A 72089-nucleotide genomic window follows, 5' to 3' on the forward strand; every position below is an offset into this window, starting at 1 on the left:
CTGAGCACTGGTACCCCTGTTAAGATTAGCGTGTATGGGCATGATTCTGGCGGAAGCCTGAGAAGGATTAGTTACTTACCTGTAATCCTAGTTCTCTTCCAGGGGTATCCTCATCAAAGTCATAAGCATTAGAATATTCCCGCCCATGTGCGGGACCCCGGAAACACTATATTATATGTGCCCCACATATATATACTCATATATATATAAATACATATATATATATATAACATGCAATAGCAGCCAATAAAAACAGAGCTGAAATATGCTGTGTAGAATTTCCACCATACATGTAATAATAATAAGCATTAGAAACATGAGAAACAACACAAAGTTTGTTTTAGAAACTGTTTTAATGCTCAGAAAGCAGTAGAAATTCTTATAACTCACTGGAAGCATAGAAAGCTCCCAGGCTGCATTGCAAACACACAGTCTAAAAAGACTGAAAAGCTAACCTGTAGCTACATAGCAATAAACTGACACCGTGCCTTTAAGGCACTCATGACCCCCAGTATCCCATCATGCCTCAGGGGTGACAGTTAGGTCAGTTGTTCTTTTCGGAGACTGAAAATAAACCCAATAACAAATAGGTTAACCATATCTCCTTATTAAAGAATGTCCTTTGCCCGGGGAGGCGGGAGGGTTGCTTATGACTTTGATGAGGATACCCCTGGAAGAGAACTAGGATTACAGGTAAGTAACTAATCCTTCTCTTCCAGGGGATCCTCATCAATAGTCATAAGCATTAGAATAGAATAGCGAGCCTCACCTCATCTCCCTGCGGGCAAAGGAGTAACAATACAGTAATAAACCATATTAAGCCTAGTATTCACTAAGCTTGTACAGGCCGTAGGCTACCCAAATAGATTCCTCAAAGAGGCTTGTCCTACTTGAGTATCGGCCCTGGAATCAGACTCGAGACAGTAATGTCTCGTAAAGGTATGAACTGATTTCCAAGTCGCAGCCTTGCATATCTCCGACATTGGAACGTCGTGCAAGAAGGCTACTGTAGCGGCCTTCCCTCTAGTGGAATGCGCTTTGGGTGACTGCAACAAAGGCTTGCCTGCAAGCTGATAAGCCAATTTAATGCAAGAGACAATCCATCTCGCGATGGACCTCTTGGCCGCTGGAAAACCTGTTCGCATTGAACCATAGTTCACAAACAGTTGATCCGTTTTCCTAATCCCTTTGGTCATTTCCAAATAGAACTTGAGCACTCTTTTAAGATCTAAGGAGTGAAGTGACCGCTCGGCTGGGGTCGTAGGATTTGGAAAAAATGAAGGGAGGGAAATGGACTGATTTATATGAAAATCAGAGATGACTTTAGGTAGGAAAGCTGGATGAGCCCTTAGGACTACCCTATTGTGATGAAAGATAGGGTATGGTTGTTTCGCACAGAGAGCTTGAATCTCGCTGACTCTGCGAGCAGAGGTAATCGCCACCAAAAAGGCCGCCTTCCAAGAGAGATGTTGCAAAGAGGCCTTGTGGATGGGCTCAAAAGGTGGTGACATTAACCTGGATAGCACCAGGTTTAATTCCCATGGAGGAGAAGGATTTCGCACAGGGGGATACACTTTCTTCAACCCCTGGAGGAAGTCCTTAACCACTGGAACCTGAAAGAAAGAAACCTGATCTGGAGATTTTCTGTATGCTACTATGGCTGACAAATGCACCCTAATAGAAGCGTATTTCAAACCAGCAGTAGCTAGGGAAAGGAGGTATGGCAAGTTGACGTCCTCCTGTCCTGTAGTCGGATCAAGGTGATGATCCCTACACCATAGGAAAAACCGCTTCCACTTAAACGCATAGGACGTTCTCGTGGAAGGTCTCTTAGCCTCCTTTAAAATGTTCATGCACTCAGGAGGCAAGTTCAAATGTCCATATTGCAGGACCTCAGGAGCCATGCTGTTAGGTTCAATGATGGGAGGTTGGGATGCATTATCCTCCCGTTCATTTTGCTCAACAGGTCCGGCCTGCAAGGGAGTCGTCTGTGTGGACACACAGACAGATGTAGAAGGTCCGGGTACCACCACTGCCGCGGCCAATACGGAGCTATCAGGATCATTTCCATGCTCGACCTGCAGAGCTTGGAAACTACTCTCGGAATCAGAGCCAGGGGAGGAAACGCGTAAGCGAACGTCCCTGACCAATCCATCAGCAGAGCATTCCCCTGAGTCCCTGGCCGGTGGAACCTGGACGCGAAGGCGTGGCATTTGGAGTTTTCGTCGTCTGCAAACAAATCTATGGCTGGACGACCCCAGCAACGAAAAAGCTCTTCCACCACCTCGTCGTTTAGCACCCAGTCTGGCTGATCTTCGAAGTGCCTGCTGAGTGCGTCTGCTTTTACGTTCAACTCGCCTGGCAGGTGCACCGCCACTATCGTGAGGCCTCGAGAGAGGAGCCAATGCCAGATTGCCTGAGCCTCTCGAGACAGAGGGCGAGATTTTGTGCCTCCTTGTTTGTTCAGATAGAACATGGTGGTCGTGTTGTCCGTCTGAACTAGGACTGAGTTGGACTCTATCGCAGGTAAAAACGCTTTGAGAGCCAGGAATACCGCTCTGAGTTCCAGCATATTGATGTGGTATCTCTGCTCCTGCGCAGACCACAGGCCTTGAATCTGAAGCGGACCCATATGCGCTCCCCAACCTTGTAGAGAGGCATCCGTCACTATCGACTGGTTTGGAAGAGGCTGGTGAAACCGAACCCCCACCAGCAGATTCTTTCTCCGTGTCCACCATTTGATGGCGTCTTTCGTCGCTTGGGAGAGCTTGATGCGATCCTCCCAAAGTCCTGTCGCCTGGTCCCATTGATCCTCCAGGGCCTGCTGTAGAGGCCGCATTCTCAGTCTTGCGTTTGGGATGAGAAAGATGCAGGATGCCATGGAACCCAGCAGGGATGCGACTTGTCGGGCTGTTGGAAGCCGAGAGTCTATCAGAATTCCACATTTCTGGTTCAGGGAAAAAAGTCTCTCCTCCGAAGGAAACGCTTTTCCCACTTTTGTGTCCAGAACGGAGCCTAGGTAGTGAATTGACTGTGTAGGCCGCTGGACTGACTTCTCCAGATTCACATGGAGACCGAGCTTGTGCAATTGGAGAAGACACAGATGTAGATCGTGCTTTACCCGCACTGGAGACGGACCTTTTAGGAGCCAGTCGTCCAAGTATGGGTATAGGAAGAGTCCCTTCTTGTGCAGAAAAGCCGCCACCACCGCCATGCATTTGGTGAAGACTCGTGGTGCGGACTTGAGACCGAAGGGTAGCACCGTGTACTGAAAGTGTTTGTTCCCTACGACAAACCTCAAGTACTTGCAATGTTGTTGTGCAATTGGGATGTGAAAGTACGCATCTTGCAAGTCCACCGAACACATCCAATCTCCGACTTGAAGATGTGGGCATATTTGGTGAAGAGCCAGCATGCGGAACTTTTCTCTGATAATGATCTTGTTTAGAAGTCGTAGATCGAGTATTGGTCTGAACTTGTCCTCCTGATCTTTTTTGGGGACAAGAAAGTACCTGGAGTAAACTCCCTTTCCTCTTTGAGCGAGAGGAACCTCCTCTATCGCTCGCTTTTGTAGTAGGACTGTTACCTCTCTTCGGAGCAAGCTTAGTTGGTGAGGGGAAGCGCTCTTTGGAGGTATGTTCTTTGGAGGAGCAAGGAAACGTAGTCTGTATCCATTGCGCAGTATATTCAGCACCCACTGATCCTTGGTGATGCTGACCCACTCTGCCAGGTGTTGTGAAGCACTTCCTCCCACTGGAGTGGGCAACGGCGCCAGAGGAAGCCACTGATCAGGCTTTTCCTCCTCTTGTAGTGGTAGAGGATTGTTGATGACCTCCTCTACCTCTGCCAGGTTTACCTCGAAACTGGGGTTTTCCTTGTGCTTTACTTTGGGACCATTGAGGGGTTTGAACCCTCTGTTGAGCCCCTCTCCCCCTGTTGGGCTTGAAACGACGCTTGAACTCTTTCTTCTTTTCCAAGCCCACCGCTTTCACTGTGTCCAGTTCCGTCTTCATGCGGGTCATTTCTTCGTCCGCATGCTCACCGAAAAGAGCGGAACCCGAAAAGGGGAGATTAAGGATGCGATGTTGAGCATCCGGCTTCAGGCCTGTCAAGCGCAACCATGCCGATCTCCTGGCACAAACCCCATGAGAATAGGAATGCGCCGACAGGACAGCACCATCCGCAGCCGTGCTTATCATCTGATTCGCCACCAGCCATCCTTCAGTCACGGTCTCTTCAAAGTCCTGCTGGTCTTCTTTTGGCAGCTTGGCTTTGAACCTTTCCATAGAGTCCCATAAGGCTCTGTCGTACCGACCCAGAAGTGCAGCCGCACTAGAAACCTTAAGAGTCGACGCAGCTGAGTTGCAAACTTTGCGACCCCAGGAGTCTTGCGTCTTGCTGTCCTTGTCTGGGGGGACAGAAGAAGAACCTGCCACTGCGTGTGTCTTCCTCGCCGCCGCCACAATAACAGAGTCTGCTGGCGGGTCCGATCTTACAAAAACCGGTTTGTATTTCTTTTGGATGCGGGCTGGCACCGCTCTGATAGCCGCCGGAGTTAGGAATACCTCCTTGACAGGATCTATAATCCCCGGAACTAATGGCAGTAGAGGACGGGTGATCGCCTTTTTGTGTAAAGTCTCAAAAATGACTGTCGTGGTAACCTGAGGGACAGACATTTCAATGTTCAGCTTCTGAGCTCCTCTTTGCAAGACGTCCAGATACGTGCCACTGTCATCCACTGGGGAGGATCGGGACGTAGGACTGTCCGTCAACGTAGGGGAGTAGTCCCTCTTGGAAGACCTGGTAGAAGAGGTAGAGGAAGTAGACGGAGTTCGTCGACGTCTACGGTGGACACTGTGCCTCCTCTCTTCGGATCGTTTCGGACGCACTTCTCGTCTAGGAGAGCGAGACCTGACCCGCTCCTCTGGGTCTTTTCTGGGAGATCGGGTCTTTCTGGGAGATCTAGTTGGTGCTCTCACCGGAGATTTGCGCCTGGGAGGGCTATGCTTGTCCATCTCCTCCACTAGATCCTGAAGAGGAGACCTGTGCTGCGAGCTGGCGTAGTCCTGCATACGTTTTGCAGCCCCAGAATCTCTCCAATGATCCAAAGACCTATACCATCTAGGTGAAAGTCTGACTTTATCCGCCCAAGGGTCCGTCCGACGCTCAGGTGACTTGCGTACTGGGCTTCTGGACTTCGAAGAAGTAGTTGAGGAGCCAGAGGACCTTGAGGTGGAATGACGGGAAGCTGACTCCGTTACCATCACCACATCTGAACATCTCGACGCCGAGCGATCTTCCCTCGTGGTCGAGTGCTTTCGGGGAGTCGGCGGATCAAACAATCTGGTTTGCGAGGATGTATGGTCTCTCGACGTCGAGCGGCGATGAGCAGCCGCCAACGGAGCTCCACGTCTCGACGTCGAACGGTGAGTACCGGCCGTCGACGGAGCCCTCTCCCTCGACGTCGAACGACGATGCCCAGTCGTCGACGGAAGTCTCGACGTCGAACGACGATGTCCTGTCGTCGACGAAGCACCCTGCCTCGACGTCGAGTGGCGATGTCTAATCGTCGACGGAGGTCTTTCTCTCGACGTCGAACAGTGATGATCAGCCGTCGACGGAGATTTCTGCCTCGACGTCGAATGTCTGTGCGACGACGGTGAAGGGGTATTGGACACCCTCGACGCCGAGAGCTGACGAGACACCGACGGAGACTGCATCCTCGACGCCGATCGACTCTTCCCTGTCAACGGCGGAGGGGTCTTGGTCCTCGACGCCGAACGTCGCTTCTTCGACGACGGCGGAGTCACACTTCTCGACGCCGGTCGACGTCTGGATGACGACGGCGGAGGGGTGACCTCCCTCGACGCCGGTCGTCGCCTGGTTGACGACGGCGGAGGGGTCCTGGATCTCGACTCCGACCGTCGCCCGGTTGACGGCGGCGGAGTTCCCTTCCTCGACGTCGGACGTCGCCCGGTTGACGCCGACGGAAGGGATTTCGACGATGGAACTGGATCCTTCGACGTCGTCGACGTACCTGGTCTTCTCTTCGACGGCGAGCCCGCCGCCGACCGTAGTTTAGACGATGAATGATCCACCGGTGGTTCTTTTCTCAGCGCCGAGCCCGACGCTGAGGGTGAGGGGTATGAAGACTTCTTTCTGGAAGATGAATGAGTCTTCTTGGAGCCCTTCCTCACCGGAGATCTTCCTCTTGATGACCTATGAGCTAGGCCATAAATGCGAATCCTCTCCCTGTCTTTTAAAGTTCTTCCTGACAGGTGTTCACAATGAGGACAGGTGCCTGGATCATGTTCCTCAGGCAGACACAGGATACAGACGTCGTGGTTGTCTGACTTGGCCTTCTTGTTGCCACAAGAAGGGCATTTGTCAAAGAGTGAAGGCATTTTCAGGAGAAAATGCTCCCCAAATTGACTGAAAAAGACAGTATCTTACTTGACTAGATGTTAAATGTCGAGTAAGAACAAAAAATTGTCAAAAGTGAAGAGTTTTTCTGTCAAAAAACAGAAAATCAGTGGAGCTGTGTAACCAGGGTCCTTCTCTGAAGGAGCCGGAAAGAACAACTGACCTAACTGTCACCCCTGAGGCATGATGGGATACTGGGGGTCATGAGTGCCTTAAAGGCACGGTGTCAGTTTATTGCTATGTAGCTACAGGTTAGCTTTTCAGTCTTTTTAGACTGTGTGTTTGCAATGAAGCCTGGGAGCTTTCTATGCTTCCAGTGAGTTATAAGAATTTCTACTGCTTTCTGAGCATTAAAACAGTTTCTAAAACAAACTTTGTGTTGTTTCTCATGTTTCTAATGCTTATTATTATTACATGTATGGTGGAAATTCTACACAGCATATTTCAGCTCTGTTTTTATTGGCTGCTATTGCATGTTATATATATATATGTATTTATATATATATGAGTATATATATGTGGGGCACATATAATATAGTGTTTCCGGGGTCCCGCACATGGGCGGGAATATTCTAATGCTTATGACTATTGATGAGGATCCTCTGGAAGAGAACCTCCTCGTTAGGGATTAGATCAGTGCATTTTGGGCTGTAAATGTGTGGTTTTCCATTTTTGCTCGCGTGGCACAATCTGTTATCTCATGAACTAGTGTGGTGCCCCCTGGCTTAAAAGCCGTGTATGTTTCTCTAGTTACAAACGGAGGTTTGTTTTTTATGCTGGGGTTACTCTCTGCCTGGTCTCGACAGACAGTTATCATGGGTTCAAGGGGAATGTGCCGGTACTCTACATGTTTACTTAGTCTTTGGTAATTTCCTTTCTCATTAGATCTATCCCCCACAGCAGAACTACTGGTGCTCCATTGGCCTATTGCATTTTCGAAAAGGGCCAACTTCTCTTCTAGTGGTTTTAGGGCCTCACCAATATGAAGTGCTAAATCAATTAGGATTCCTTCCCAGGCAGAATCTAGTGATCTCTTTAAAATACACTTAATATCCTTTTTGTAATCAACAGAAGCGGGGTAACATTCATTATTGTAAGACTGTACAGGAATTTATATAGCGCAAATCACCAAGCGGTTTCTAAGCGCTTGCTTAGGGAACCCGTCCTGGTATTCCCCTGTGAGATAACCCCGGCAGGGTATCCGCAAGGTGAAAGCCAGGCATCCCACCGCAAGGGGCCGTTGTGGAGATTAAGCAAGCTATTGCCCAGAGTCGCAGAGTGTGAACCCGTGAATCGAGTAGGCACCGGAGCGAGAATTGTCGAGTCCATGGACATTTTAGTACTCAAGACCCCGCCGAGCCGGGAATTGAACCCTGCTTCCAGGTCTGCCTCCTCTAACCAGTGAGCCACACTTCTCCACTCTGTCTGCGTAGCCATATTTTTTACAGGAGCTGTTTGATTCTGTACAGCTTACTGTTTTCCCTCTTAGCGCTGTGCCCCCAGCCACCCTAGTCCTGGGTTTCCTAGACACCGATGTTTTTTTGGAGTTTTTGGCATCTATTTTTTTCCCCATTGATCGATTTGTATTCCTTGATCTGGTCTCTATATGTGAACTAGATTTATCGTTTGATTCAATGGAGACAGATAAGTCAATACAATCAGGGAAAGAGACACCTTCTTCCACAACATCTGAGGCTATCTGCGGTGGGATTACCAGAGACCCTGAGGGCCGTGATGGAATTAACGGGGACCCTGAAAGGCGCGATGAATCGCTGCGTGCAGAAGTAGGCTCTAGAGACAGTCTTTTTTCAGCAATTTGGATCTCATGATTTAAGAGGGATTCTGCCCTTTGAAAAAAGGCGTCTAAAGTGCCTGGCACTCCCTTACGCTTACTCATGATTGTTCCCTTAATTACAATTGAGTACAAACCACACAGTTAATTGGCGAGATACAGGAGAAGGATACACAATTAGTAAAGGAATTACAGCTGTTCCTATTAGCGGGCTCTTACCAAAAGTCCAGTTCCTTTATATGGCCAGATGTCAGAGAGATGGCCCAGTCCAGTCTCTGTCAGGCTATGACAAGCGCGCCCCGCGATGCAGAAGGGCTATGCGTCCTTTAAGGGCCTTCGGTGCCCTCTGCTGACGCTTGAAACCAGCGACCAGCAGGGCACCCTGAGGGATGTAGTTTCCGCTCTCCTCCAGCTCCCCTCTCGGGAGTGGAAACAGCAGGGGACCGGCAACCGGGGCAGGGCAGGCAGAGACCAGGAGGCAGTAATAATCAGCAGCGTCGCACCGTTCCCCTCACGGTGGTTGTAGGTACTCCTGGCGCGTCCCGCGATGCGGGAGGGCTATGCGTCCTTTAAGGGCCTTCGGCGCCCTCTGCTGACGCTTGAAACCAGCGACCAGCAGGGCACCCTGGGGGGATGTAGTTTCCGCTCTCCTCCGGCTCCCCTCTCAGCAGTAGAAACAGCGGGGGACCGGCAAGCGGGGAAGGGCAGGGCAGGCAGAGAACAGGAGGCAGTAATAATCAGCAGCGTCGCACCGTTCCCCTCACGGTGGTTGTAGGTACTCCTGGTGCATCACGCGATGCGGGAGGGCTATGCGTCCTTTAAGGGCCTTCGGCGCCCTCTGCTGACGCTTGAAACCAGCGACCAGCAGGGCACCCTGGGGGATGTAGTTTCCGCTCTCCTCCGGCTCCCGGCTCGGCAGTAGAAACAGCGGGGGACCGGCAAGCGGGGCAGGGCAGGCAGAGAACAGGAGGCAGTAATAATCAGCAGCGTGGCACCGTTCCCCTCACGGTGGTTGTAGGTACTCCTGGCGCGTCCCAGTGGTGCACACTGTGTCACCACCCCCAAAGAAATCACATGCTGAAGTCCAAAAAGCTGGTGAGGCAGAGCAACAAATGATACCAATGTTGCTGCCCTTAAGCCTACCAGCCAGCGTCTTGTTGAAATATATTACCGTACGGTGGTAACAGGGTGCGCTCCAGAACTCCCCTCATCTTCATTGAAAAACCTTGTAGGTGATATGCAACAAAGGCGTTGAACAGAATTCATTTGAAACTTATTTTAATAGGGCTTCAGAAAATTAAGCATTTCTTTTAAAAAAAAATAAAATAAAAAAGTACAGGTTCCTTTGATCACTTCCAATACAATTTGAAAATATACACCGATTTAAAAGTAAAACAATTTACATTTTTATAAACGCTTCGGGGTGGCCATTTTAAGACAAAAATGAGCATTGAAAAATAAAAATCTGTTTAGATATACCAAGTAGTGTTGCAAGGATTCTGCACATACACAGAACTAAGCGCAGGAAAACAGGACCTCAGTGAATAGGGGTGTACCAACCTACCACATTATTTATTTATTTATTTATTTTATTTATTTTAAAGGTTTTATATAGCGCTGGCTGGACCCAGGGGTGTCAGAGTGCTTTACAAGCCATATAACAGCATCAGTAGGAATATAGCATAGGTACATTTGAAATCATAAGATAAACAATTTACACATGTGTAGCATACATAAGATGGAGCAAAGCATGGAAGAACAAGGTTAAACATCAGATTGAAGATAATAGAGTAGGAGTGAATATGGAGGGATGGAACTGTGTACGGCAGAGAGGGAGTTGAAGGCCAGTGTTCAAGTAGTTAGGAGCCCCAGTATTTGTTTAGAAGGAGTAGCAGGAGCTCTTTTTTGAAGCAGGGGTAGGAGGGGTTGCAGCATAGCTCTTTAGGTAGAGCATTCCAGATAGAAGGTGCATTACCGGAGAAAGAGCGAGCTTGTGTAGTTTTCTTTTTTAGTACAGGAGGGACAAGGATAAGAGCGTTAGTGCCCCTCAGTGATCTGGTGCAGCCCGCTTTGTGGAGTTTTTCGGTAAGGTAGGATGGGGTGTTTTGGTGGAGGGCTTTGTGGGTGATGCAAGCAGTTTTATAGGTGGTTCTGCCTTCAATCGGGAGCCCTTTGAGGTCCTTGAGGACGGGGGAGATGCGGTCAAATCATTTGCAGCCAGTGATAAGCCTGGCAGCAAGGTTGAGAACGGATTTGATAGGGGCAAGGTGGACTTTGGGAGTTGCAGCGAGAGTGGCATTACCATAGTCAATTCTTGATAGGACCAATGATTGCACCACCGATTTAAAGTCATCGGTTGGTATGAAGGGTTTGATTGTTTTGAGGTGCTGTAGTATGAAGAGAGCACATTTGGTCGAGTTTTTTATGTGGGGGGTGAGACTGAGGTTCTGATCAATGCTGATGTTGAGGGATTTGACCGAGTTAGAGAAGGAGAGAGTGCTGTTGAGGGCTTTGATGTCTGAGACCCAGTGATGAATGGAGAGCGGGTTGAGCGAAAATAATGATTTCAGTTTTTTTGGGTTGAGTTTGAGGTGGTTTTGAGGGAACCATAGTTGAATCTTAGTCAAGGTATCATTGAGATGAAGGATGTCAGCATGGGATTTGATCCTATAGTAAAGTTGGGTGTCGTCGGCAAAGAGGTGATAACCGATTTTCGCTTCTTTGAGGATGAGGGTGAGGGGTTCCATGAAGAGGTTGAATAGGGTGAGAGAGAGAATGGAGCCCTGGGGGACGCCCATGGTGACAGGTAAAGGTTTGGAGAGGCAATTGCTTATTTTAATTTGTTGTGTTCTATGCTGGAAGAAGGAAGTGAACCACTTAAGAACAGTTCAGTCAAAGCCAAAACGGCCTTTGAGTATGTTGAGTAGGGCATTATGGTTAACAGTATCAAAGGCCATAGCGAGGTCAAGAAGAATGAGAGGGGAGGCTTCTCCTTTGTCAAGGGAGCGATGGATGTCGTCAGTGATGTTAAGCATGGGGGCGTGGTTTGGACGCCGAGAGAGATGGCGGCACTGTGAATCTCTCCACCCGTGCGGAGGCCATCAACCAGGCGGGGAACAAGTATAACCACTCTGAAACGGCCGAAAATCAGAGAATCGGCAACCGGAGCATGAGAGGAGCAGATAGCGGGTGCGCCCGACGAATTCCGTGAGAGGAAAGTGGCGTTTTGGCGGCTCTGAAAAGAATACGCGCCGGTGTCTGAGGCGGACCAGAGTTGAAGGCAGACAGCACGATCACCCAGGCGTCGGCGGGTGACATATGAGGTCCTTGCACGGACTATGGCATTCCGCTGAGGACTACGGTGAAAAGACCGAGTCAAGAACGACTTCATAGGGTCGCGTGAGTAATGTACCCGCTTTCAGTTCAGTAACGTACACGCTGCTCGCACGTACACAAGATGGCGGCTTCGTTGCTTCACACAGCAACTCCCCTTGTCTAATAGCGAGTCAACGGCTCAGGCGCTGGTATCATTGGCGCTCATCAAGAGGGGAAGGAAAGGAAATTAATCCCCTTTCGGTTCGGGAATGACCGCGACATGTGGGCTTTCGAAGAGTTTTGAGGAACATTGAATATTTGTAAGGCATATGAGTTTGGAAGGAAAACAGTGACATGGACCCAAAACAGGAGTGATTCAGGGGAAAAATCCATGAACGCTGTGTCTTGCTCACTTCAGGGTATATGTGCTGTTTGAATGGCTATGGGGTGCTATTTTGAGTTGTTAAGGCCAGCGAATGAGCAATGAGCAATGAGCAATGTACCATCCCATGTGGCTGCAAAGGCAATCTCAGTGAATCCCAGTGAATACCAGTGAATGCCTATAATAAGGAATGCCTGAATCTAAGTTCTGGGGCTAGCGCCTGCCACACGCATGCAAAATTAAGTACGCCAGTAGCCCGCTCAGATTCCTATAGGGGACGTAAGCAGCATCTGGATTTACGTTTAGCCCAACCTGCGCAAAGCAGCCCGCGCAAATCACTACATACAACTGGCGAACCAAAGAATGGCGATGATGGCTAAGATGGCGATTATAATGGTGATGAAGTCTTCCTGCCCTATCTGACATGTGCACACTTTCTCACGGAGCGTGAATAAGGTCAAGAAGTAAAACGATCAGTACGGCTACGATATTGCTCCCTGGGTGACCTGAGAGGATCCTTTTATGGTTATAGGTGTCGGGCTAGATAAAGATCAGGATATCCGGTAATTAAGTGATCTCCATAAGGTCGTCTGTACCAGTTAGGAAGTCTGCGCCATAATCAACCATGGCAGAAAATAAAGAACTTATGAAAAGCTTGAAGAGGCTCAAATATGACCAGTCGAATCCGAATTCGCCCAACAAAGGAGGGAAAAGCAACCCTGATCCGATCGATCTGATACTTAGCAGATTAGACGAAGTAAGGGATCTAGCGAAGGCGACCAAAGAAGAAGTGGCGGCGATCAGGCAGGATAACCGCGAAACCAACGCAAAACTGCTGGAAGCAGAGTCAAGGATCAGCAAACTCGAGGACATGGAGGTCAAGTCATGTGAAATCATCAAGCGCCTATGTATATCTGCAGATCAAACGACTCGTAAACTCGCGGAATTGGAGGACAGGAACCGAAGGGGGAATCTACGTATTTTTGGGGTTCCGGAAGGTTCGGAAGATCAACATGGGACCTGCGTGGCCTTCTTGGAGTCCTGGTTCAGCCAAGCTACTAACTTGACCTTTCATCACCCGTTAGAGTTTGATAGGGCGCACAGAGTACCGGGCAGGATCAATAAGAATCAAAAAGGCCCTAGAGCTATTGTATGCAAGCCACTACGCTACCAACATGTTGAACAAATTCTAGACTTCGTGCGGAAGAACAACCATATCCTGTGGAAATCTGCTAAAAACTACATCTCGCAGGATTTTAGTAAAGAGACGGTAGATGTAAGGAAAGCTTTCTTGGCACTCCGTCCACTGTTGAGGAAAAGGGGCTTTCAATATGGTTTCATGGGTCCTGCAAAGTATCGTGTGATTATCCAAGGTTCTCCACACATTTTCTCGGATCCCCTGTAATTGAAGCGCATGTTGGATGGTCCTGAAGATCTGGAAATGGAAACGAGCAAACCTGAAGGTGCAGGAGATCAGGGTTCGGCCTCAGGCTATAAGTGACTGATCCTAACTGTCGTTTTCCACACAGCTTTCATTTGTGTCCCCTTCCCTTAGCTTGAAGGGGTATCGATAATACTGAACTCTGCTTAAAGTTCTCCCACTTATGAGTGGTTTTTCATCGTGGTGTGTAATCACGTTTTGTGTTAACAGACATTGAATATGTCCTTATTATCGCCTATTAGTATAACGAATGTTAGGTAGTGTACACCTGATTACAAGTTGTAATGCTTACCAGTTGGTATTTTGAAGGGCTAAGACAGTTGGTGTTATTGTTGTTGTTGTCGTCGTAGATGTGCCCTAGGCCCAGCGGATATTTTGATAATCTCATTTCATGTTCACTGTGTATTCAGGGGGCTTATAATTGTTGGTTCCGATAATGTCCCGATAATATGCTTTCCCAAAGGTACCTTAGTTAGCAGTGAACAACTGTTATATTGTGAAAATTTACTTGTTCCAAAATTATCTGAAGTTTACGCACGGGGAGGTTGCATAGTTATCTCTCTTCAGTCACCATGCCTACTATATACAGGTGGGGTGGGATGGGTGGGGGGTTGAGGGGGTTAGGGGTTGGGATTTGTGTTCTGTGTTTTTTGCTTTTGCTTCTTTGTGCTTGCATATTCCTTATTGTCTTAATGCTTGGTGGTGGGGAGGATCGGAGGCTCTACTGTCATATCACAGTACACACGGGCCTTTTTAGATCTTGGAGATATGTCGTTACCATGTGAGCTATTTATGAGCATGATGAAGGGAGGATTTAACGATGTCACATAGTACAATTAGTACTCCGTTGGGAGTATGCAATGTGGACAAACTGAAGATATTATCCCTCAACGTTAAAGGGCTGAATCAACCTATTAAGAGACAAAAGGTTTTAGACTATGTGCGGAGATTGAGAGGTGATATTGTTTTACTTCAAGAGACGAAATTGGAAAGTAAGCAATTTTACCACCTGAGAAATAAGTTCTATAATGAGGTTGTGGGAGCAGAGGCTGTGAGCAAAAAGAATGGTGTCCTGATACTTGTGGCAAGGAAATCTAAGGTAGAACTGTTGTCCTTCGAAGCGAGTGATGATGGGAGATGGGTCACGGCTAAACTAAGTAGGGACAATACAGAGTTTTATGTCACGAATGTATTTGCTCCGAATGCTAGCGACCTAAAATTCTGGGAGAATCTGAATAAGCACATTGAAAATATCCCGGATAATGCTGTTCACGTATTGGCCGGGGACTTCAATCTCCCAATGGATGTAATATTGGACAGAGATTCCCACTGTCCCTTCAAAATAAACAAGTCGCATAAAGCCTTTCTTAATCTGTGTCAACGCTTCCACTTAGTAGATGCATGGAGGCTTCAAAATCCCACAGGGAGAGATTACACTTTTTACTCCGCACCACACGACTCATACTCTAGGATAGATTATATTCTCATAACACAGAACGGAGTTCCCAGAGTAGATTCTACTACTATAGAGCCCCGAGTAATGTCTGACCACTCTTGCATCTCCTTATCCATATCCAACACCAAACCCTCCTCTCGTCAAACGTCTTGGCGCCTAAATGATGAGGTCTTGAACAATGACCAACATAGGGCCACAATACAAGCTGCAATCTCCTCCTACCTGCAGGACAACAAGATGGGGGACACGTCTGACCTTACTAGATGGGAAGCATTGAAAAGTACTATAAGGGGGGTGTGCGTTAAAATCAGGTCAGCAATGAATAAAAATTATAATGCGAATCTGGAGTCTTTAGAGAGTGAAATTGCTAACCTAGAGAATAAACATTTGAAAGATAGAGATGATATGTCTCTACACGCCTTGGCTAATAAAAAATACGAATATAATAAGCTAGTCAGTGAGAGGGCGGGAGTTTGGCTTGACAAAACAAGGAGATTTAAGATCTGTGAATCTAATAAAGCTGGCAAGAGTCTAGCCTCATACTTGAAGTTTAAAGCCCAAACAAAATTTGATCAATGTCATTAAAGACGCCTTAGGATCATCACACTCGGATCCAGGCAAAATAACGGAGGTGTTCAAAGATTTCTATGAAGACCTTTATGCAAAGAACAAAGAGGTGGAGGAGGACAAGATCAAGAGTTACTTAGACGAATGTGATCTTCCACGTCTCTCTGCTGCAGATCAAGTGAGTCTTAATGCCCCGATTAGTGCTTTAGAAATAAGGAATGTGATTAAAAATCTGAAATCAGTAAAAGCGCCAGGCCCGGATGGCTTCACGGCTAAATTTTACAAAACCTTCCCCTCCCTACTAGTAGAACCCCTTCTACATCTATTTAATGAGATAAATAACTCAGGAGAGGTCAAGGCACATTAGCTGAAGCAATAATTGCAGTTCTCCCCAAAGACGGGAAGGACCCATCGCTCCCAAAAAACTATAGACCGATTTCATTGATCAATATAGACTGCAAGATCCTGGCTATGATATTGTCCGCCCGCCTCCAGAAGGTCCTTCCTCAGTTAGTCCATCCTTCTCAAGCAGGCTTTCTTAAAAACAGGTTGTCCAGTGACAACACGAGGATTCTGGCACATGTTCTAGAAAAAGCAAAATTACTAGGCACCTCCGCAGCGGCTATAACATTAGATGCTGAGAAAGCATTCGACAAGGTTGATTGGTCCTTCCTCAAAGCAGTCCTTCACAAATTTAATTTAGGGGAAACTTTTATAAGACTAGTAATGTCCCTGTACTGTTGCCCCTCAGCGAGGGTCAGAGCTGGCGGTTCTTTCTCTTCTGCCTTCTGTCTAAAGCAGGGAACGAGGCAAGGATGTCCCCTGTCCCCCTCACTTTTCTTACTGGCAATCGAGCCCTTCCTATACCATATAAGGGAAGATCCCAAAATCGTTGGCATTCCATTTGGGGATTGCACAGTCAAACTGACTGCGTACGCAGATGATGTACTGGTTATGTCTGAGAGAGCTGAAGAGGCTATACCTGCGCTAATGACTGACATTGAGGAGTTTTCCAGAGTATCTGGCTACAGACTTAATAAGGACAAAACAGAGGTCAAGCTTCTGAACAATATTGGTGATAAAGGAATCATTGGGGACTCCGGTCTTACATGGCAGCCCAAATGTTTTAAGTACCTAGGTTTAGACTTCGCTAAAGATTTGATCACCACCCTGAAAATAAATGAGGACCTGACTCTTAAAAAGATATCTACATTATTAGAAGGGTGGTCACCAAAATTCCTCTCCTGGTGGGGCAGAGCGGAGACACTCAAAATGATGTCTACTCCGTTGGTTAATGACCTGGCCAGCATGCTCCCAATGACGTTCTCGAACAACTTTGTTACTAGGGTAGATCAACTGTTTGGTAATTTCCTGTGGCGAGGTAAAAAGGCCAGGATTTCATTGAAAAAACTGCAATTAGCTAAAGACAGGGGAGGATTGGGTCTGCCTTCATTCAGGAACTACCAGACAGCCTTCCTTTGCAAACAAGGTGCTCAATGGTTGACGAAATCGCCACACTACACGCCAGTCTGGATTACCATAGAGGAAGCTTTGGTGAACCATGCCCCTCTTGAAACCCTACTCACTATGGACCTATCGCACCTACCACATTCCAAATACATAATGTTAAATACTAGGCGAGCTTTGCTTAGACTCGACCAGACACACAAAACCAAGTTGACCTTCGCTAAGTCGTCCTTCATGTCCCTATGGAGAAATCCATATCTCAAACACAAAGGCAGTACACTCTCTTGGGACTCATGGTCCACAAAGGGTATTAATTTGGTGGGGGATCTATACGATGGGAGGACACCACTCCCGTTCTCAACCTTGCAGCAGAAGCACGACCTTACTCCAATGGACTTCTATGATTTCCTTAAAATTAAAGCAATACTAACTGCACGCAATTTCTCTCCCTATACGCCATGGCTAATGACTCATATCCCGCGTCTCATATGTGCGGGCCACTTTGTCTCTAGGGTGTACAAACTATTATTGCCCTTACCCAGGAAAACTCATAGGAAGGTGGAACTGAAGTGGGAAGCTGAACCGAATTTAACAGGCATACACTTTGACTGGGCCTTGATTCATAAGACGGCTCTTACCCAAAAAGTCTCACCCATTCTATTCCAAACAAAGTACATGCTGCTAAATAGGGCATTTTGGACTCCGGATAGGCTCTTCAAGTGTAAATTAAGGGATTCGCCTGCATGCTGGAACTGCCACTCAGGGACGGGAGATCTCGCACACATGCTATTCAACTGTCCTTCTTTAAGCATATACTGGGGGAAAATATTTGAATGCATTCACCACGTATTCCGAATAAGACCTGTAAAGGACTTTGCTTATGTTATTTTGGGGGCTTTGGACCCACAGCTGCTAAATGACCAGGACCGCCTGCTTTTGGACTTAATGTTGACACTGGCATGTAAGGTAGTACTATGCAAGTGGAAAAGTGCGAATGAGGTAAACTTCAAAATTTGGCAGGAATGGCTGTCATTCCTGAGAGGTGCCAATAACCCAGCGCTGCAGGCAGCTACATGGAAACCGTCTAATAGGAAACTATGGACATCGCTAGATGCATCATCATTTCACTATGAACCACCTTAATGAGTCACAAGTAATTCTGTTACTTGTCCTGTGATACTGAGAAACACATCTGCTGTACTTACTAGAGTCCATGCTGATACCTCTACCTACTAAGTGTTGTGTATGTATGTATCTGTAACACAAAGATGCAAGCTGAGTTGTTTTTTTTTTTTTTTTATTGCTGTCACCTTGCTTTTCTTCTGTATTGTCCATCAATAATTGACCTGATAATGTCTGTAAGGAAGAATTATTGTTATGTCTTTTCTTTGTTTATCACTTCAATAAAAATGATTTGAAATAAAAAAAAAGTGATGTTAAGCATGGCTGTTTCAGTGCTACATCCCTTTCGGAAACCAGATTGGGAAGCATCTAAAAGGTTGAATGAGTTGATTTGATTGTCCAGCTGGTGCAGGGAGCATTTTTCTAGTGCCTTAGATAAGAAAGGGAGGTTGGAGATAGGGCGTAGGTTATTTAAGTCATTTGGGTCAGCTGATGCGTTTTTCATGATGGGGGTAATTTGGCCAAGTTGGAGAGATAAAGGAACACTGCCGGTGGTAAGGGAGGAGTGGATGATGGAGGTCCAGTATGGGGCGATGGTGTGTTTTAGGTCTTGAACTAGATGGGCCGGGATCGGATCTCTAGCTAGCGATTTACTCACATCTTTCAACTGAAGCCGGAAGATTAGGGGAGGCTGAAGTAGTTTGGTTTTTAACAATGTTAAATAGATCTCTCAGTCGTTTTTTTGCACGGTCAAGTTGTGAACGGAAGAAGAATGCTTTTTCATTAAAGATATGTGTTTTATAGCTGGCCCTAGCAACTCTGAGGAGGGTGAGATTAGAGGGGGAGGGCTGTTGCCTCCAAGTGCGTTGGGTCTGTCTGAGGGCTAGCCTCTCTAAGGTCGGCATTGAACCAAGATTTGGATGGTTTACTTTTTAGTGGTTTGAGTTTGGCTGGGGCGATTTGGTCAAGGACCTCAGCAATGGAATTGTTGTAATGTTCCGTAAGGTCATTAGTGTTGTGGGGAGAGGAGTAGGACATAGGAGGGCTTTAATTTTAGTCTCCAGCTCGTCCGCGGGATAAGGTGGAGGTTTCGGGTTAGTTTCATTTGTTTGGTTGTATTGGAGATGGAGCGGGGGCATGGAGCTGTTGATCGTGAAGAGGATGAGGTGGTGATCGGACCAGTCGATGGGGAGAATGTTGGAGAGAACTGCCAGGTCCTTGCTGGTGATGACAGCATCAAGGGTGGCACCTTTGTCATGGGTTGGAGAATTGCAAAGTTGCTTCAAGTTACAGATGTCAAGTAGGTCATTAATAAGATTGATCGCGGGGTCATCAGTTTTGTTCCAGTGGAGGTTGAAGTCTCCCAGGAAAAGGTTCCTAGAGTAGGAGGCAGCTGATTGGATAAGAAGATCAGATAATTCTTCGAAAAAGGAGAGGGGGTCGCCAGGAGGATGGTGAATATTGTGTAAACGAATGGGGGGGGGGGGGTGCGCCCTGTACAATGAGTTCAGCACTCAGATATCCGAAAGTAGTCAGGTCCGGGTGAGGGACAGGTGTGAATAGAAGTTCATCTTTATAAATTATGGCGAGGCCCCCACCAATTTTAATAAGCCAGTCTTTTAGGAGGATGGTGTAACCTGGGGGTGCGAGCAGGTTCAGGATAGGTGTGGATTGGTCATTGAGCCATGTTTCCATCAGAAATGCGATGTCAATGCTTTCACTGAGGATGGTCTCAGCGATTTCCGTAGCATGGCAGGAAGCAGATCGGCAGTTGATCAGCATGCAGTTGAGGGGTTCCCAAACCGACTAGCTATAGTGTCTCCTTCGTTCTCCGACAAATATCACAGAGGTACAAATGATTAGACAACTCAGAACACAACACTGCCGACTCTTTCAGGAATCGCTGGAGCAAGACATACTCTTTCGCTCAATCACTCGTACTTGGCCACAATGAGAATAGGCATAGTCACTGAAATAGTTCAAAATGTTTATTTTAACTATCGTGCTCTACGATACAGTATATGAGCCACTACTAGCAGCAAAATGCATAAACTCAGCACAGGTAGCATTGTTACAATTCCATAGAATACAGAGGGAGAAGTCATTTTATAAAGACTGTGGAAACTAGGGCATTTAGGCCTAACCACCCTCCCCTTGACTAGAAGAAGTTTATTTTATATGAAGGACAATCTATGGGCTTTGACAGCAGACCCCATACCTTGAAGCCTGGATGTAGCGTTTACATCATAGGAACAGCAGGGCTCTTCCCCATGGAACAGCTTTCTCCAAGTGAGTTAAAACAACATGCATCAACATAATATCAAAGCACAAGTCTTCAATACTGCCCCTGTGTGTAGCATGTTTTGTCTAGGTGCTAGGGACTGACAGGAACAGAATAACAAGGGGCATTGTTGGTCGACCTTGCACATCGTGTTCAGACTAAACTCCAGGCACGCAGCAGAGAACGCAAAAGTAGCCCGTTCTCATGTGAAAGGCACGAACAGAGTCTTGCAAAAACAAAGTCATGTAGTAAAGTGAGCAAAAACAGCATCATGGCAGCGAAGCTCATGCTAACTTAGCAATGTCGACAATGTCCCCAGGCGCCATATAACAGTAGGTTGTCCTTTCTTAAGTATAAGCACGCAGGACTCCCTCCTGCCTTGGTACACTAAAGCATGGTTATAAAAAGCACTGAAAAGTAATAGGACACAATGATTCTGGGAAACGATTAAGTGTTCAGCAATAAACAAAGTTGAACGCTACCTACTGCGAACAGGCCACATTGAAACTAGAGGCCAGCCTGTTCTACAAGGCTTCACACAACCACGTTCAAAGTATTCAGGTGGACTACTCGGCGCTGCTCCAAGAATCTTTCTCAATTCGGCCAGTGGAAGGATGATCTTGAGTCGAGAAGGACTGTAACACGTGAGGTGAGCTGAGGACAAGAAGCAGGCAACATATTGTAAAGGCACTTGAGAAAACAGATCGGTCAAGCATTCAGTCCCAATATGTCGTCGGGTAGAATACCCCTGTGGGAAAGCTTTGCAGCGCAGCACTATTTAACAGCATTCACTCTTATTAAGGTGTAAAACAGAGGGCTGTACGGTGTATTATTGTCCAATAGCATTCACTCCTATTAGGGTGTTGGGCAGAAGGCCCACAGGGCATTAGGTGTTGGCTGCACCAATATCCAATAGCATTCACTCCTAGTAAGGCAAGAGTAGAAGGCCCCCAGTGCACTGGCAGAGAGGTGCACCAGTATCATTCACTCCTAGTAAGGGGAGGGGCAATAGGCCACCAGTGCTCTGGTTGTACAGCGCACCATTCTCCGATATAATTTGCTTCAAGTAAGGCGTAGGTCAGAAAGCTCCGTGCACTGGCTGTATGGTGCACCAATATCATTCACTCCTAGTAAGGCGTAGGTCCGAAAGCTCCGTGCACTGGCTGTACGGTGCACCAATATCCAATGGCATTCACCCCTAGTAAGGCGTACGGCAGAAGGCTCATAGTGCCCTCATTCACAGTGCATGAGTATCAACGGCTTCACGTAAAGCATAGGACAGAAGGCCCACAGTGCACCGTCTGTTCACCAGCATTCACTCTAGGTTATGCGCATGGCCCTCTATGAGCCAGGCTAAGTGAACCACTATCCATTAGCATTCAATCGTGGTAAAGTGTAAAGCAAAAGGCCTACTGTGCACTGCACAGTGCACCAGTACATAGCACTCACTTCCAGTAAGGTGTAGGGCAATAACTACAGCATGCAGGTTGTACCCTGAAGCAATACCCCATTAGCGTTTAATGCTTGTAAGCTGCAGGGCAGAAAGTCAAGACTGTGCAGGTTTTCGGGCCCACCAATAGCATTTATCTATGGTATGGCTTTAGTATGCATATTTTAGGGTGCACTAAGGGTTAGAAGGTTTCACTTCTAGTTAGAGGAAGGTGGAAAGCACACAGTATGTGGGTTGTGCATAGCACCAAAACCATTCACACCGAGTACGGTGCAGGAAAGACCTACAGTACTCCGGTTGTGAAGTGCCCCAAAACCAAATCGTTTTTAGTTCAAGTAGGGGACAAGGTAGGAGCTGGAGGCCCACTGTACCAGTTTGTGTGCAGCACCAACATCCATGAAGGTGTTCACTGCACGGGGCACCAGTACCCTTCTAATAAGGTATAGAGAAGAAAGGCCGCGATGTGTCCTCTGTACAGCGCGTGAATAGCATTAATTCCTGGTGAGGTTTAGAGCAGAATACCCACAATATGCACTTGGTATCATGCACTAACTTCCAATGGAATAGGTCAGTGGGACAACAAGTGTTGCTGGTGGAAGGGCCTTTGCTTTACTCTAATAGTCACCAAGACAGGTCCATCCCCCTCCCGTTTGTGGTCCAATCGTTATTACTTAAGGGGCTTTGGAAAAAAGAAAAAAAAAACTTTTGATTATGGGAGTCATCCAGTTACTTGAATGATGATCATATTTGCAGATTAAAAGAGATTCAATACGCTTTAAAAGATACAACTTGGGAACAAAGGGATGAATGGAGTTTATTGAACACCAGAACAGGAGTGACAGCAGTGTCGGAAGAAAACACAAGACACTACAGGAAGGCATTGCATCCACAAATAGGGCCCCCTGATTCCCCCCCAGAAGGGCCCTGCCTACACTGATCAGGTCTATGTCCAGCACGGGGGCTCTCTCAATTCGCTCCAGGGAGGACATACATACTATGAAGGAGATCACAATCTCCATGGAGAGCACCCTACGTACACGGGCCTGGGTCTCGGGGACAACAAAGATGGCGCTTTGTACATGAAAAGCACATGAGGGGGGCCCTTCACACACATTTGGAAGAATGTATGGACTTCATGTTAATAGGTCTGATCTCATCTTACATTCGCAATAAGCAGACAATGAAGATTTAATTTACCATTAGTTGTAAGTGTCTCTGTAGGATCCTCCAGACTATTCATAGCCTCCACTCTGTCCACTGAAAAAAGAAACACATAAGTCTTGTGATGAAGACAAGCAGAGCAATATCAGCCAGACCCCCTCCCAACCCCACCACCACCAACACGCAAGACCAGCTTCAACAAGGACGGTCTACCATGTGCATCGACACTTAGGGTCCCAGACAATGTTCCCTCTAATTGTTCCCTCTGTGTGCAGCAATGAAGGGCCTCTGTGCAATGCAGCCATGGCTTTGTGACCAGCTCACCATGCAAGCGAGTACTTTCCTCAAATGCATGATATTCAAAAGGGGCAAAGAGCCCCCAGAGAGGACAACTGTAGGGAGGAAGGCACCTTGTTTCAGTGTGCTGTCAACTGAGGGGCGAATCCATTAAGATTTATATTAAAGAGCGACAAAGGGCCATATGTAGGTAATCTAATTTTACTGATTCCTAAATACCAAATTTTACTGATACGGTATTTAGGAATCGGTAAATAGTATGTAGGTAAAAAAAATTGTTAATGATAACCGATTAGGTAATATTCGTTATTACCGATTCGGTATTTACCGGATCGTAATAAGGAATACCTTCCCATTCATTCCTATGGACCTGGAGGCTACACCCAGGGCATGGAAGCATGTGAACCGCTTTAATATAGATCCCTAGCACTCACGTTAGACCTCTGTATACATTTCTCAAGCACCACCTTAAACTCTTTTTTATCGTCATCTTAGATTTTATTTATTTATTTTTTATTTATTCAGTGTGAAGGAAAAAGACAACTTTATGAGGCCACTCAAACAGTCAAATGTCAAATTATCATTCCAACTGTACACTTAATGTTGGTCTTACTGACACAAGGAGTCCTACTATAGTCCTGATGAAGACCGTCAGAAAGTGAGAAGGAGGCAGGTTGAAACGTGTCAGAAATGTCTTTAGGGTAACTGAGACAAACTCAAATCATCCCCCCTCCCCCCAAAAAAAAAATCAATTTACTGCGGTACTGAACATTTAAAACAGTCTTTCAAAAAGAAAAGTATTTCAACACTTATTTATAGACACTGGTGATAGGGCGCCCTGCTTTGATGTGTGGAGGAATACAAATCTGTGACAGACATCCCTAAACTCAACATACTGTACCATGTTTAGCAACTTGTGAAAGTTGTCAACATTGTTTATTGTTATTACCTTATAGCACAAATGTGAAGTTATTGGTTTTCACCTGCACTGTCTCATTTATTGCTTTCATTAAACATTATGTGCTGTGAATACAGACAAAACACACCATTGATAGTTTCCCCAAAAAACACAGAACGTTTGTGAATGTCAAACTTTGCAAGGTAACTGAATACAGAAGAATGACCACCACTTAGTGGAGTACCAATGTGTACTTGATGCAAAGTAACGATTAATTACTTGCTGGCCCCGTAGCTGGTTCTACATGTAGATTTCAAATTCAAACAAAATATAACATTTTGAGAATTTTACTGGAGAGTCCTGAAACTGTTTCCTGGGGCGTTAAGTGGTTCTACCATTTACTTTTCTTGTGTGTAGGACATTAAAATGTTTAATTTACATCTCATGGCCTTCCATTTGCTATGCCTGCACTAGGATTCCATTCTAAAATGTAAAGCAAGGTGCACCACTGTTACAAGGATGGAAGCTTCAGCGATTTAACGGGATGGATTCCACCATTACTCGAAATGTAAATATACTGGAATAGATTTCCTTCTACAGTTATACAGAGGTGTACCACAGTTACTAGATGCACAGCCGAAGGTTATATCCAAGTAACAATGGTGCAACTCGATGTATGTGTAGAATCAAATCCATTCCATGTACACCTGAAGGTTTTCTCTCAGTAACTGTGGTAAACCTCAACGTTTCTGTAGAACTGAATGCATTCTAGTGCACAGCGGAAGGTTTTATCCTAGTAAGGGTGATGCACTTTGATGTATATGTATAATTGAATCCATTCCATGCACAGCTGAAGGTTTCATCCAAGAAACAGTGATGCACTTTGATGTTTGTATAGAATTGATTCCCTCCCAGTACATACCTGAATGTTTTATCCTATTAACGATGATAAACTTCGATGAATGTGTAGAACCAAATTTATCCCAGTACATACCTGAAGGTTTTCTCCCAGTAACGGTGGTAAACCTCAATGTAACTATTGAATTGAATCTATTCCAGTGAACAGCTGAAAGTTTTATCCCAGCAAGGGCGATGCACTTCGATGTATCTATAGAACCGAATATATTCCAGTGCACAGCTGAACGTTTTATCCCAGTAAGGGAGATGCACTTTAATGTACGTGTAGAATTGAATCCATTCCAGTGCACACCCGAAGGTTTTATCCCAGTAACAATTATGCACTTCGATGTACGTGTAGAACTGAACCCATTCCAGTGCGCAGCTGAAGGTTTCATCCTAGTAACGATTATGCACTTTAATGTACATGTAGAATTGAATCCATTCCTGTGCACAGCTGAAAGTTTTATCCCAGTAACAGTGATACACTTCAATGTACGTGTAGAATTGACTCCATTCCGGTACACACCCTGAACGTTTTCTCCAAGTAACCGTGATGCACCTTGATGTACGTGTAGAATTGAATCCATTCTGGTACACACCCTGAAGGTTTTATCCCAGTAATGGTGAAGCACTTCGATGTACGTGTAGAATTGAATCCGTTACAGTACACACCTGCAGGATTTCCCCCAGTAACGGTGATGCACCTCGATGTACGTGTAGAATTGAATCCATTCAGGTACATACCTGTAGGTTATCCCAGTAACGGTAAAGCACTTCGATGTACATGTAGAATTGAATCTGCTCCAGTACACACCCTGCAGGTTTTCTCCCAGTAACAGTGATGCACTTCGATGTACGTGTAGAATTGAATTTGTTCAGTATACACCTGAAGGTTTTCTCCCAGTAACAGTGATGCACTTTGATGTACATGTAGAATTGAATTTGTTCAGTATACACCTGAAGGTTTTCTCCCAGTAACAGTGAAGCACTTCGATGTACGTGTAGAATTAAATCCGTTCCATTACACACCTGCAGAGTTTCTCCCAGTAACAATGAAGCACTTCGATGTAATTGTAGAATAGAATCCGTTCCAGTACACACCTGCAGGTTTTCTCCCAGTAACGTTGATGCACTTCGATGTACGTGTAGAATTGAATCCGTTCCAGTACACACCGGAAGGTTTTCTCCCAGTAACGGTGATGTACTTCGATGTACGTGTAGAATTGAATCCGTTCCAGTACACACCGGAAGGTTTTCTCCCAGTAACGGTGATGCACCTCGATGTACGTTTAGAATTGAATCCGTTCCAGTACACACCTGCAGGTTTTCTCCCAGTAACGGTGATGCACTTCGATGTACGTGTAGAATTGAATCTGTTCCAGTACACGCCTGCAGGTTCTCCCAGTAACGGTGATGCACTTCGATGTACGTGTAGAATTGAATTTGTTCCAGTACACACCTGCAGGTTCTCCCAGTAACGGTGATGCACTTTGATGTACTTGTAGAATTGAATCAGTTCCAGTTCACACCTGCAGGTTTTCTCCCAGTTATGGTGGTGCACTTCGATGTACGTGTAGAATTGAATCCGTTCCAGTACACACCTGCAGGTTCTCCCAGTAACGGTGATGCACTTCGATGTACGTGTAGATCTGAATTTGTTCCAGTACACACCTGCAGGTTCTCCCAGTAATGGTGATGCACTTTGATGTACTTGTAGAATTGAATTTGTTCCAGTACACACCTGCAGAGTTTATCCCAGCAACGGTGGTACACTTTGATGTACGTGTAGAATTGAATCAGTTTCAGTTCACACCTGCAGGTTTTCTCCCAGTTATGGTGGTGCACTACGATGTACGTGTAGATCTGAATTTGTTCCAGTACACACCTGCAGGTTCTCCCAGTAACGGTGATGCACTTTGATGTACTTGTAGAATTGAATTTGTTCCAGTACACACCTGCAGAGTTTATCCCGGCAACGGTGGTACACTTTGATGTACTTGTAGAATTGAATCAGTTCCAGTACACACCTGCAGGTTTTCTCCCAGTTATGGTGGTGCACTACGATGTACGTGTAGATCTGAATTTGTTCCAGTACACACCTGCAGGTTCTCCCAGTAACGGTGATGCACTTTGATGTACTTGTAGAATTGAATTTGTTCCAGTACACACCTGCAGAGTTTATCCCGGCAACGGTGGTACACTTTGATGTACTTGTAGAATTGAATCAGTTCCAGTACACACCTGCAGGTTTTGTCCCAGTAACTGTGGTGCTCCTTGCTGCACCATTAGAATTGCATCCTTTCTGGTTCATTGCTACAGGTTCTAAGCCTGTAACTGTGGTGCACCTTGGGCTCACTCATAACAAACACAAGATAAAGTCTTTTGATAAACTTTTCCTTCAACATAAGACATTACTTAACTGTAACCCTCCGTTTTCAGTTTTCACTAGTACATTCAAGTGCTGTGCACTACAATTCTGTATTTTTGGAGTCACAATATTGTACATTTGCTTTCAGTTTTCACAGTTTGTCTCCAGGTGGGACTTGAAGGACTCATCCATGCACCACTCTGAAGCCCACAATGAACATGGACAGACTCTACCAAGACTTCTTTTCCGCCCATTGTTTACTGGTTCTGCTAACATGGGTTACCAACAAAGATGGAAATACGTTTTCATTTTCTCCACTGAAAGCAATCCAACCTGCTGAGAAGGACTTGCAAGTTAAATAGGATACGAGTTCATGGCAGCCACTGTGGCTACCTTCCTTCCTGCCTTGCATTCCTCTCAGCTGGGGCAGATCATCAGTTGTGTTTGGAATGACGGATCACTTCCCAGCTGTCAGAACCACCACACCATTTTATGCCTCTACATTACTCCTACTGTACGAGATCTTGTGAAGCGTTTTTGTGTTCTATCTACCACACACCAGCATGAGTCTCCTGAGAGTTTGACATAGTCTGTGACTTGTCTCAAGATCGCCCTTTAACACTATAGATGGTTGGTTCCATCAATCCAAGATGAAGCTTCAATGTGCAAATTGTTGTCCTCTACTTATATTGTCAGGAAGGCCCTATGATGTCAGGCAGCGTTGTAGAGCACAGCATTTTATGTTGAGGTCTCACTTAGAGAACATGGTTTGAATGGATACAAGTCAAAATGCTCTTCTGTGTTAAACACATCTGATGACCGATCCCAAACTTCCTCCTCGTCCCCATGTGAATCTTTTCTCATCTGAATCGTCCCATACCTTGATTATATGATTGAGATCTTGGCGTTGACGTCTTTGGTAAATTAGGAATCAACAGCGTGGAGGAAAAGCAAATGAAATGCTAAATGCTGATATGGTGTGTGCTACAAAAGGCCTTTAAGGCCAGTTCAGTGCTTGTGGAAACTGAGGGGTAACAAGGAATCATTGTAACAATATGCAGCATTGCCCCTTGATTGTTATGAATCAGATGCTATAGCATGCTCACTGATGCAAAGTATTACTCAAGTTGTGAACATTTTGTTTGGGGGGGGGGAAGTTGAACAGCTGGGGCTTGGTCTTGGAGGGTGATCTGGGATAGACGCTCCCATACTGCCAGTGCATTATTAGCACAATCAATGGATTACATCATCAATACTATCACTTTGAAAAAAGGAGTTCTTCTATTCACAAAAGAAAACAAGTTACTTACTTGTAACTTTGGTTCTCCAGTATTGGTAACTTTCGTAGATTCCCATAGCTTGTATCATTCCCCGTCGTCGGAGTGGGAGTATCGGTAAACAAAATAACATAGCAGTAGGTACAAAAGAGAAAGAAAAAGGACTAGGCCTCATTCCCCTTTTGTAGCATATCCACCTCTTTTTGCAAAAGAGACCAAAGTAAAGCAACAGCCAATCAGATTAGACTCACCCTATAGAACCCTCCTGAAGGAGCCTCAGAGCCTCAGAGTTCGTAGCCGTTGTGTAACAGTATAACCAAAACTTGCTGAGGGCTGAGCTTTCCCAGGGGAGGTGGGTGGGCGCATGGGAATCTATGAAAGTTACCAATACTGGAGAACCAAAGTTACAGGTAAGTAACTTGTTTTCTTGCCCCAGTATTGGAACTTTCATAGATTCCCATGCTTGTATCAGAGTAGCTAGCAGTCAGGACATCCCTTCCTCCATTACTTCTTTTTTTTTTTTAAGTAAACCTTAATCAACAGTGCAATCACATAAAGAACACATCGCAAAAAGTGCAAGTAACAGTAAGAAAAGGAAGGAGGGAAGAAAGGAAAGCTCACCACTCAATGGAAGAGGTTCCTCAGGACTGCCTGGCCTACAGCCGAGTCTTCTTGTGCCGAGGTCTCCAGGCAGTAATGTCTTGTGAAGGTTTGCATGCTGCTCCAAGTTGCAGCCCTGCAAATATCTTTAATCTGAACTCCCGCAAAGAGCCGTAGAGGAAGCCATGGACCTTGTTGAGAGTGCTCTAACTCTGCCTTCTAGAGGCTTGCCTGCTGCAGAATGACAGTACGGTATGGCACTGGAAATCCATCGAGCGATACCCTGATTAGATAGGCGTAACCCCTTGTGGGGAGCACTAAATGCGATGAACAATTGAGAAGATTTTCGAAATTCTTTAGTGCGGTCCAGATAAAATTTCAAACACCACTGCACATCCAGTGAATGGAGTGTCCTTTCCGCCGGCGTAGGAGGCTTAGGAAAGAAAGCCTTGAGAATCCCTAGCTCGTTTAAATGAAATGCCGAAGGCACCTTTGGTATGAACTTTGGATTAGTCCTTAGAATTACTGTATTTCTTTTGAATTGGAGAAAAGGTTCCTGTATAGTGAGAGCTCGCAATTCTCCAATACGTCTCGCCGAAGTCAGAGCAAGAAGGAGCGCCAGTTTCCACAAGAGGTATTTCATATCTGCTCGATGAATCGGTTCAAAGGGATGCTTCATCAACTGGGTTCGAACCAAGTTCAAATACCATGCAGGGGGCGGAGACCTCACTGGAGGGAAAACTCGAAATAGACCTTTGAGAAATTGTTTGACAATTCTGGATGACCAGCGAGAAGGTCCAGATGCAGTGCATCTGTAGCGAGAAACTGCTGCTAAGTGAACTTTTATGGATGAATGAGCCAGCCCTGCCTTAGCCAAGGACAGGAGATAAGGAAGAACCTGATGAGGCTGAGACAAGAAAGGGTCAACACCTTTCTGCTCAATCAATCATAACACTTGTATAGCGCGCTACTCACCCGGAAGGGTCACAAGGCACTTGGGGAGGGGGTCCGCTACTGCTCGAACAGCCAGGTCTTGAGTTGTTTCCTGAAGGCGAGGTGGTCCTGGGTCAGCCGAAGGTGGATGGGGAGGGTGTTCCATGTCTTGGCCGCCAGGTAGGAGAAGGATCTACCACCGGCGGTGGCTCTTCGGATACGTGGTACGGCGGCGAGGACGAGGCTGGCAGACCGTAGCTGGCGGGTGGGCGTGTGGAAGGTCAGGCGGTCGTTGAGGTACTTGGGGCCCAGGTCGTGGAGAGACTTGTGTGCGTGGGTGAGGAGCCTGAACGTGATCCTCTTGTTGACGGGGAGCCAGTGCAGGTCCCTCAGGTGGCCGGAGATGTGGCTGCGTCGGGGGATGTCCAGGATGAGTCGGGCGGAGGCGTTCTGGATGCGTTGGAGTCTTTTCTGTAGCTTGGCTGTGGTTCCGGCGTAGAGGGTGTTTCCGTAGTCCAGTCGGCTGGTGACGAGGGCCTGGGTGACCGTCTTCCTGGTTTCGGTCGGGATCCATCGGAAGATCTTGCGGAGCATGCGGAGGGTGTGAAAGCATGAAGAGGAGACGGCGTTGACTTGTCTGGTCATCGAGAGGGAGGAGTCCAGGATGAAGCCCAGGTTGCGTGCGTGGTCTGTAGGCTTGGGGGCGGTGCCCAGGGCTGGGGGCCACCAGGAGTCGTCCCAGGCGGAGGGTGATGGTCCCAGGATGAGGACTTCCGTCTTGTCTGAGTTCAGTTTCAGGCGGCTGTTCTTCATCCATTCGGCGACGTCTTTCATCCCTTCGTGGAGGCTGGTTCTGGCGGTGTCGGGGTCTCTGGTGAGGGAGAGTATCAGCTGGGTGTCGTCGGCATAGGAGATGATGTTGAGGTTGTGTTGGCGTGCGATGGTGGCGAGAGGTCTCATGTAGACGTTGAAGAGGGTGGGGCTGAGTGATGATCCTTGCGGGACGCCGCAGATGACTTCGGTGGCCTCAGATCGAAACGGGGGGAGGCGGACTGTCTGTGTTCTTCCGGCGAGGAACGAGATGATCCACTCCAGTGCCTTCTCTTGGACGCCGGTGTTGCTGAGGCGTTGGGCTAGGGTGCGGTGGCAGACAGTGTCGAACGCTGCGGAGAGGTCCAGGAGGATGAGTGCCGCTGTTTCCCCGTTGTCGAGGAGGGCACGGATGTCGTCGGTGGCTGCGATGAGGGCGGTCTCGGTGCTGTGGTTGGCTCTGAAACCGGACTGTGAGGGGTCGAGGGATCCATTAGTCTCGAGGAAGGCGGCAAGTTGTTTGTTGACGGTCTTCTCGATGACCTTGGCCGGAAAAGGAAGAAGCGAGATGGGACGGTAGTTCTTGAGGTCGGTGGGGTCCGCTGTTGGTTTCTTCAGTAGGGCGCTGAGCTCGGCGTGCTTCCAGCTCTCCGGGAAGGTGGCGGTGTCGAAGGAGGTGTTGATGACGTCTCGGAGTTGGGGCGCGATGGTGGAGTCGGCTTTGTTGAAGATGGGGTGGGGGCAGGGGTCAGTCGGAGATCCGGAGTGGATGGTGTTTATCACACAGGCTGTGTCTTCGGTGGTCACAGTGGTCCAGGTGCGGAGGGTGGCGGTGGGGTGCGTTGGTTCGACGGTTGGGTGCGTGGAAGGTGCGCCGAAGCTGTTGTGGATGTCGGCAATCTTGCAGTGGAAGAATGAGGCGAGGGAGTCGCAGAGATCTTGTGATGGGGTGATGTCGTTGTTGCCGGTGCTGGGGTTGGAGAACTCCTTGACGATGCTGAAGAGTTCCTTGTTGTCGTGGGCGTTGTTGTCCAGTCGATCTTTAAGTGATTTCTTCTTGGTGGTGCGGATGAGCTGGTGGTGCTTGCGGGTCGCGTGTTTGAGGGCGGTCATGTTGTCAGTGGTCCGGTCGAGGAGCCAGGCTTTCTCGAGGGTGCGGCAGTTCTTCTTGGAGTCCTTGAGTTCGTCGGTGAACCAGGGGGCCTTCTTGCTTCTGGGTTTGCTGGCACCAGATGCAAAATCGTTTCGACTACAAACGGCAAGTCTTGTTAGTGAAAGGAGCTCTAGCCTGTGAGAGAACATCTTATTTCTTCCGAGAGATGAAGGTCTAGGAACTCTCGCTGCTCAGGAGCCATGCTGACAGGTGTAAGGAATGAGGATCCGGATGCCAGATCTGGCCCTGGGACATCGTGAGAAGATCCGGGATTGACCGTAAAGGACGTGGAGGGACCAGAGAAAGGAGGTGAAGATCTGTGACCAAAACTGCCTCGGCCAAGCTGGAGCTATTAGGATCATCCTGCACGGTTCAGTCTTGATCTTCCTGAGTAGTCACGGAATGAATGGAATGGGGGGAAAGGTATATACAAATGCTCTTGACCAGACTATCAAAAGCACATTCCCCAGCGATCCTCGATGGTGTTGTTTGCTTGCGTAAAACTGGCGCTTTCTGTTCACCTGGGTGGCAAAGAGAGATATGGAGGGTTTGCCCCAACAATGGAAAATATCTTCCAAGACCGTCTGATTTAGTTCCCATTCGTGGCTGACAGATGAAAGCCTCCTGAGCCTATCCACCATTTCGTTTAGCATTCCTGGTGGGTGTTCTGCTTATAGCGATATTCTGAGTAGGATCGCCCACTCCCAAATTTTTTGGTCCTCCTGCGACAACGGAAGAGATCTGGTACTCCTCTCCTTGTTTATGTAGTGCATGGCCATGGTGTCGTCCGTGCGGACGAGAACCGCTGCACCCTACAATCGTGGAAGAAATGCTTGCAGTGCCAGACGGATCGCTCTGAGCTCCAGGAGGTTGATGTGAAGAAGGCGATGCTGGGGCAACCAAGGCCCGCTTACATGTAAGTCGTGAAGCACCGCACCCCTGCCCTCCAGCGAGGCATCTATTGTTACAACTTGAGAAGCTGGATTGCTTATGAAGGATAAACCTTGGAATAAATTCTCTTCTTTCGTCCACCACAAGGCTGCTTTTCAAATTGCCGCAATAATCACCACTTTGTTGTCGAAGGAGCTGTGAACTTGCTGCCATTTCATGTTTAGTTGCTCCTGAAGCGATCAAATCCGCAACATGCAGTGGGGTATCAGAGGGATGCATGAAGAAATCAGGGATTTGTAACGGCGTACTGATAGACACTTTCTTTTACTCAACAAATGAGCCATGGACCTCAGTTTTTCTTGCCTTTCAAAGGACGGAGAAGCCTTGCTGAGAGATGTGTCCAGGATAGCCCCCAGGAATCATGCTTTCTTGGAAGGGTAGAGAGACGACTTTTCCCTGTTGAGAGTTCCGGCCCAGATTGCTTAACAGAGTCGTACATGCCTCGACTGTATCCTCCGCTGGACCGGGCCTTCAGCAACCAGTCGTCCAGGTATGGAAAGACTTGAAAATGCTGTTTCCTTAGGAAAGCTGCCAGCGGTGCCAGCACCTTGGTAAAGATCCTCGGGGCAGAACGAAGACCAAAGGAAAAAACTTTGAATTGGAAGTGGCTCTTGGCTACTGTGAATCCAACAAACCTCTTGTGGGCTGGATGAATGGGTATGTGAAAATCAGCATCTTCGAGATCGAGAGTGGCCATGAAATCGCCCGGGTTGAGGAGACGCAAGATATCCTGGCGAGAGACCATCTGAAAGGATTGACTTAAGAGATAGGAGATCTAAAATGGGGCGCCATTTCTCCAGCATCTTCTTGACCAGGAAAAACCTGGAATAGAAACCTTCCCCTTTTTGAGAAAAAGGGACCAGCTCTACAGCTCCCTTGAGGAGCATTTGGTGAACTTCGAGCCGCAAGAGACGGAGATGTTTTGAAGGCATGGAGGCGGCAGAGGCCTTGGAAGGTGGCATATGAATAAACTCCAGCGTATGGCCATCTTGAATGATGCTGAGCACCCAACGGTCTGATGTAATCCGTTTCCAGTAGTGGAGGTATTGAGACACCCTGCCTCCAACAGATGTTGATCGGGAGGTGGGTACAGCAGGCAGACACAGTATGCCGCTATTGCCGCTTGGAAGTGTCACGTCCCTGGCGATTCTGTTTTCCTCTATTGTTGGACTTAGAAAAAGAAGAAGTCTGGCCTTGTCTTTGTTGGTATGATTGTTGATAAGATTGAGGCGTTAAACCATAAGAAAAGTACCGTTGTTATTGGTACGAACCTCTGTAGGATGTGGTACTCTTCCCTCTGGCCCAACGGAAAGGAACCTTCTGATACTGAAGAGTACTGAGAGATCTTGCCGTCTCCGTATCCTTTTTAATGTCCTGAAGGGCATTGTCGATATGTTTGCCAAATAATGCCTCACCATCAAACAGAAGGTCTAGGATTTTATTCTGGACCTCTGGCCGGAACCATGTTGCCCTGAGCCAGCCTTGGCGACGAAGAACAGCTGCTCCTGCCAGCGAACAGAGAGCAGTTGTGGCAATATCCATGGCGCAGTCAATCACTTCTGCTGATGTAGCCTCTCCCTCCTGTAGGATCTTCTTGGCCTCCACCTTGGCCCCCTGAGGGAGCCTGTCCAAATATGGCGAGAGATCGCACCACATTTGGCGATAGTATCTGCCAAGGATTACCAACGCATTTGCTGCCCGTACCAAAAGACTCGCCATAGAGGAAAAACCTTTTCCCCGCATTATCAAGGCGCCTGCCCTCTTTATCTGGAGGAGTTGTCAGGGGTGCAGAAGGATTGTGTGACTTTCTCTGCGATGCCTGCGATATTACCGAATCCGGCTGCGGCTGACCAATCAAGGATGCTGGACTATCCTCAGGGGCCTTGTACTTCTTCTCCCGGCATGGCAAAACTGGAATGAATGTAGCCGGGTTTTTCATTGCCTTTAAACGTCCCAGACATGGCTGACAATGGGAACGGACCGGACCACTTTCCTGTAGGGCTCCTTAAAATCATAAAGAAGCACTCCGTTTGAACAGAAGGCAAAGGAAGTTTAAATCTACGGGAGGCTCTTTCCATTAGTTTTTGAAATCCCCCAATGTCTGCCGGGGAGAGTCCACTGGATCCGGAGTAGGTGAAGCTGGGTCCGGGATCACATAATCATCGCACTCTATACCCTGGTTAGACCTGTTGCCATCGTCCTCATCCTCGTCCGAGGAATCATCTTGTACATCTTGGACCACTGGAGTGATACCTAACCCGGATACTTGCGGCTGTGAAACCATCTGGGATGGTTCTCCCGGAGAAACCACTGTAGAAGCTGATGGTGCAGGCACAGCATGTACTGCAGAGAAAGACGAAGCAGGAGGAGAAGTAGTATGAGAAAACCTCTTCTTATAATCCTGCAACATGCCCTGAAGATCTGCCAGGAGGGAAGAAAGAACTGAAACCATCTCTTGGTCTGCGCCTTCCTGTCGACGATAAAATTGCTGGTATGAGCACTAATGAAGGTATTCACCCTCAGAATCAGTGTCTTGACATTTTACCAACAATTGTGAGGGGCTATGGGTATAGCCAAAAGAATCCTGATCATCCCCGCCAGAATCTTCTTCGAGTAACAGTGAGGGAGGCAAGGGGGTAACCCTTCTTTGAGACGTCATATCAGGCGTTATCCTATTCAATGAAATAGTGATCCCGTCCGTCGACGAAGATGTCGCCGATGGTACCGTTGGCGATGGGGTTGCAAGAAGAACCATCGTCGTCGACGAGATGGGTGTCGTCAACACTGCCATTGATGAGACCGTCGACACTCCTGCCGTCGTCATCGCTACCATCGTCGACACTCTCGTCGTCGTCGCCGTAACCGTCGTCGACGCTGACGTTGATATGTGGGGACTAGAAGGTACCGTCGACAAGCCAGTCGACGGTGCAACTTTTTTCACCTGGGATTCGGAAGTCTTCGTCGACGGAGTCTTCTGCAGCGTTGTTGGCGATCTGGAATCTTTCTCTGACTTCTCAGAGGTTAGAGAAGAGAGCTTTTTAAAAGCTTTAGCAGACTCCACCACTGCTGTAGCTGAAGATAGTCCTTCCCTCTCCTTTGCACCACGGTGAAGAGATTTGCTAGGACTCAGGCTCTCAGACTCACGGGGGGTCTTTTTTGAGGCCTTAACAGCACGTTCTGAGGAGGGTGAAGGCGAAGCCCTACATCTTTTTACTGACCTTCTTGATGAGGTGGCAGATGATGAATCCTCACTGTCACTTGACAGAGTTTCCTTCCTCGACTTTAGCTTCGGGAGCCAGGTCACGGTCCCGGAGAGTCTTTGTAGAGAAGGTGCGGCAGATCTTAAAGTACGCTGCCTTGTGATCAGGGTAGAGGCAATAAATGCAGTCCTTATGCCTGCCCTCCACATACAGCCTCTTCTTGCCACGGATGTATGACATTACAACGCATGCTTTTACCACGCATGCCTTTACAACAAATAGCTTTACAACGCATAGTGCTTTGGGGCGCTGGATAGTGAATAGTTTAATTTACTATTCCAACTCCAGTCCCCGTGGATAGTAGGGACGGTGTTGGATAGTAAATTAAATCTATTCCCTATCCTAGAGCGCCCCCCAACGCCATGCGCTGTAATGGTTTGCGTTGTAAAAGTTGCGTCGTAAAGGCACTGCGTGGTAAAAGTTGCGTTGTAAAGGATGTTTCCCTCTTGCCACAGGTGGAACAAGCCTTGAAAAGGGCTTTCTTCTCCTAGGTCAGACATTTCCAGATAAAAAACAATTCTGAAGAAAAAATGCTGAACAAATAGTCAACTAGAGTTGAAGTGAGCAGAGCTCAAAGGAGACTCTCTTAGCACAACGTGCGGTAGAACATCTGAGGTTCTCTCAGGAGGGTTCTATGAGGTGAGGCTAATCTGATTTGGTCTCTTTTGCAAAAAGAGGTGGATATGCTACAAAATGGGAATGAGGCCTTAGCCTTTTGCTTTCTCTTTTGTACCTACTGCTATGTTATTTTGTTTACAGAGACTCCCATTCCGACGACGGGGAATGGTACAAGCTATGGGAATCTATGAAAGTTCCTATACTGGAGTAAGGCTAGTAGTTGGCTAGAAATAGCCCAGCTCTGTTGTTGAAAACTACTGCTCCCATGTCAGGGCACTGTCTGACTTCTTCGTTGTGCTACCAACACTTTATGCAGGGTGCAGAGAACATGAGCATATCTGCGACCTTAGTGCTGTTGTTGTGGGTTGTACTTTAAAAGATAGGCATGTTCTATAAGCTTCGCGATAACGGTTCACTGTCTGGAATGGCCCAGAGGGGCAGTTCTGTTGTTGGGAAACATTGCAATCAAGGATATGTATGGCCTTTGGTAGCCAGCAGTCATACCACATTTCTACCAGAGAATGTGCACCACTTTGAGACCGTGCCAAAGCCAATCAGAGGATTGTTTTTATGGTGGCTTCATCCTTTTGACAGAGCTCAACACAGGATGGGGGAGATGAGCAGGCAGCACATTTGGTTGTACATCAGTGGCAGCAACCAACACTTCTAACCACTCTCTTTGTGATGTTTCTTCTCTCGGGACTTGGCTGACCTGCATGAACTGGCGGGATCGGTTAGGTGAAAACAAAGAGCCCATATCTGTTCCATTAAGGTTTTGTGGCTCTAAATCAGGCAATCAGCAACCTAGCAACAACTGTCTATGAAGGACGGGGCGGAGGAAGAACCCGTGCAGGGACATGCATTGGGAGTGATGGAGACAGCTAGCTCCAGGCCTATGCTAACATTCAAACCTACCGTCTTCATGCTACACAGACAGGCGGGAGTCCATCAGTTTGTGGTCAAAACGATTGCCACACACTTGCACGTCTCGTAACTACGGGGGAAAGTGAGGGTTCTCCGTGACTGCAGACTACACCCAATAAGCAGCCTGCACAATGTGGGCTGCAGGCATAAAGGGCTGCACCTCAATTGTTGTCAATCAACTGCCACAAAGTAATTGAACAGGCCACAGTCTGTATTTTGGGATGGCTGCACTCATGTTAAAAGGCAGGTCACTTTGGGTAATCCTGTCTTCAGCAGAGTACGCTGCAAGAAACCTACATGGCAGATCATGTTTACCTGTCAGGGGACTGATTACAGGAGACCCCAGTGCAGGGTTATTGTACTGTAGAGCAAGGATCACAGGCCTTCTTAGGTGGGACTCTTGACCCCATAGGACCAGTTTAAAAGCAGGCCCTTAGCCACTGGCACTGGAGTCTTAGTGGACACAGTTTCCTATCTTCTAGGTTTAAAAGATGGTGGTAGTGCGGCTAGGTTAGGGGTTTATTTGGATGCTATATCTAGTTAGTCCTTGGCTAGAGGCTAGTCGTCAACCTGCTTTTCCTCATCTTTGGGTGTTGATTTTGACTGAAGATGTGTTTTAGTTCACAATGGTCACATTCAAAGGTTCCTTTGTTTTTTTCTGTAAACCCCCTCCAAACCTGAGCATCATGGCTCAGCAAGCCCAACCTCTTTGTCGTCTTAACTCAATCATACTACAGCTTTACACCTTGGATATATACAGGTTGCAGTCTATGCGGGTCTTTCCTAGGAAAGCATGCATCTCACAGGGGGTAGAATTTCAAAGACATAATTCCCAACATTACAGGCCTTTCAAGAAAAAAGCCCAGAATATCTTCTGTAGCAACGTCTCTTCTTGATGGGTCCTCGTTCCAATTTCAAAATGGCTTTGTGTTCTTCTACACTAGTGTCTTTGAAAATGGAATGCACTTCCTGTGTTTCACTCGAGCAGCAAAGGCTCCTTGCTGAGCGCAATGCGGAAAAACAGAATATTTGTGTACGAGATTCTAGGTGCCTTGTGGGCGGCAGGGTAACATAAGGATGAAACATTCTATTTATGCCCAGAAGCAGAGCCCAAAATAAAACTCACAACAGAAGCTGACAAAAGGAGCTTAAACTATTCTGAGCCTCAGAACTAAGCCCCTGAAACTTACGGTCTGAACCAGGTTACGGAAGGCAGGGCCACAGCCCAACTACTGACAGAAAAGGATGCATTTCTAAGCGGTTAAGGCTCAACGCTTACTGCTGCGTTCTTGGATACATAAAAAGAATACATCGCTTTCACCCCCTCTCAATTTCTAATCAATGTTTTAGTATCTTGTGATGCTTAGTCAGTACACAATGGAAGAACTCTGTAGCCAAAGCTCAAATGTTTGTTCTGGATATCTTGGGTTGTTGAACAAACAAAAAACATGCATCCCTGCGACCAGAAGTGCTTGACCGATGTAATTAATGGTAGATTCTTTTTGTGGGTTCGCCTCCAGCACAAAAGGTTACAGACGAAAACCTGGTTACCCATCCCCCCCCCCACACACACCCTCCTCACTTGTATTCAATAATTTTTTAATTCAATGATTGCTCTCATTGGGAAATTCTTGAACAATCTAGACAAATGACCTACTTGTGAATTTAGAATTTGGTCTACCTCTCAGTATAGATTTCTAGGATCTTGCATGGTTTTAAATCAGTTTGTTACAAACTGCAAATAGGTGTATCCAAAGTATTGGAGCTATGAGTCACCAGGGACTGATATGTCTTTAATATTTTGTGGTCCTGCAAATCACCCATGAAGACTTTGGCTTCTACCGGACTGAATTCAGGGAGCCCTTCTAGTCCCAAGACACTAGGGTGGATGGCATGCCGAAATTGGAGGTATTTATAAAACTGGGTTCTCTGCATCTGGTACTCTTGTTGCAGATCTTGAAACAACTTTAAGGTCAAGCATCGCATTACATCTCCTAACATTGAAATGCCAAAATTAATCCACCCCCGGAACCCAGATAACGCAACCAGCTGCGGAAGACGACCATTATGCCACAGTGGGGTTTCCCTGGTAAGATTATTCCACCACCCCATTCTACCGAGAGATTGTTTCCATACCTGGAAGACCACTCTTGTAGCCGGCGGGAGAGAGTTACGCAGTGTCACCTAGTACAAAATGGTATGTAGAGTGGATTCCTACATACACTGTCATTCCACCGCATAAGCAGGGGCCTTCCTATCCCCATACCACCATTCATTCAGCACCAGGAGATGCGAAGCCAAGTAGTACGAGTTGATATCCGACATAGCTAGCCCCCCACAATATGTGGACCGGAAGCAAGTTCGCAGCGCCACCCTGGACTTCCTTCCTGCCCACAGGAATTGCCCCAATGCCGCATTAACCTGCCGGAACCATATGGGAGATACTGGATATGGATGGTTCTGCAACTGATAAAGCAGACGTGGTAGCAATACCATTTTAAAGATGGTGGATCTGCCTTATATGAAGAGTAGCATGTGTGGCCAATTTTTCATCTCCTCGCGCACCCGTACCCATACTGGTACTACGTTGCTGTCCCACGCTACTTTTGGTGATTCTGATAGGAACACTCCCAGGTATTTCAAGCACTCTGTCGTAACCTGGACTGCCGAGGCCCAAGGCCCCAGTTCCGCAGCTCCCCCCAGTGTCCACAGTGTGGATTTACACGGGTTCATGAATAGATCAGACGTTTCCCAAAGATATGCATAATGTGCAACAGCCTCATTCCCGTCCTATTAATGTCTGTTAGGAAGAATAGGACTTTGTCCGCGTATAAAGCGATGTGGTCGGAGAGCCCCTGGTCCCATTCAAAGCCCGCCACGTGCGCATCCATTCATACCCATGCCGCTAGGGGCTCCATGGCTCGATCAAAGAGGTACAGTGACAACGGACACCTCTGGCGGGTGCCCCTGCCACTTGGGAATGTAAAGGAGGTGGACCCGGCAAACCGTACTGACGCTTAAGGTCTGTATATAGCATTTTCAAGTATGACAGGAAGCGCGGACCTATGTTCAGTCAGTCTGGTAGACCTGGCACCATTGGCGTGGGTCTCCCTTCCATTTTTGCTGTTGCCTCATGTGTTTTTGCTGGTATTAGATGCTTTGGGCACTGTGCCACTGCTATTCAGTGCCACTGTGCAAGTGCTCCCTACTGTAAATTGATGTACTAATCAGTGGTTCCATGTTTGGCTATTTTAGTTTACTTGTCAGACCCTAGTCTAGTGCAATGAGTGTGCCAGGGCGTGTAATCCAAATGCTGCTGGTGGGCCTGCAGCACTGGTTGTGCCACCCACAGAAGCAGCCTTGTAAGTGGTATATGGTCAAAATATCGAGTCCAAAATATCGAGTAACACAAATATCGACTCCAAAATATAGAATGGACAAAATATCGAATGGACAGAATATAGTCATCAAAAATATAGTTTTTAAGGTATGTAATGTAATATCGACTTAAAAAATATAGAAAGTCAAAATATCAAAGTACATAATATAGGTTATCAAAAATATCGATTTTTTAATAATATTGAATTTTTTAAAGTGTTTTGTATGTTAGTATATGTGTGAAAAGTGTATATTTTTTATTTAATTTTTGCGTAATTTAATTCTGTAGCGGGTTGTGGGTTTATAGGGGAATAGGGTGGGAAGTAATTAAATTATTATAATTAATTAAATATGTAAATTTATTTATTGGTATTTATTTTTAATAAATAGTTAATACATTTTTAATTGGTAATTAATTAATTCCTAATTGATAATTAATTTGTATTAATTGATTAATTGATAATTATGTGAATAATATTAATTTATTTTCTGTAGCGGGTTGTGGGTTTATAGGGGAATAGGGTGGGAAGTAATTTAATTATAATTAAATAAGGTAATTTATTGGTATTTTTTTGAATAAATTGTTAATTAATTTTTCATTGGTAATTAGTTAATTCTTAATTGGTAATTAATTTTTATTAATTGATAATTATGTGAATTATATTAATTTATTTTCACTAGAGTGGGAATAGAACATTTTACCCCTATGCTATCCAACGCTTTCCCTACTGTTGCACTCACTGGAGTGGGAATAGTAATTTTTACCCCTACGCTATGCAACGCTTTCCCTACTGTTGCACACTCTGGAGTGGGAATAGTAATTTTTACCCCTACGCTATCCAAAGCCTTCCCTACTGTTGCACTCTCTGGAGTGGGAATAGTAATTTTTACCCCTACGCTATCCAACGCTTTCCCTAATGTTGCTCTCATTGGAGTGGGAATAGTAATTTTTACCCCTACGCTATCCAACGCTTTCCCTACTGTTGCACTCTTTGGAGTGGGAATAGTAATTTTTACCCCTACGCTATCCAACACTTTCCCTTCTGTTGCACTTCCTGGAGTTGGAATAGTAAATTTTTACACTCCCGCTATCATACGGTAATAATATTGTATATTTTTTATTATGTTAATATATATATATGTTTTAACAGATATGATTGTATGTTTTTTTTATAAGTTAAATTAATTATTTAATAATTCTAAGGTAATTTAAGTATTTTTAAGTATATTTTAGTTATTTATTTTTAATTTTACATTATTTTTAAGAAATTCGATATTTTTACAAAGTATATATTTTTAAACGATATTTTGGATTCGATATTTTGGTACTTACCTGTTTGTAGATAGGAATTCGATATTTTGTCTGTCGATATTTTGGCATCGATATTTTAGGTAGTCTATATTTTGTCCCTTGATATTTAGTCAGTGATCCTTGTAAAGTGTGTCTAAGGTCTGCCATTGCAGAGCCTGCGTGCAGTCTGGTACTGTCATGCTGACTAGGCAAGTGCACCCACTTCCCAGTCCCTAAACCTTCCCTTTCCTTCATATCAGTCACTCCTATGGTAGGCCCAAGGGCAGGATGCATAGTAAGTGTAAGGTAGAAGCCCTGATGTGCGTGGCATGTCCTGATAGTGAATTACAGCCATTTTCGTTTTTCACTATTGCAAGGCTACCTGTTCTCCATTGGCCAGAATGGGCTGTTAGAAGTATTACATTTTATAATCCTAACTCTCTCTGAGAACATGGTAGAAATTCGAGTTTAGTATGCCTGAAATCAGAATAATAAAATACATCTTTTAGTGAAGTTTATTTTAATATTCTGTGTTTGCAAATACCACTTTTAGAAAGTAGGTATTTGCTTGTCTAACCATTCAAACCTGCCTCTGTTAGTTTGTGTATTCCTATGTCTGGTTTTGTGAGTGACAGGGCTGGGGAATGCCTGGAGACAGGCTGAGTCACCCAGTGGTGAATAGAGAGATCTGCATCTAGATGGGAGGGAGGAGTGCACCTGAACTCTGAATAGGGCTGTGCCAGCCTTCCACAATGCTGGCTCCACCCCCTGGGGAGCGGATGATGTCTCTGCCCTGCACATTGTGTGTGCCCGTCTGATATTGTGACCTGTAGCCATCTGAGGCCTGAATCCTGCCTGGTCGGGAAAGTATCAGATTAGTTATATGAGATTGGAGGCGATTGGCCAACGCTTTAGTCAGAATTTTGGCCTCAACGTTTAGCAAGGATATGGGTCGATACTAAGCATGCTGGTCGATGGGGTTGGCCTGGTTAATGAAACACCACCACTTCTGCATGCCTTCAGTCTTGTGGTAGGCACCCCTGGTCTCTGCCTTCCCCGACGACTTGAAGATAATGAGGCCCTAATTTGGAAGAGTATTTCTTGAAGAATTCACATGGGAATCCATTTGGGCCAGGCGCCTTGCCGGAGTTCAGGTCTCCCAACGCAGCACTTATCTCCTTGTCGGTAAATGGAAGTTCAAGGTCTGCTCGTGCCTCATCTGAGAGAGTGCGCGGCAGTAAGTCGGACAGAAAGCGCTGCACCACATTGTCCTGCAGGAGCTACCTAGGGGTATATAGCTCTGCATTGTAATGCACAAAACTCTCTGCAATGAGAGATGGGTCAATCATAATCCGTCCACAGGCTCCGGTATGTTTGGGAGAACCCGTGGTTGCAAGGCCCCTTGACGCAATCTATGCAATAATTTACCCGACATTGATACATTCTGCTGCAGGATGCTAGCCACGAGAGTCGGGCCTCATCCATCAGGGTGTCAGCATGGGATTGTTGCTCTAACGCCTGCTGTTGGCGCTCCAAACTTACCCCCTCCCCTCTTCTACTCTGTTCCAATTCTAGTAAGCGGGCCTCCAACCGTAGGAGCGATTGCCGACGGACTTGACGGGCCGCCGTGCAGTAGGAAATGTCTACTTCCCGCAGGGTGGGCTTCATGGTCTCCCATAAGGTTGTTGCCTCAGCTATGGTACCCAGATTTTTATCCAGGTATTGCTCAATTGCCTGCTCCATGTGCTCCCGATACTGTTCATCCTGCAGATGCCAGAGGGATAAGCACCAACGAAAAGGTTGCTTCTCAGGGCCCAGCTGCGCCATCAAAAGCCCTGAGGACTGATCGGACAAACCCCTTGTGAGAATCTCTACTGCCCTCACACGTCCTACAGCACCCATCGGTACAAATAGATAATCAAGGCGGGATTATGAATCATGGGTTGTCAAGAGGTACGTCTAGCCTAGTTCCTTACGATGCAGTCGCCTCCATGTATCACCTATCCCAGTCCCGTCACCAAGGCGTTCAATCTGGTACCGTGTGACACAGCGGGATATCCTCCCACTCTCCGCATATCCATGGTCAGATTCATTACATCATTCCAGTCGCCCCCTACGATTGCTAGCCCCTAAGGTATATCGGCCCACAAGGACATAGGCGCTCCATAAATGCCCATTGCAGCGGTGGGGAAGCATACACACACCCGAAAACCGCCTGTTCCTCGTATATGGTGCCCTTAATAAAAACATATCTCCCCTGAGTGTCAGTCCATGTCTTGATATGTTTGTTGGGTACTCTGCGGTGAAGCAAAATTGCAACCCCCCGGGATCCCTTGGTAAAGCCTGATTGGAACACTTGAATATAACCATAGTCGAGGAGACACATGGCCTTAGTACCCATTAAATGGGTCTCCTAAAGCAGCAGGACCTCTGCTCGGTACCTTTTGACCTGTTGGAGTAAGGCCCCTCATTTAATTTTATCTAATGCTCCCCTGACATTCCAGCTCACAATCAGAAGGTCCACGACTTGGGGTCGTGCCCTATCTGTGGGGACTGCCATCTAACATTTTCCGGGTAGCAACATGTGGGACAGCTATGGACCAGTGAACAAGTCATGTCTGTGTGTGGCTGTGACGCAGTGCAAATAATAACACGTGTACCCCAACTTTCCCCCTCCCCCCACCCTATACCTCTAAACAACAGAAGTATCTATCGCGGTGGGAGTGGCTAGCAGGCCCAGCGGAAGCCCCCGCCCGCTCCCCCTATGATTCTTCAACAACCTGCCCCCCTTCAACAGGCGTGCCCCTAAACTGTTAAGAGTCAAACAGAGGTAGTAGCCCCTGCTCACATTTCGTTGGTTCAGCCTCATGCCTCCAGCAGTCCCCCATCGTGGAGAAAGTTGATGCAACTATGATGCCGAAGACCCCTGCCGGGGAGCCGAGGTAGATCTGTTAGGATCACTGCAGAATTTGGAGCGGCGTCGGGGTCTCGACCTCCTAGTTCCTTTGGTTTGGATCTTGGGCAGCCTGCGAGTGGCCTCACTGGATGAGGAGTCGGAATTTCAGCCTAGGCGGCATACGTAGTTGAATCTTCACGGTTTCATCTGGCGATTCAAAGAATAGTGTCCGCGATTACACTACTCTCAACCTGGCGAGATACAGCAGTGCAGTATGGGAGTTTCAACTCACGCAGGCGGGCCTTGGTTTACATAAACGACTGTCTGACTGGAGAAGTGTGGCTCACTGGTTAGGGAGAAGTGTGGCTCACTGGTTGAAGTGGCAGACCCTGAAGCAGAGATCGGCCCGGACCAGGGTTCAATTCCCGACGCGGCAGGGTCGTGCGTCAATGTCCGCGGACTCGATAATTTTCGCTTCGGTGCCTCCGCTAACCATGGGTCCCACTCTGCAACTCTGGGCAATAGCTTGCTTAATCTCCACAACGGCCCCATCAGCGCCGGGGATGCCTGGCTTCACCTTGGAGGTGCCCAGGAGGGACCATCTCACAGGGAAAGCCAGGACGGGTTCCCCAGCGGTATACAGCGCCAGGACACTCCGAGATGGAGTAACAGTGATTGATTGATTGATTTTTAAATTTATAAAGCGCAACAAATGCCCGGGGCGTCTTGGCGCTGAGGACCTGGATGGACATATGTAAGAAAAATGTGCTGCACATTTTTATAGATCCATTAGAAATAACCATGTTTTTAGTGATTTCCTGAAAAGTCTGAGATTCTGGAGGGCGCTGCAGGACAAGGAATTTTTTAATTTACTATCCAACACCTTCCCTACTGTAGGTAGGCTGGTGTTGGAATAGTAAATTAAAAAATTCCTAAGTCCGCACCCCCTCCAACGCAAGTCGTGGTAACGACTTGCGTTGAAAAAAACCACGCTGTAACGGCACGCGTTGTAAAAGTATGCGTCGTAATGACGTACATCCCTTCCAGAGTATATGTTGCATAGGCTATCCCCAATTGGCATAAGATAACTTACTTATAAGTTCCTAGTATATGGCACCCAGGGTACCAAGGGCATGTAAGGCAGAGTGTCCACCCAAGGCTGCAGCACTGTATATGAAAGAGAAAAGCATGGCTCCCTGCCTGCCACTGTAGAATGGAAGGGAAGTGTTTACACTGCCAGTTTGACTTTGCCACACAAACCAATGGCAAAGACACCACTTCCCTTAACAATATATGCAAGTCTCCCCTAAGGGAGGAATACAGAGCCCAAAGGAATGGAGCTGTATGTTATTAAGAGGGGCATGTATGTCTATTTATGTCCTTGCAGCAAACCCCCTTCAAGTTGTCGTTTTTCTGTGGAAAAGTTAGTAGCCCCATTGGTTAACACAGGGTTACCGCTTGGCACTCCAGCCTGGCTAACATCTGAATGGGACTACCTAACTATGTATGTAAGGTATCAAATTAATCATGGCATTAGACTCGACCTGATGCTCAGGTCGAATTTAATGTCACTATTAAAGTAAACCAACTTTTAGAAAGTTGACACATGTGACCAAGCTAGTCCAGCAGCCTCACACAGACAGCATTCTGGCTGCCTTGTATTGTGTACAACTCCCAGGCTTGTAAACAATACAAGCACGCTGCAGGGAGAGGTGTCTCCTCCCCCTTGCAGGAAGTCATTTGGGCGTTAGCCCAAAAGGTGAGTTTGAAAGGCGAAGCTCCTTTGGGGAGCAAATGGCAATAACACTCTAGAGTTGCTGCCCCTTGTTTAGGCAGACAAGCTGGAAACAGCACCAGAGAGGGGAGACCAGTACTCAAACCGGTTTTCCTGTGGGAGTATAGCCCACAGATAGCCATGCCTCTTGGGTGGGCTACCAATATCCTAACAGCCCAGGTCGTGAGCAGACACCTTAGGAGTGGGAAGAATAGTGCACTCTGAGATTGCTAGGTGCCACACATTGCTGGAAAGTTGTCACCAGAAGGGAAGGCACCTGGTAGCTCATTGGCTAGTGACTGAGTGGACCCTTGGGGCACTTTCCTGGGATAAATATGACACCCCGGGCACCCTGCCCCTCAGATCACATCAAAATTGGAATAAGGACCGAAGCAGGATTGTCCTGCTGCTCCTGGACTGCATAAAGAGAGGCTGCACCGTTTGTTGGACTGCACCTACTGCACTTTAGGGCTGGGAAAGTTAGGACTGGGCCTGTGGCTCTTGGCGTGGGGTAAAATCGTGCCCCAGACCAAAGAAGTGGCTCCAACAACAAGTTGGCTGATCCCCAAGAACTGGCTCAAGGGACAAAAGAGCGAAGAAGCCTAAACTGGTAAGTTGATAGCCAAATCTACAAACTCGCCGATGACTGCTGCTGGGCGCCCCTACAGACCGATCCTTGAAGGGCAAAAATTGCACCTGAGTCGGCCAGGCCTGGGATGGTTGTCAAAGTCTGGATTGGTCGTCCAAGAGGGACACTAGCCTCTACTACATGATTCTGCTCCAACCTTTGTGCTCGGAGACTGGTAGCCCAGCCGCAGCTGGCCTTCCACTGTCTCAAAGAGGACTTTGTTGGATCCGACCTCTATGGCAAAGTTGCCCCACATCACCCGTGACTGCGAAATCGTGGAACCCACAGCAACTGGAGCATCTTTTCATCCTGCACCCCTAGCATTGGGAACACTAAAGTGGATGGCGTTTGTTCTGTAAAGTTTGGAACTGGACTGGAAAATTCTCTGGTGGTCAGGTAATTGTCCAAATCTAACCCATTGACCCAGCAGACCATCATCCTGTGGGATTTGGACGCCAAGCTGTAGCCAGAGTAGCCAAACTAACTTTTACAAATTTTTCAAAAGTTTCCAAACTTTATGTTGACGAATGCTTGTTTGTGGTTGAAATTAAAATTGATAAAGCCTCTAACAATCTGCATTTCCAGAACACCCGATGGATTTTGCTCATCCAGGACTCTAAAAATATATAAAATTATAATCTATTTTTATAAATTTGGGTTGTGTTTCATTCGTGTAGTGTGGCTTTCTTATTTCGTTGTTTGGTTCATTAAATGCTTTACATTAAGTTTCTTTGTTCAGGCCTTGCAGCTCAAAAGTCATAGCTACCCAGAGTTCAGCTTAAGGTTGTTCAAATGAGCCTGACTGAACCCAAGGCAGTTTGTGCGACAGTATTCCACGGTAACGCCTCAGAGCCATCCATATAATATACCCAAATCCTCACAAAAATGTAACCTAATTTGGCTGCAATCCTACAACCAATTAAAATCCTACCCTGCTTACCTGCCGTAGGATTCCCTGGATCCATATCCACCGGCAGTAAATCCTCCACGCCCGTGGTCAAGTCCACCGCCGCTGTTGCCATAATCACCTGAAAGAAAGTTATAGCACATGTAGGTCTGCCTTTAAGCAAGCGCGTGCAGAGACTCAGTGAGTAGAATGTCCATACTTAGCGGTAATGCACTGCCTGTTAAACCCTAAGATGGTAACAGAAGTTACCGTAAGTCCAGCACTCATGCTTCCAAGCAATAAGAAGCACTATCCAGCCGCTGTCGAAGGCCACCCTGACATCTTCCTGTCACAGTACGCAGGCATCCCAAAAGTAAAAGACTTGCCTATTCCTCCTCTGCCTCCACCTTGGTACCCTCTGCGTTGTCCAGAATCACCACTGTAGGTCCCTGGGCTTCTGTCTGAAGATTTACCTACGTGCTCAACTCGGATCTTGTGCCCATCAAGTTCCTGTGGAAGATCAAACGCAGAGTGCACATGAGAACAACAGCAGTATTCATAACCCTCCAATGACGCCTCTGCACACCGCCAACATTAAGCATTCAGGGGAGGAACCATTACAGACAAGCCTCAGCTTGGACCACAATTAGGTCAAGCTTCACTGAGAATGGAGCAGATCTTCAACGCCCCAAACTCGTGAAGCGCAAAGGAATACTCGTGCAGATCCAATTGAACAGATTGTTAAAATCCAATCAGCATCCTTAAAGTAAATATTTTACTCTGGAAGATTGGTCAGCGTTAATCTACACAACTGCCTGAGGCACAATATTCCCCAATTTACATGTTAGAGAGAAGGTGTGCAGCTATGGCAATCTAGTCTAAACTCCACCAGGTCTCCAGACACAAGACCGTTTTAGCTATCAGCTGCAAGGTTTCTGCTGTTTCAGCTCATCTGTTCCTCAAACCTTTAGACTTTCATTCTACAACTTGACTTGGCTGATCGATGCCTTCATTTGCAAGCACAATCAGAACATTACAACCTTTTCTCTTTATTCAAAAGAGTGTACGAAGCACTCACCTCCCCATTCATGGCCTGTAAGGCGGCCTTGGCATCGTCTTCGCTCTCAAAGGTGACAAAACCAAACCCTCTGTTCTTTAGGTTGCCTGGAGTCTTTGCTACCAGAACTACAGGGTGGAAAACAAGGAGCATTAGTGGAACACTTTCTACTCCCAGTCACTGGCAGAACCTCCACTGCCTAATGAAATGGCGTTCATTTTCAAGGAGGATAAAAAGGATGAATCACCCACCCTCCAGGATTCATACTTGTGACACTTATACATACAGCACCCATGTTTTCCTGCAGCAAAGTCCTACACTGAGTCCTACACACCTCTTGCACACAAAGTTCAGTCTAGTCATGTATGACATTAGGCAGAACATTAAGCAGGCCTGGAATACACACCTGATTCGATCTTCCCATACTTGCTAAATGCGCCTTTCAAGGTCTCCTCTTCTGTGCTGAGACTGAGATTACCAATTGAAAGTTTCCTGCCATCGGAAGACATTGTGAACACTGAAAAATAGCCAAATCTCTGTTAGATTAGGGAACATCACAACAAAGTGACAGAAAAACAGGCAGACACCAATGGTGAACACTCATAACACCTCCATGCAGAGACAACCCCAACATGCCAACAAACAGCCTGCAGCAACAGCGATCAGCCACGGTCGCAAAGCATGGGAAGGCCATTCAAAGGTTTTTCTTTGAGTCTTTGACCAATTAACAGTTACAGGGCAGTATGTGAGGTGGGCCCTAAAATGTATTACTTAAACCAAGAACATATATGGACTTGCAGGCGGTTAAAATGATGACTCCCACTAAAGACCACTAAGTCGTAGCACCGTCGGGACCTGAGTTAAGGTCTAAATACCATTATAGCGCCTATTCGTTGAGGTGCCACAAAGCAGATGACAGACTCCTATTGGTGGGGGAATCAGAAGGCTTTGGGTGCTCCTGGCAACACATGCAAAAACCACAGGGCACCATATATTTCTGAATCTACTGCTGGCAAAACTCACAGGTCAGGCCAGAAAAGGAACAAGGGTGGGATGGCAGTTAATTTTCGGTCCTTAACCTCACATCCGCCATCAGTCAACGGACAAACCCCAAGCCGTGAATAACCAAACATAACTTTGGATTCCACACACCGGCAACCCAATAAGACCACTCCTTAAAAAGAAAACAAAAAACTGGTATTCCTCTCTGAAATCTGGTCCATGCTGTTACTGTGCGAATGTTCGATTTCTGCTCTTTGTGAAAATCTCTATTATACATTTGGCTACGTCCGCTCTACACAAACAGGTTTAATAAATACATTCCTTCACCCAATAAATTAGTACTAGGCCTATCTCCCCCAGGGTTCCATTACAAATGGTTGCTTTCTAAGATCACCCGGGATTGTGACTGGATCCTCCTCAACCTGTTCTTTATATTGTTCATCTGGAGACCAAATTGTCAAACGTAATGGTTTAGTGTTGAAATGGCCTGTCACAGGTAGGGCGCACTTCATATGTGTCAAGCAGGCCTTCTATTGTCAGCCAGCAAACCTTTACCACCATCAAGAGGCAGGGCCAGAGCCTGGATGTCTATCCTGCAATCCATTTCTGGTAGTAAGGAATTCACTCCACAGTCAGCGGGTGTCACTCACAGTCTGTGTTCTGCGATCTTCGTCCTTGAGCAAGAGCTGTACATCTAGAAGCCCAATTGCTGCCATTATTCGGTAATGGGATAACGTTCATCTCACAAGAGCCTTTCTTGAGCTGCTGTTCGCCTCTTCTGCCGATCAGTACAGTCTCGGTCTTAGTAGAGGTTCAGCTTGAGTTAGCCGACGGGACATTCATGCTTCAATGGCTAAGAGCCAATTCTCCAGAAGTTCAATGCTGAGAATGAACCAGCCATTGAGGTAGAGCTTCAGGTCATTTGTGTCCAATAAATAACTAATGCCCATGCTGAGCAGCAGAACTTTCCAGAGATCCAAAAGATTGAGGCTCATTGATAAACAAATTGAGCCTTGGCGTCCTGCGGGCGACAGTTTCTCTGACCTGGAGGAACACAACTGGAACATGTGAACTCTGGTGAATCGCTCCAGTTCAATCCCTCATAGTTCCTCCTGACTATGAGAGGGTCAAAAGGACACCAGTATCAAATGATTTTCCCTAGCAAAGGCAGAGGACTGAGCCAGCTGCAGTTTCATCTCAGTAACTGAGTAGCAGAATTCGAGCGGCATTTACATAATGCTCAATTGCCCTGAAGAGCAATCGGTTTCTGCAGGAGGCTCCGTTGATGGTCTTGTAGATGTGGGGTCAGTGTTCCTTGATCTACAACTCCACTTTTACTTGTCTGATTGCACCCTTACGGGTCACACCGTGGAGAGTTTGGCTTACATAGAGAAGACTTGAGGGAGTACAGACATCTGCTGCCTGCTGAAAGGAAGTTTTAAGTAGTGTCTCAACATCAGTGCTGGGGTTTCTGCGCAGTTTTTCATGTGGCGTGCACCCATTGGAAGCTTTTGAAACATCTCACTTGTTTATGTAGAGGCGTATCCTTCTATAGCACCATTGCACCTGAAGGTATTTGAGCAATTTACAAAGAACTGTAGTTAAACAGGCAAGATATGTTTACAGAAAGTAATTTAAATTAGGTAGCAGCCAAAGAGGGGGTTAAAGCAGGGGGCTAGAAAAGGACGAAACAAGTGGCAAGATAGGTGAATCGATAAGAATAAGGGAAAGCGGATGAATTAGCGTGAGAAGCACAGAGATGGTGAGAAAAACAAGAGATTTACAACAAGGAGACAAGAAACAAAGGGGCGGACAAATGGCTAAACAGCAGATGATCAAAAAAAGTTAAAGTCAGGCATCCCTAAGGAGGAGGAGGATCTGATTCAGGCAAATCATTGTTTAGATGTCTTCTGAACAGGAATGTCTTTCTGGAAGGGCGGGATGTCAGAAGCCAACCTTAGTTTGGCTGCTAGCGAGTTACATAAAGAGAGTACAGAATCCAGAGAAGGTGTGCTGTTGGCCATCTTAAATAAAAGTGTATGACTGGATATTTGGTCCTTATGAGATGAGTACACATAGTTTGAAGACCTTTTTACAGGAGTGTGAGACGTCTCTGTACAGAAGTATTTAAACATGTTGCATTTCACGGTACACTGCCTGGGATACGTAACCCCATCTGAATGTTTAATATTCATGTTATCGTTATCAGTTAGCTTTCTGTAACAGTTATCCTTCTTGGTTCTCCATATTCCAGTGTGCGTTGTAACTTAAAACCTCCCTTAACAAGTAGTCTAAGGGTAGTGAACAACTGCACACCCAAACATAAGAGAATTTCTTTCCAACTGTGTCAGATGAGAACCCAAGCACATAGCTGTGTATGGCCTCTAGAGACAGGGTTACACCCAACCACGTTGACATAAGTGGAAAAAGATACATGTCATTATGGATATCAGCCTCTCACTCCATACCCAACTTAAAGAGACAGTGTCTCTTACCACACAATGAGCACTTTAACACGTACTTTTCTATTCTTACAAGTTGTCTAAAGGATGTATGTATCAACATCTCTGGGTTTGCCATATCTTGATTACAGCAATCGATTCTATCCCAGAATCTTGAAACCAAATCAACAAGGTATAATAAATCCAGAATGCTGGGGCCAGTCTTCCTAAACCTGAGCAGACATCAACACATTACCCCTGCCCTGGTTACAAGTAGCAAGAAAAAAACTAATACTATTAACGTTTCAATTAACCAAATGTCTAGCAGAAGCAACCTATGTATTGTTTCTCTCCTAAAACATCTACTAACATCTGTGTACTTGCTTAACATGCAGTAGCTCAAAAATGTCCACTTGTTAACACATGGTACTTTCCACCTTTGCGCTAGATATGGAAATTGTTCCTTACAAACATGACAACTTCTTGGCTTTTGTTGCTGGATTTGATAGCATTTAGAGACTTTATACCGTGCACTTCTTTTTAGTCAAGCATGTTCTCAAAATGCATAAAAATAGACTTCAGGTTGGGACCAACACTGTCAGAGCTCATTTTTCAAGCAAGGACTACTAACTGTAGTCTGCACACCCAGATTTGAAATGGTTACAGCCCTCTTGCAGGCTATGCTACCAATAAGAGGATTGTTTTTCCATAACCGACTGCAAGCTGCAAGTACATCATCCTACAAGCAAACACTGCAACAAATCCCTGTATGAGTGATTTGCACTGGTCTGGTAACAGCACTGTCACATTTCCCAGCCTTTCACTTCTAATCTAGCACTCTGTGCTCACCAGGCAACTGCTCCCCATATGGACGCTCTGCATAGGGGCGTTCCAGGTCAAGGCAGCTGACTAACATCTTCAAAAGATTGCATGATTCTACCCAATTTAGAGGCATATTTACAAGGGCTTTAGCTCCGTTTTTTTTATTATAAAGCCCAAAAAGCGGAGATAAAACCAGCACCCAATTTACAAGAGTGTGCTAACATGCATAATCGCATGTTAGCATCCTTTTCCGTAAAGCCTCCCTTTGCATCTGCAATGAGATGCAAAGTGGGCGTTAGTGGGTGTTTCCCAGATGGAATACCTTGTAAATATCGCTGATGTTTACATTGCGATATTTACAAGGCAGCCCACATGATTTTAGCACACATTAGATTTTGGCGAAAACTGACATTTTTGCCAAAATCTAACGTCTGCTAAAATCCCGATGTAACCATCCCTAACATAGGAGGTGGATTATGTTGATACGACCCTGTGGGTCGTATCAGCAAGGTTATCGCCCTTTTGCAGGGAACATCGCTGGAAAACCAGCGATGTTCCTTGCAAAAGGGCGATGACCTCGCTTTCTCTGGATTTTTTATCGCCCTAGAGTAATGCGTTGTTAATTACGCGCTACCACGGCGATAAATACCAGAGATGGACGGCGATAATAAAACTATCGCTCAGCGCGGCCAGCGATGATTATCACTGGCCACTGTTAATATGCCCCATATTGCCTTAGCAAATGACACCCTCTACCTCCCAGTCTCACTCTAGTATTCCCAGACTCGTTGACTGTATTTCTCTCTTGAAGGCACAATCTCCCTTGAACACAGAGAGGTGGACGTCACCCTCTGCATCTGACCAGACACGAACATACCTGGCAACCTTTTTGATATATCTATAAAGGATGCATCCCATGGGATTGCGGGCGAGTCCACAGAAGTCAGAGCGCATTAACAATTTTTTGGCATGGGTTCCCAATGCATACATGATAATAGACCCGATTCAGGCGGGAGAATCCGCATTTTTTTTTAGCAAAACAAATGTGGTTTGTTTTTTTTAGCTGTATCCCGCCTGAAATAGCATTTTCTGCAATAGGAGTCAATGGGGAAATTACATTCTCCTGATTTCTATTTTAAAATCTCCCACTTCTCTGCCCTAAAATGTTGGCACGTCTGCCAATGACTCCACTTGCATAGAGGGTGAAGCCCACGCTTGCCAACACTCCCTCCTCAATTTGAGCGTTCTGAACCGTTAAACTGCCTCCACTCCCATCGAAATCAAGCGATGGGTACATAAACCCTGAATTATTTGAATCACCCCCCTTGTTCCGGAGTCCATGAACCCTGATTTATTTGAATCATCTCCCTTGTTCCCGAGTCCATAAACCCTGACTTATTTGAATCATCTCCCTTGTTCCTGAGTCCATAAACCTCTATTTATTCGAATCACCCCCCCTTGTTCCCGAGTCCATAAACCCTGATTTATTTGGATCATCTCCCTTGTTCCCGAGTCCATAAACCCTGACTTATTTGATTCATCTCCCTTGTTCCAGAGTCCATAAACCCTGATGTATTTGAATCACCCCCTTATTCCCGAGTCCATAAACCCTGATGTATTTGAATCACCCCCTTGTTCCTGAGTCCATAAACCCTGATGTATTTGAATCATCTCCCTTGTTCCTGAGTCCATAAACCCTGATGTATTTGAATCATCCCCCTTGTTCCTGAGTCCATAAACCCTGATGTATTTGAATCACGCCCCTTGTTTCTGAGTCCATGAAACCTGATTTATTTGAATCACCCCCCTTGTTCCCGAGTCCATGAACCCTGATTTATTTGAATCACCCCCCCCCCTTGTTCCTGTGTCCATAAACCCTAATTTATCTGAATCACCCCCCTTGTTCCGGAGTCCATAAACCCTGATGTATTTGAATCACCCCCTTGTTCCTGAGTCCATAAACCCTGATTTATCTGAATCACCCCCCTTGTTCCTGAGTCCATAAACCCTGATTTATCTGAATCATCTCCCTTGTTCCTGAGTCCATAAACCCTGATGTATTTGAATCACCCCCTTGTTCCCGAGTCCATAAACCCTGATGTATTTGAATCATCTCCCTTGTTCCTGAGTCCATAAACCCTGATGTATTTGAATCACCCCCCTTGTTCCGGAGTCCATAAACCCTGATTTATCTGAATCATCTCCCTTGTTCCTGAGTCCATAAACCCTGATGTATTTGAATCACCCCCTTGTTCCTGAGTCCATAAACCCTGATGTATTTGAATCATCTCCCTTGTTCCTGAGTCCATAAACCCTGATGTATTTGAATCACCCCCCTTGTTCCTGAGTCCATAAACCCTGATGTATTTGAATCACCCCCCTTGTTCCCGAGTCCATGAACCCTGATTTATTTGAATCACCCCCCCCCTTGTTCCTGAGTCCATAACCCCTGATTTATCTGAATCCCCCCTTGTTCCTGAGTCCATAAACCCTGATTTATCTGAATCATCCCCTTGTTCCCGAGTCCATAAACCCTGATTTATTTGAATCCCCCCCCCTTGTTCCTGAGTCTATAAACCCAGATTTATCTGAATCACCCCCCTTGTTCCTGAGTCCATAAACCCTGATTTATCTGAATCACCCCCCCTTGTTCCTGAGTCCATAAACCCTGATTTATTTGAATCACCCCCTTGTTCCTGAGTCCATAAACCCTGATTTATTTGAATCACCCCCCTTGTTCCTGAGTCCATAAACCTTGATGTATTTGAATCACCCCCTTGTTCCCGAGTCCATAAACCCTGATGTATTTGTATCACCCCCTTGTTCCTGAGTCCATAAACCCTGATGTATTTGAATCACCCCCCTTGTTCTTGAGTCCATAAACCCTGATGTATTTGAATCACCCCCCTTGTTCCCGAGTCCATGAACCCTGATTTATTTGAATCACCCCCCCCTTGTTCCTGAGTCCATAAACCCTGATTGATCTGAATCATCCCCCTTGTTCCTGAGTCCATAAACCCTGATTTATTTGAACCCCCTCCCTTGTTCCTGAGTCCATAAACCCTGATTTATCTGAATCACCCCCTTGTTCCTGAGTCCATAAACCCTGATTTATTTGAATCACCCCCTTGTTCCTGAGTCCATATACCCTGATTTATTTGAATCACCCCCCTTGTTCCTGAGTCCATAAACCCTGATGTATTTGAATCACCCCCCTTGTTCCAGAGTCCATAAACCCTGATTTATCTGAATCACTCCCCTTGTTCCTGAATCCATAAACCCTGATTTATCTGAATCACCCCCCTTGTTCCTGAGTTCATAAACCCTGATTTATTTGAATCACCCCCTTGTTCCTGAGTCCATAAACCCTGATTTATCTGAATCACCCCCCTTGTCCTGAGTCCATAAACCCTGATTTATTTGAATCACCCCCCTTGTTCCCGAGTCCATAAACCCTGACTTATTTGAATTATCTCCCTTGTTCCCCAGTCCATAAACCCTGATTTATTTGAATTATCTCCCTTGTTCCCCAGTCCATAAACCCTGATTTATTTGAATCACCCCCTTGTTCCTGAGTCCATAAACCCTGATTTATTTGAATCACCCCCTTGTTCCCCAGTCCATATGATAGAGCGCGCGAGGCCACCCGACCAACAGTTTTCGCCGTTTCCGGCTTCAGGGCCCATATACTTTTCAAATCACCATATACATCGATCAGGTGACTTCACGAGCTCTATCAAGTTGGTGTGTGTGTGTTCCCTGCTACCAATTTTCAGTGCACCCGACTTACCATCCACCGATGCGGGTGCCTAATGACCACAATGAATCAGGGAGCTAGCTGTAAAGGAAAGGCAGCAAAATACAAACCCAACCAATAACATTCAAATACTGTTTAAATGACCACGGACAACTGAAAGTTTTAAAATGTTTATCTAAATTCAATATTTTCTTGCATGAGGTACAGTAAAATAAGGCAATCAATAACTAAGATAACGTAAATCACATAGGCAGCAAGAAATAATGACAGAGTAACCATCAAAGTACTAATAAAATGTAACGAGAAAAACACTATGTAAAGTCAGTATTATCTAAACAGGGATAGACTAAGTGTGTGTGACTATAGAAGAACTTATAATGAATAACACGCTTCACTTAAGGTGAAAGGGCCTTTGAACAACCTAGGCAACGAAGTTCTAGACCATATCAGAAAATGACACACTGCTATGCAAAATATAATTTCTAATAATTGAGAAGGCATAGGAATAACTTTGCAAAATTATAAATGACTGTTCAATAGTTGCGGAAAGGCATGGAAATATAACATATGCAATGTTGATCTTTATTTAAGCAAAAGTTAGAAATTCAGAAGGTGCAAGGATTTTCAAGAGGTTCAGAGTAATATTTACCTAAAATGGTGTGGAAACCAAACCCTGGCCACGGGTCAGTTAAGGACAGGAAACCCTCAAGGAAGGATACCCCTCAAAGGACAGCAGGTGCAGAATGGACACCCAGGACAGGACAGGATACCCTCGGAAAAGGAATCAGGACAGGACCCTCAGGACAGGACAGCAAACCCTCAGGACAGGACCCTCTTCAGGACAGGACCGGAACCCACAGTTCGGAAACAACGCCTGCGCTTCACCCGCTCTGCAGCTATCGATCAAGACCCCGATTGGGTCAGCGAACTCCCAGCTAAGTGCTTTGCCAGCACTTTAAGATTCAGTAGAACCTTAGTCTATGGTCAAATTCGGACAGAGTGCTCCGCAGCGCTCTGTATCTTCAGTCACCTATTGAGTGCGTTGGGTCAGTGACAGGTCAGCTAAACCAGACAAGTCGGACGGTTCACTAGGTGAACCCAGGGTAGATATACAGTTTGGGGACAGTGTACCACCCCCCAATGTTGCAAAGTGTCAGAATCCCTCAATTTCGATTGGTCCTAAGGTAGGGTTTGGGTAACACACCAATCACAATACGCGAATTGAAGCCTTCATTAACATATTTGGGTACCGCCTAGCAGATTTGGGGTTCCCATGAGCTAACAGTAGCGCATCAATACATTGTATCATATAAGAAGCCACATTCGCTGTTCTCGCAGGGCAGAGGTGACTTTCTCAGGAGCATCTCGCCCATCACTGCCAGCTGGCTATGTTCCATCAGCCAAGGTCCCTCGTGCTGCCGAATGTCGCACAGGCGCAGAAGGGACCTCCAATATGGCTCTCCTCTCACTCAGACCCCCATTTCCCGCGGTACATGAAAAGTAAGCGAAAACAAATTAATACATAATAATGTCATTATGAAAACACATCACAGGGTTTGTACTTTTAACTCATCATCAAGAAATAAACTTATTGCATTTAAATGTTAGCTACATTGACACGATCACAAGAGCAGTGGCACGAGCAGTACCACATGATAAGCACAGCTATGAATTACGCATGCGCATAACTTTCCCTCCACTTCTGCAGACGCGTCAGGACACGTGAGTGTGGCTGACGCATGCGCAGTAACTAAAATACAAGCGACGGCCATTTTAGAGGACACAGATTAAATTCATTAGAAATACACATAGGCAAGCGTCTTAAACCTTTACTCAAACTTAATATAAATGTTAGTAAGACGTACATTTATTACCTTGTTATACATAAATGAGGTTCTTGATTTCGGCAAGCCGCAAAATATGCAAAGCTTTGCTTCATCAATCCCCTCTTTGATGATATCTACTATCATCACAAATTATACTGGAACCAGATGCCAACTTTCTTTCACACTTTATAAAGTTCTATTTCTTCCAGCAACCGTTCTAACTTTTCCCTCTCAGTTTTAGCAGGGTGAGAAGTCTTCACCTTTTTGTATATCTGATCATTCACTTCCTCTAATTCAATCTCATCCACACTTCGTTTCACTCCTCTTGCATTTATCTCGTGCTTTTTGGTGCGCTTGCGGTATTTACAGCATAAGAAAATGGAAAGTATAATAAGACCTATAATACCAATTGGCATCAGAATTTTGAATAATAAGCTTTTACCTATGCTAGCAAGCCAATGACCTACATTTGAGAGACCATCTACCAGTCTCTTCCAGGCACTATCAACCTCGAGTGGTTTGAGTTCCTTTGCCAAATTAGTAATGTTTTTCACATATCTTTTGATCTGTACACTTTTGTCCGGAATATAAGTGCAACAATGTTGCGCCTTCAACATCCGGCAGACTCCGCCCTCTTTCGCTAATAAGGTGTCAAGAGCAAGTCGATTTTGTAAAACCATTGATCTGATCGCAACCATTTCAGTATTGACCAGCAGAAATCCATGAGCTGTTTCAGTAGACAGCACATCTACTATAGTAGACAATTTGCAAATTCTGTGAGTGTTCAGAACCACTCCCACTCCAGGTATCAGTGCACTGAAAATACTACCCATAATTTCACCTATACTTTCTCTTTTACTACGCACTAAGCCATTAGTATCTTCATTGCTTCCAGCCTTTCCATTCACATGGTATATTTTCGGGAAAACAATGCCAAAGTAGCAGCTTCCATACCAGTGATCCGGCAATTTGAAATAAGCCTTGTCCCCACAAATATAATAAATTCCAGGAAACACAGGCTCTGACCCATTTTTGAAACCCCAACCTCCAATTACCTTGTAATTATGTTCGCATTCACTGGAACCAATGAAAACATTATTATAATAGCTAGTCTTCTCGCGGTGAAGACATAGCTTGCCTTTCTTTTCAAAATCCAGCAACAGAGCAGGACCCGCTCCACCAGATGAGGTGCCTTCCATGTTTTCTGCCCACTTTGGCTTTTTCTGACTTTCGTCATTAGCCTTCTTCTGAATTTTAATTCTCCTTTTCTCTGCCATGTTCAGGAACATCTTTTCCTGCTCATGCAAAGAACAAGTCAAGTTATCTCTGTGTGCATCTGCTATGTCAATGTTCCCTATAGTCAGAAAGTAGTCTCCCATATATCTTATGGTGTCAGTTTTGGTATGTACAGGATTCAAGTTCCCACGTATAGGCAGTTCAGAAAAGATCACGTCATTGTTAGAGTAATAATATTGTAACGGTCCCCTTTTGTAAAATAAACTAGCTAAAATGCTACAGGAAATTCCATATGTCAATGGCAGATGATGGTATGTCACGCCTTCAGCCACCGAAGTAGGTAGCTTCATGCAGACATAGCAATCTTCAATTTCCATAGTCTCTACATAGTGTATTAACAAGTTTGCGAAAACATTTAAATGTGTCCTGTTTTTCATTCCATGATAATGTAGTCCTTTCTCATCTGATGCTTCTAAGTCTCGTTTAGTTTGTCTCAATGCTCTTTCATGTCTTTCTACACTCTGTGTTGTCAGCTCCTCATTGTCAGTATTTACAACTTCAGTAGGGACAATGTTAGTATCTTTACTTACAGCAAAGGGAATGAAAATTGTTAATCCTATCCAGATAACTATCAATACTACTACACTACATATACACACCTTGCAACACGTCTTAAAACGGCTGCAACTAGGACTACCATTCACTGTTGAATCAGACATTTTAGCTCAGAAGGAGTGTTCTCACCCCTCTTTTTTACTTTTTACACAACTAGCTTACTTTGTGCAAATTCACGGTGGTTCGTCTTCCTCTTCAGCTGAGTACTCTGGGACAGGTTCTCCGTCGCTTACGTCAGTTATATCAAGATCTTCAAGTTCTTCCAAAACCAGTGTCCATTCAGGAGACTTGTACTTTTTGTTTTGTCTTTTTATTCGCTCACTCCTTCTTTTGGAAGAGTCTTCTTCTTGCTCTGCTATTCGAGCACTTCTTCTTGCTTCTGCACGTTTTTCTTCCACTGTCTTTATCCTTAGTCTCAGTCTTTTTACGAACCTAGGCTCAAGGTTGTTTCTTTTCTTTAGTCTCTTAGTCGGTACTTGGACTTCACTTTCTTTTCTTATTCTCTTGTTCTCTTTATCTTGTGGTAATTCTTCTCCACGTTCTTCTCCTACTTCCCTTATCTGGCTAGTTCCAGGGCTAGCATCAAATTCTTCTGCCTGGTTACTAATCTGGCCTTGTTCAGGAATAATTTGTTTTTGGCTTTCAATTGTCTCTGTTTCTGTTCCTGTTTCCTGAACCCGTTTTTCTAACTCTATCTGATCCTGTTCAAGCACTTCGATCTCTTGATTTTCTTCTGCTCGAACTATTACTCTATGTCTAGTCTGTCCCTTATCCACATCAGGAGTTAATGGAGGAGTATCAAACACTTGTTCTGTATCCTGCACGTGTTCAGTATCGGGCACTTGTTCAGTCTTATTCACTTGTTCTGTATCAATCACGTGCTCTGTCCCTGTCTGACCTTCTCCTTCCTCAGTTTTGATTTGAATCTCAAGTGGCTGAGGTTCTTCGCCTGTGCCTTGCTGTTCCTGACTAGTCCACTCTCTACCTTCACTAAGTCGTTCTCTTGTTCTGATAGGATCTTCGGTCAGATCAATCATCGGTATCCATTCTTCTGGCCATATGCTTGGCAGCTCGTCTTCAGCTACTCCTGGCTCAGTTTCCTGGACCTCTTCAGCAGGCTGGTTTCTTGGCAGTTCGCAGTCAACTACTCCTGGGCCAACGTCTGCTGTTCCTGCAACCTGACTGGTGCTGGGCTGCTCGTTGTCAGTTGCTACTGGTCTGGCTCCTTCAGGGTCCTCTGCTGGTTGCCCTGGTTCTTCAAATCCTCTGTCTGGCAATACCTTCTGGGTGTGTCCGGCGTGGATCCACTGGGGAACACCTGCGACTTTTACTGCAGTGGTTGTCACCAGGATTACTTGGCGTTTCTTTCCCCACCTTGGTGCCAGACAGCTTGATCGAGTGTGCTTCTTTATTTTAACCCAGTCTCCTGGAACCAAGTTGTGGAGAGGAGTCGTTGGATTGAGGATACCGTCGTCTCCAATCTGGCGAGAGATAGAACGCACTTGGTCACCCAATCTTCTGCAGTATTCAAGCACCAAATCATCAGTAATACTCAACAGTTTGCTTCCTGGCACCCATGCTTGTCTCATCACTCTTCCCATAATGATTTCATGGGGACTTAGGCCTGTCTTGCGGTCTGGAACACTTCTCAGTCCCATCAGGACCAGGGGCAGGGCCTTCACCCAGTTCATGCCAGTAGCATCTGTCAGCTTTGCTAGTCTGTTTTTGATAGTTCCATTTACTTGTTCCACTATTCCAGAAGCCTCTGGGTGGTATGCACAATGGAGTTTCTGCCTTATTCCAAAGGCCTTACAGAGTTCAGCCAGTATGTCATTCTGGAAATGTCCACCCTTATCTGATTCAATAATGCATGGTATTCCGAACCTAGGTATCAGTTCTTTTAGTAAACACTTCGCTACTGTCAGTGCGTCACTTTTGGGAGTAGGGTAAGCTTCTACCCATTTCGAAAATACGCACACAATGACAAGGACATATCGCTTTCCTTCACAATGGGGCATGGTGATGAAATCAATCTGTATTTTTATAAAGGGACCCCCTGACCTCCCAATCTTGCTCAGTTCAACCATTGTCCTCTTGCCTGGGTTCATCTGTTGACATGACAGGCACCTCTGGCAGAGGGACTCTGCTACCTTCCTGAACTTTTTACTGTACCAAGTCTGTTGAAATACCAGAATCATGGCATCCCTACCAATGTGTGATCCTTCATGTATTAATCTTGCCATTGTGCCAAGCAAGTGTCGGGGTAACACAGGCATACCAGTTGGGCCTATGATGACACCATCCACACGTCTCGGTCTACATCCATCCTCCTTCCATTTCTCTCTTTCTTGCCAAGGAGCCGACTCCTGCCACTCTCTCACCTCATCCCATGTAGGCACTTCCTCAAACACCTGAAGCTGGCAGCTGGTTCCTGGCCCCCCTCGTTTTGGATTTACAATATACCGATCTTTGGCACACCATTGAGCCACTCGATCAGCATAATCGTTTCCCAGAGATACTCTGTCCATGCTCCTTTGATGAGCAGTACATTTTACCACTGCCAGTTCTTTGGGCAACTGGATGGCCTCTAAAAGGTCATGAACAACTTTTGCATTCCGAATGGGAGTACCTGAGGAAGTCATGAATTCCCTCTGCAGCCATAATTGGCCAAAGTCATGCACAACGCCATAACAGTACTGACTGTCAGTATACACTGTTATGCGTAAATCCTTCCCAATTTTGCAAGCCATTATCATGGCTATCAATTCGGCTACTTGTGCAGACTTGATGTTATATAGATAACCTGCTTGTTCAATTTTTGTGAAAGACACTACTGCATAAGCAGCACTCAAGCCTCCTAATTCATGTCTTAGACAGGAACCATCCACAAATAGTTCTTTATCATGCACAGGCAATGGTACTTCTTTTATGTCAGGGCGTGGCTTGGTACTGAACTCTGTCAGATCGATACAATCATGTTCATCATCATCCCCACCTTCCATTTCTAAGGGGTCGGGGAGTAAGGTGGCAGGGTTCAGAATACCGCACCTAACAATGCTTACATTTGCTGCACCCACAAGAATCCTCTCGTATTTAGTCAGCCGACTAGGGGTGAGATACTGTGTTTTAGTTCTGGTCAATAGAATTACCACTCCATGTGAAACATACACAGTCACAGGATGTCCCATGACAATGGACTCACTCTGTTCCAAACTTGCACAGGTAGCAGCTACTGCTTTTAGACAGCCTGGTAACCCAGCAGCTACTGGGTCCAGTGTGGCAGAGAAATAAGCCACAGGCCTCCTGGTCGTGCCATGTTCTTGAGTCAGGACTGACAATGCGCAATTATCGCGAGTGTCACAGAAAAGGGCAAACTCTTTGGAATAATCTGGCATTCCCAACGCAGGGGCTGTACACAGACAGTTTTTCAATCTTGTGAAAGCCATTAGACTTTCATCGTCCCACTGTACAACATCTGGCATTCCTCTTGTGGTCATTTTTATCAAGGGCCTGGCTAAGGCTGCAAATCCCAGAATCCACTGCCTGCAGTACCCTAATACACCCAGGAACATTCTGACTTCTTTTTGAGTACGGGGCAACTGCATCTTTTGAATTATTCTCACTCTTTCTGAAGTGACTTTTCTGACACCCTTTTCTATCTGGTGTCCTAGATATTTCACTGATTTTGCACAGAACTGTAGTTTGTCAGGGGCCACTTTATGCCCTTTCTCACACAGATGATTTAGGAGGGCAATGGTGTCAACTACACAGTCCCGGTGACTTTTAGACGCCAATAGAAGGTCGTCTATATACTGCACTAAGACAGAGTTCCCAGGTAAGGTCAAAGTCTCTAGACATTTCTTCAAGATCTGATTAAAGATAGAGGGACTCTCTGTATACCCTTGAGGGACCCTGTTCCAACAATACACGTGACCCTCGAAAGCAAATGAGAAAAGAAATTTGCTGTCGGGGTGCAGGGGTATCGAAAAGAATGCATGACACAAATCAATCACAGTGAACCACTCAGCATCCCAAGGAATCTGGTACAGAATTACTGCAGGGTTCGGGACAATAGGGCAACAAGGAACTACAATTTTGTTAACCTTTCTCAGGTCCTGCACTACCCTATACTTGCCACTAGGCTTTTTGATGCCCATAATCGGTGAGTTGCATGGGCTGCTCATCACTTCCTGTATGATGTTTCCTTCCAATAATTTTTGTATTTCCAGAGTGACACCTGCTTTCACCTCAGCATTCATTCGGTAGGGCCTAGTGTTAGGATATACTGCATTGTCTTTGATGGCTATTTGTATGGGGTCCACATCTTTCATCAACCCCACATCCTTACCAGTGAAATCCCACACCTCTGGCTTTACGGCTTCCTGTAGTTCTTGGGGCAAGTCCTGCAGGGTCAATCTTTTAATTTCTGAGTCAGGTCTAAGCAACAATAATTTATAAATGCCGTCTTCATCTGGGGTCTGTATTTCCACACCTTTTGGTGTGCAAAAGATGGTACAGTTCATTTTGCACAGCAAATCACGTCCCAGTAGATTCACTGGACTGGTGTCACAGACGACAAATCTATGCATCTGTTTAAAATTTCCAATTGAAATCTCCATTGGTTCGGTAACAGGAGTACTAATCAATTGATTAGATACACCTACTACTTGGATATTTTCTCCCGAGAGGGGTAGGTTTGGAACGTCCACTGTTCTTACAGTAGAACGGGTAGCGCCAGTGTCCAACAGGAAGGTGACATCATTTCCGTCGACCTTTCCTTCAATATATGGTCCAGACTGGTCTACCGGCAAGGAAGCGCCAAGTACGCACTCCTCGTCCTCCCCTCTCAGGCCCCGTCAGTCCTGATCGTTACAAAGGAAGGTATCATTTAGCAGATACTGCGAAGTTGCTGTATTTCTGTTCTCCCCGCTTTCCCAAACCTCTATCTCTTCATTTTCTGCCTGCCTTCCCCTGTATACCTGTTTGGGTGCTCGAGGCACCTGAACTGTTTTTACCTGGGGTTGAGTCTTTCTTGGTCTTTCTTTCTGCGTCTGTGGAATTAAATCAGGAGTTTTCTCATTAACATCGACTAATTGGGGACACTCGTTTCGCCAGTGTCCAATTTCGCCGCACTGATGGCAGGGAAATTTTTTCATAGCCTCTTCCCTGCTAAATTTGGGCCGGGGCTTTCCTCCACCCCCTCCCCCAGGACTTTTGTTTTCAGCATTTTTAACCATGTTACTCAATTGTTTTTCCTGTTGTTCTGCGAGCTTCACCTGAGCCCACATAACCTTCTCCTTAAGGGCCTTTTTCTTTTCTGCCATCTCGTCCTCACAGTACTTAGCGTACCGCAGGACCTCATCCATTTTCTTAGTATGCCAACAGATTTTATTGTCTTTTATCCACTGACAAATTTCAGGTCTTAAACCATTTACAAACCTGTAAATAAAGTGCGTCATATCCTTCAGGTCGATGTTGTCAATACCACTGTATGTTTTAAATACCTGCAATAACCTCTCATAGAAGGAGTGCACTGTCTCGTCCCTTTCCTGTGTTGTTCTATCTATTTTTGTCCAATCAGTTTCCTTAGCGGGCACCTTTTCTTTCAAGTGCTGAATTACCTGCTCATATTTTCGCATGACATCCTTTGATGGCTCCCCTGTTTCCTTGTTTCTGGGATACTCTTCACTGGGCCAATCTATGGCTATTTTACACTGGGTCCATAAATCTACTGGAACCACAATGTCGAAAAACCCATCCAGGTCCTTCCACAGACATTTTTGTACCTTCACGAACCTTTCCACCTGCCTGTACCAGTCCACTGGTTTCTCTCGTAATTTTGGAAAATCGTTCGTGAAGGACACAATATCCTGCCTAGACCAAGGGACATGCACATATTTCCCTCCTGGAACTTCGCGCATGGGGCATAACTGCTCAGGTTTTTCTACCTCTCTTAAAGCAAACTCGGGAGTCACTTGTCGTGAGCGAACCTCTTCCCTCTTTTTCGCCCACCTGCTTCTCCATTTTTCCACATCTCCCCATTTCTGCAGTACCCCCATTAATTCTTTAATCTGCAACTTCTTCCCTGCCACATTCAGGTGTTCTATATCTTTGTCTGAGAAGTCTGCTCTGTACGGTTTCTGTAAGGGCTTGGATTTTGAGATATCTACCCCCATACTAACTGCTGTTTCGGTCAGTTTTTCATGGAGCACTCTGGTATTCCTTGTAAAGCTTTTACATATGAACGACAATTCTTCCTCAGAGTAGGTATTCAAACGATCCAACCCCACATTTCCTGCCATTAATTCTTCTATTTCGACCCTCAGCTTGTAGAGGTCTAAAGGTTTTGTTTGCGGAGTCTGTTTCTCTAATTCACGACTCCAACTCTCAATTTCATCCGGAGTTACCAGAGAGACATTCCTAGTACCGGTTGCTGTCTCTAATTTAATTTCTTTTGTATTAAAAGGGTTATACCTCTGCTGTATTCCCTTTCCAGTCTGTTTGTTTGGCAATTCTAAGAATGCAACTTCAGACTCGCACTCACTGGACTGATCATCTATGATGATTGGTTCCTGTCTCGGGGTTGCCATGACTGGGGTCATAACTGGAGTAATTGGATTTCCCTGACCATTTCCGTATAACGGGACCACCGGTCCAATAGTTACTGGAATAGTCAATGCCTCAGGACTGGTATTTATCTGAGAAATTTTCTGAATTATTTCTGTTCTTTGTCTAGCTAGAGCCTCTTGCTCCTTTTCCACTAGTACCCTTCTTAGAGTTGTGTCATGTAATATCTGTGGGGTCAATGGAGGAGTAAAACTCGGGGCAGTAGGATGCGTTTCACTTGGTCCTCCCCCATAATTTGGTTTCGGGAATAAAGTTCCAGTATTAAAGGACCTGCGCTCTTCCCCATATGGAGGTTGAACAAAAGGCAGTCCCGAATTCGAAGGTTTCTCTTCGCTTTCATACAAGGGTCTGGGAAAAAAAGTTTTCGTACGTGAATATTTTTCTTCCTGACTTGCGGGCACTTTGGGATATATGTCCCTTGTTTCCGTCAGTTCGGGTTTTTCAGGATAGGGCAATACTTGACCACCCCCTCCCAGTCCCAGGGACCTGTCTTCTTCCTTTTGGAAGTGGCGTCGGGGAACATCTCCTACACTGGAAGGTCGGGTTCCCTCATTGTAAGGTGGCGGACTTCGGGTACAGATGTCATCTATTAATTCATCATCTGAATCCCCCAGGGCCCCCCAATGCTTACATTTTTCAGTACTTTTCTCACCCGCTCCAACGTTATGACATGCCGGCATCATGGGAAACAGACCCTCAACAATCATGCTCTGCCTCCACTGTTTCATCCTTTTATCCCTGGACTCCTGTTTCTGCCTGGGGTACCACTTGGTCAAACCCTTGTCCATTCGGGGTCTTTCTCTTTCAAAAGCTTCAATCTCCCATTCCTCTAATGCCTCATACTGCGTTAGTCTTGGTCTGGGATGCAGTTCATTCATTCGGGTTCTTAAATTAAATAAGATCCTACCATTGAAAGTACCATCTAACGGAAAAGCCAATACTCCGTCATCTTTTGTGTACTTCACCCAATTCTCCAGCCACACACAGGTATTGTACCCTCGGTCAAACATCATGAATGAGGCAGGAGTATTGGGTGCTGGGACAAGAACACCTTCCCTAGATTTAATCGGTTTGTCCGTTTTAAAATAATTTTTCACCTTATTTATAAGGGACATTTTTCTCTTGGTTCCGTACATAATATCGTATCTGTTAGCCTTCCACTGATCCCTTTCAAACCCTAGATGCCTTGGATCAGGTCGCGTCTCTGTAGTCCGCGAGTGCCACATACGACTTCTGCGCTAACTTTGTTTACAAACTACCTCCAATCAGAACGCGCTTCAGAAAATCGTGCAACCAATGGGTGCGCGACACAAAATAAGCTCCGCCAATGGGTGCGCGGCCCCTTCGTGAGACAGTTCCCACGCTCCGGCGCTCACCCCTCCTTTACAATTTCAGCTCCGCTACCCGCCCGCTGCGTATACCAATCCCAGCGCGGCACAGAGTGACGTCAGAGGCGCTTCGCGACTGACTCCCTCCCTTCACAAGGTAACGGAAACTTTCTTTCTTTTAAAGTGCTCAGTGCTTGGTTAATTTACAACAAATACACATTCGCCACAGTGCTCAAGTGTCTAGACAGAGAAAGAATTCTATTGCTGCAAGTAAACTACTTCCATTTACTTTTCACTCGCTGCGGGCAGATCTCTTCCGCCTACCCTTCACTCTAGCATCGATGAACCTGTTATTCCCCTAAACTCATCCACTTCTTTCCGGGATATGTTCCGAGTTTAAGGTTTCTCAGCGGACCCCTCTGCTTTCACGCTAGCTCCGAGGAACCTGCTACTCTTCCGATGTGACCCTTACTAGGTTACGCCACTATGGGAATTTTGCCAATGAACCCCGTTACTGTCATTTATTCACACATGTATTCAGAAAACCCTAGTTAGTGCTTCCCGGTTATCCTAACCTGCACCTAACTTTCCTCGAACCTGTGACCTCAGGACAATGGATTCTATTCACCACTTGCCCTTTCAATTCCCCGGGGAGTTCGGACAACACTTAACTAGACGATTTACAATTGCATGGATTAGTACATATAACAATATAAGAACAAGAATAATGGCAATACAGTAATTCATAAATTTCAGCAGCGTATTCACAAGAGAGTGATCAGTTCCCTCAGAACAGCCGCTCTTTTAGCAGCATTAATATAATAGCAGCTTCCGACTTAACTAGTCTAACTGGTCCTACCTAACCTTTAGCTAGTCCCTAACCATCCTCTGATCTACCAGAAAACTGATAGAGCGCGCGAGGCCACCCGACCAACAGTTTTCGCCGTTTCCGGCTTCAGGGCCCATATACTTTTCAAATCACCATATACATCGATCAGGTGACTTCACGAGCTCTATCAAGTTGGTGTGTGTGTGTTCCCTGCTACCAATTTTCAGTGCACCCGACTTACCATCCACCGATGCGGGTGCCTAATGACCACAATGAATCAGGGAGCTAGCTGTAAAGGAAAGGCAGCAAAATACAAACCCAACCAATAACATTCAAATACTGTTTAAATGACCACGGACAACTGAAAGTTTTAAAATGTTTATCTAAATTCAATATTTTCTTGCATGAGGTACAGTAAAATAAGGCAATCAATAACTAAGATAACGTAAATCACATAGGCAGCAAGAAATAATGACAGAGTAACCATCAAAGTACTAATAAAATGTAACGAGAAAAACACTATGTAAAGTCAGTATTATCTAAACAGGGATAGACTAAGTGTGTGTGACTATAGAAGAACTTATAATGAATAACACGCTTCACTTAAGGTGAAAGGGCCTTTGAACAACCTAGGCAACGAAGTTCTAGCCCATATCAGAAAATGACACACTGCTATGCAAAATATAATTTCTAATAATTGAGAAGGCATAGGAATAACTTTGCAAAATTATAAATGACTGTTCAATAGTTGCGGAAAGGCATGGAAATATAACATATGCAATGTTGATCTTTATTTAAGCAAAAGTTAGAAATTCAGAAGGTGCAAGGATTTTCAAGAGGTTCAGAGTAATATTTACCTAAAATGGTGTGGAAACCAAACCCTGGCCACGGGTCAGTTAAGGACAGGAAACCCTCAAGGAAGGATACCCCTCAAAGGACAGCAGGTGCAGAATGGACACCCAGGACAGGACAGGATACCCTCGGAAAAGGAATCAGGACAGGACCCTCAGGACAGGACAGCAAACCCTCAGGACAGGACCCTCTTCAGGACAGGACCGGAACCCACAGTTCGGAAACAACGCCTGCGCTTCACCCGCTCTGCAGCTATCGATCAAGACCCCGATTGGGTCAGCGAACTCCCAGCTAAGTGCTTTGCCAGCACTTTAAGATTCAGTAGAACCTTAGTCTATGGTCAAATTCGGACAGAGTGCTCCGCAGCGCTCTGTATCTTCAGTCACCTATTGAGTGCGTTGGGTCAGTGACAGGTCAGCTAAACCAGACAAGTCGGACGGTTCACTAGGTGAACCCAGGGTAGATATACAGTTTGGGGACAGTGTACCACCCCCCAATGTTGCAAAGTGTCAGAATCCCTCAATTTCGATTGGTCCTAAGGTAGGGTTTGGGTAACACACCAATCACAATACGCGAATTGAAGCCTTCATTAACATATTTGGGTACCGCCTAGCAGATTTGGGGTTCCCATGAGCTAACAGTAGCGCATCAATACATTGTATCATATAAGAAGCCACATTCGCTGTTCTCGCAGGGCAGAGGTGACTTTCTCAGGAGCATCTCGCCCATCACTGCCAGCTGGCTATGTTCCATCAGCCAAGGTCCCTCGTGCTGCCGAATGTCGCACAGGCGCAGAAGGGACCTCCAATATGGCTCTCCTCTCACTCAGACCCCCATTTCCCGCGGTACATGAAAAGTAAGCGAAAACAAATTAATACATAATAATGTCATTATGAAAACACATCACAGGGTTTGTACTTTTAACTCATCATCAAGAAATAAACTTATTGCATTTAAATGTTAGCTACATTGACACGATCACAAGAGCAGTGGCACGA

At 45.9% G+C, this 72089-nt stretch overlaps 1 protein-coding gene across 1 annotated transcript; it reads right to left on the minus strand.

The window, feature by feature from the left end:
• Positions 1-19939: 19939 nt before the first annotated feature.
• LOC144799542 (cold-inducible RNA-binding protein B-like) lies at positions 19940-50352 on the minus strand. The gene is made up of 6 exons (XM_078670907.1): positions 50163-50352; positions 49778-49884; positions 49086-49209; positions 48754-48841; positions 22894-22953; positions 19940-20900 (listed from the first exon to the last, which is right to left on the minus strand). Exons 1-5 carry the CDS (start codon positions 50263-50265, stop codon positions 22929-22931), a joined length of 447 nt encoding a protein of 148 aa, XP_078527033.1. The 5' UTR covers positions 50266-50352; the 3' UTR covers positions 19940-20900; positions 22894-22928.
• Positions 50353-72089: the final 21737 nt, after the last annotated feature.

This window comes from Lissotriton helveticus, chromosome 12 (assembly GCF_964261635.1).
Source record: "Lissotriton helveticus chromosome 12, aLisHel1.1, whole genome shotgun sequence".
NCBI classification, from domain to species: Eukaryota; Metazoa; Chordata; class Amphibia; order Caudata; family Salamandridae; genus Lissotriton; species Lissotriton helveticus.

Coding starts and splice junctions, on each gene's coding strand:
- LOC144799542 (XM_078670907.1), bottom strand. CDS start 50,265: ATGTCTTCCGATGGCAGGAAACTTTCAATTGGTAATCTCAGTCTCAGC. Junction 49,210..49,777: donor TACAGGCCATGAATGGGGAG/GTGAGTGCTTCG, acceptor GATCTTCCACAG/GAACTTGATGGGCACAAGAT. Junction 48,842..49,085: donor TGGAGGCAGAGGAGGAATAG/GCAAGTCTTTTA, acceptor ACTTTCTTTCAG/GTGATTATGGCAACAGCGGC.